Raw genomic sequence first — 71,060 nt, forward strand, 5'->3', positions numbered from 1 at the left:
ATGCAGGTAGCATGTTTTGTACTTAATGTGAATATAATTAATTTAAATTAATTTCTATTATGCAACATGTATACTTTGTTGGCATCTTATTCTGAAAACCGAATGTTCGTCTTGTAACCAAGTGGAACTGACCTGGTGAAACTATTGGGTCCGCCGGACCGTCAATGAGGTGCACGGTCCTGATTAGGTGGAAAGAGGCACCTGCTGGCATCTCGCGTCCTTTGTCTTTCTCTCCGCCATCACGAGCGGCTGTGCTGAATCTGCTCTCTAGTGATTGCGAGATGAAGCCTCATGAGGCCTCGCAACACTTCAGCCAATTGGTTCGAGAAAGGGTTCATTACTCGATGCTTCATGTGCACACGATACCACCTACTGGCCAAGTGTATAATCACAGGCAGCTGTATCTGAACCACATAATGTGATGCATTGAATTGTTGTGTCTGTTATGGCTGTTGGGAATGACTGAATTACAAAAATGTATGACCAAATAATTTCTGTACATAAATGATCACATATGTGCATAATAAAATATTTTTATATTTTTTTTTAATGTATTCTGTGTGTGAATGTTCCCAAAATGGTAGTATCATATGATATGGCAGGTTGTGTAATGATGTTATTATGTCACTTTAGGAAAATGGCATGGGCTTAAGCAGGCAGAGGACAGTGAAAGTGCTTGTGGAACTAGGAAGAGGGGACTGAATATGCTTGTGGAACTTGGACAGTGATGTACAGGACACATTTTATTCATTTTTATTCAGAAATAACAGTTTCTCAACAGTTTTTGGTTTTAAACGATTCCTTTTTTTTTTGACACAACCTCTCCGGCCTTTGAAAACACCCTTTCACAGGGTACAGAAGATGCTGGCGTGCACAAAAACGCAAACACAAATGCCCTGAATCCAACATCCACAATACTGAAGGGCTGTGTGTCCTTCACGATCATGGAGACGAGGGCTTCATCCAGCGCTTGTTTTCTGGTGGCTGGTTAAAAGAGAATAAATACAGTGTCTGTTACCTGTCTTAATTTGCACAATACACAAAAGTGAACAGGGAAAAATTGTGATGGTGCATTTGTAATATTGTAATGACTTACAATGGCTGGCTGAAGCTCCAGTTTCCTCCTTATTCTCATGCAAGGCACGGTAATGCCTTAGCATGGATGAGGTGTTGTTATTGTACCCCAGCTCCTTGGAGCACAATAAACACCTCACCTTTGAATAAAAGAAGAAACTGTGAAAAATACAGTTCTTGATAAGCAAACCTAATGTGTCTGAAATAGAGTTAGATTTAGCTTACCTTATTAGGAGTTATCAAATCAAAGTGTTCCCACACAGGGGAAATCCTCCTCTTCCTAGCTGGCTCCATCACCTATCCTTCTCTCCTCACTCTCCTAACTCTCCAAACTATCTCTCTCTCTCTAAACTCTCCAAACTATATAAACGCTATCCAAACTATCTCTCTCTCTCCAAACTATCCAAACTCTCAACTGACCGCAACTCTCCACCAACAACCCACATTTTGAATGGAGCCTGAGTGGTTTATATTGCTGTCGAACCTCCCGGCAAACCCTGAACCACTTCCCGAAGCAGTCACGTGGTACAGCCGGGCAGCGAGGCTTCGGACGTCATCATTTTTGGCTCCTCCCCTACATGAAGCAAGCCTCGATACGCGCTTCAAGGAAACGCCCCCTCCATTACTCGACACACGCTTCGAAGCGTCGGCACATCTCGTAACATCACTACTGCTCTCTGTCTCCGCCGCAACACGCGGGGGTGCGAGTCCAACTACTTTCTCTCCCACAACAAGCGGAGACGTAGCGTGAGGCCGCATAAGTTGCGTCAGTAGCGCAGTGTCTGAGAGGCGTCAGTTACGGAGGGGACAGCGTGTGTTTGGGGGATGGCTGTTTCAGGAATATATAATTTTATGTATTTCATGTGCTGGTGAAATTCTGTACAATTAAGGAATATGTAATGGTGTAGTATTTGTGTTATTTTAGAGCTTCCTGAGCAGTGCACCGAATGGTAGCTGGGGGGAATCCAAGTGGGGGTCGCTGGGTTGCTGAACAGGTGTGTGTGGAAGTATAAGCTTTTGGGTTTGTTTTCTGGTTATTAGCAGTTATTTGTGATTACTTATGTTTTTGTTTTCATTTCTTTTCTAGTTCGTGGGACGCTGCCTTGGTGTTTTGTTTATTTGGCTTTAAATTGTTTGTGATGCCTATCTTATCACATGGTCTGTGAACTCCTCCTGCCTGCTAAACCAGCTGTCACTGGTTACTCCACATAGTTTTGTACCAATAAAGCATTTATATTTTTATAACATACTCAACCATGCGTCCGTCCAAGAGCAGCGGGAAAATTTGCTGTCCTGAATCCAGACAAACATGTTGTCACCGCAACCTCTCGGTGCATCACTTAATTCTACTGTCTTAATCACCACAGTCATTATTGTGCTACCTACTGCCACCCACCGGCACATAAGAGTATTTAATTACGTAGCCAGCTACTATGTTGCACATCCATCCTCCGACACAGTCGTCTATCACCTCAAATGCCGCAAGACCAACCAATATGGTCCACCTCAACCCATCTACCATTTCCGACCAGACTCGTACTCAAGTCCGTACGAACCCATCCGCGACTACTTAAGATCAAGTTCAGCCAGCCGAACTCCCCCGCAAGATTCCCTGTTGCGGTCTCGGGCTCACCACCACTTTCACCATATCTTGGCCCGATCCGGAATACCCCCGAGTTTACTCGGCACCGCCTCCACCGCTTCAAGACGGATATTGAATAATCATCAATGACTAATCATAACTATCTGTAGATGAGTTTTTTTTCTTCTGCACAATAAACAGTAATACACATATTGTCACAAGGCATGATGAGGACTCAAGCGCAGACAGTCAGAGTAGGGGAAAAAGGTCTTTAATAGCTCACGAACAAAGACGAGGGGGGAAATCCGGCAGGGCCGACAGACTGGGAAACCGGATGAGGGTAGGAAACAAAACAATGATCTGGCAGTGGGTGAGTGAGAGACAGGGGTTTAAGTAGTGAAGGAGGCAGAGTGAGCAGGTGAGAATCATGAGCTGATGAGGAGAGTGTGACTGGCAGGTGCACTGAATGAACTGATTAGGGACAGGTGAAGGGAGTGAGGAGCTACAGCAAAACACACACGGCAAAGCCTGATTGTGACACTTATGTAACACAAGAAGACCTTTCACCTGTATTGGCGTGTGAAACCTAAACATAAATACGTACAGGGTACAGTTTTTAAAAGGCACGAGCAGTTAATGTTTACTGTGGTTACTGCGATAAGAAAATCACTGTGTCACACTATTCAATATATGCAGGACAATGTGTGTCAGTGTCTGATGGGATATTATAGTATGTTGTACATTGTTGATTTGCTAATAGCTGAGTTAACATTGTATTTGAACAAACTGACAGTATTTCCCTGCATCCTTATTCTATGCTTATTGATTGCTGAGTGTCTGTCAGTTATAATTTCTGTCATGTCTCCTGAAATGTATAAATCTGATCCACAGTATGTGCCATCGACTTGATGATGTCATGAAGCTGTGTTGTGAGTTATCTGCCAATCAGCAAATCCAGACCACAGTGAAAGGCTCAGGGAAGGGAGCACCAGCAGCGGGCGGTCTGGCCTTCGCTGGAGGGTTAGTCGGGGGACCTCTTGGTATCGCAGTCGGTGAGTGGGAATAAATGCATGCAACAGTTTCTCCCACTCGTGTGTGTGTTTGTGTGTGCAATCATAATTCCACATGTTTGAAACCCTCTTACCCTGTAGGCGGTGCTGTCGGAGGCCTTCTGGGCTGCTGGCTGACCAGTGGACAGTTCAAACCGCTGCCTCAGATCATAATGGAGCTCAGTCCTCAGCAGCAGCACAAGCTTTATGGTAGTCTTCTGGCCGTGCTGGGAGACATTCAGTGGACAGATTTGGCTCAGCTAACTGCTCTAGTGATGGGCAACGCCACCCTGAAGCAGCAGCTGACGGCGACCCTTCTCGGGTACATCTCCAAGGAGCTCCAGGCGCACGTGCACTACGTGGATTAGGGTCTGTGGAAGAACTGGGATACCCTGACTCAGGGGTGCACATGCTCAGAAGGTCTTTTGAAAATAATGTGAACTGTTTTTATGATGCTGAAGAGACTCTTTGTCAAATCTGAAATCACATGTTGTAAATTTGCACAGACGCCATCACGGTCTTGGTTTCAGGTTATACGGTTATTGTAAAAACAGCTGTATACCTGGATTCATTTATTATGGGAAGTACACTCATCAGATGTAGGAATTATTTATTCCTCAATGGCACTGTTAATCATATAAGAGACATAGTGGTTCTGTTTGTGATAACGGTTTTATACAAAATGTATGAATTACATTTGACACACCACATGAAACATCACACAGGGGAGGAACGATGGAGCTTTCATCCTATCTTTATCCAAGAGCGTGTTCTTTCAATATGAGAGCATCGCTCATTGAGTCCACGCTCAGATTAGGTACTGTCTTTAGCTTGATCCGGTAGACTAATTGAGTTTTTATTTTCTAGTTAGTGTTGGTTTTGTAGAGGGGGCCGGGGACACTGTAATGGGAAAATATGTTATAGTATCATGTGATGTTTTAAAAAATGTACCACTGAAAGTGAGGAACACAGACGGACACAAAACAGCAGTCCTGCAGAAGATTTTAATTAGTTTTGAATCCAGGTGTCCTGGTATCTCTGAGATCAAATAAAAAGCTTTATTGATATAGAGGTTGTACTATATTATTCAGATTTGCTAAAATGATTTATTTGATCTTATTTTGGTGATAGTTTCTGAGTGAAAATATCATATTTTTATCCCCAGATCAGGTACTGTTGTATTCCAGTGTTATTCTGTTCAGTCCTTGACTGAGCTGTGCTTTTTTTGTTGTGCTTCAGACAATGAGTTCACTCAACAGGCAGTTACTCTTTGACTAGCAGCTCTGATCCAGTTTAAGCTGACCTGCCGGTGCACTCTGTCTCACTCCCACTCAACATTATCAGTTTACCAGCTGGTGTTCTAATTTGAGCGTGCACACTGAAGGGCTGCTTTCACAAAGACGTGGCATTTTGTGAGTGTTTGTAATTACTTGCAGCACAAAATGTATTTGTTGTCGTGTTTATTGTCTCTTAATGCTAATACCTACTACATAGACAACATCGTGCAGTGTCTCTGAGTTGATAATCATTTAACCTGCAACTTTGTTCATTGAAAACAATTATTTAGTTTGATTAAAGTTTACCAGCAGCAGCTATAGTAACTATCAGTGGTCGAAGAAGTTTAAGTCTACAGACGTATCAAAAGTAAAAGTACGGATTATGCATTACGTCTATTTCAGATATTATGTATAAGTATGTATTTTATGTTAATGAGTTAGGATTATCGATGCATTGGGGTGAGGGGTGAATTTTAACTATGCCTCATGATTTAATTGTTTACATTTGTATTAATAATCTGAATCTGCAAAGTTACTAGTAACTAAAGTTATCAAATAAATTAAGTGAAGTAAAAATGTACCTAAAATATTTACCTCTGAAATATAATGGAGCAGAAGTAAAAAAGTAGCATAATAGTACCTGAATATTTGTACTGAAGTTCAGTACTTGGGTACTTAGTTACTCTCCACCACTGCTCTGAATAAGTCGTGAATGAAAAAAGAACAACCACATGTCTGTATCTTGTCAGTAATCATAGTAATATTTCTAGGGTGCTCTCCATATCGCTCCCATCCATCACTACTCCTGGATACAATTTTCTATAACGTGCCACAGTTCTGAGTAAGATCATGACACAGAAGGATAATCAGCAGCCAGCACGTGCAGAATGGAGGTAGGTGTGTCTGATCCAACGTCTCTCCAGAGTCACACCAGGGTGAGGGATTCCAGCTCTGGCCTCTGCTGGTCCTCTCCTCGAAGGGTTCTCATTCAGAGCTCTACATGGTCCTTTACTGACTGTATCCAGCCAACCGAGCAGCCCAGCAGCCAGCTCACTGGCCAGGTGGTATGGTGACAGGAGACCCTCAGAGACTGCCAGAGCGCAGAGGCCGACTGCGTCGACTCTCTCAGACTCCTCTTCCAGACTCTGGACCACGAAGGAAGTCCCGCAAGAAGCTCCAAGTTATCATCTGTGTACTGCTTGTGGAGCTGTGCGAGAGATTCACTTTCTTTGGCATTGTATGCAACACGATTCTCTTCTGCACCGTGAAGCTGGGCTATGATAACTACCTGGCTGCGACAGTCAACCTGTGCTTCATAGGAGCCAGCACCCTGACCCCTGTTCTGGTTGGGTGGTTTGCAGAGACCTGCCTGGGAAGGAGCAAGGTGCTCTACTTGTGTGCTTTCCTTCATTTCTTCGGTAAGACACAGTTATTAGTTCATTCATGTTGTCTGGTGTGATTACATTTGTGCTAAAACTATAGTTTATTTCTGTTATATGATTAGATCTATTATGTAATGAGGCTCAACTCTGACAGTTTAAAAGACAAAATATTATCTGTGACATGAGCCAGACAGTTGCACAAATATGTGACACATCTCAACCTTTAGTGTGAGCTCATTTCACGAGCGTTAGTAATTCTATTAAGGTGCTTCGTCATGGATCTGCTTCTGTGAATTCACACTCCTGCTTGAAATCTAGTTGCAACCACATACCATGACCTTCACCTGTCACTTGTGCTTTCTAGGCACAGCCATGCTGCCCGTGGTGGCATTCCCGTTTGAAGATTTCTACATTGACACTCATCACATGACGCACCAGCTGGAACATCGGGAGCAGCAAGTCTTGTTCTACACCGGCCTCCTGGCTGCTGCACTGGGCATCGGCGGCATCCGGGCCATCCTCTGTCCCATGGGAGCCTACAGCCTGCAGTGCTACAATCAGCACCAGCTCCTGTCCTTCTTCAACTGGTGAGTGGTGTTGCCTGCTGAATACAAGCATTCACTTGGTTAGTCAATGATCAGACTCCAAATAATCCATTGATATGGTCACTATGACCTGTTTCATCATCACATGAGGTTCTTTACAGTTCACTTATTCTGCATGGACACAAGGAACAAGCACACCTTGCAAGTTCTTGGTTGATTATGGAGAGCAAGCAACAACTCTAATGCCCCATGTGGCGCTTTGGTGATTGTGGAGGTAATGTCACAGTCATTTTGACATTAAAATGACCTTATGATGGTGCGAGACAAAAAGTCCATGGATCATGCAATTCATCATTAGGGGAACATGAATGTTTGTACCAAATTTCTTGAGAACCCACTCAACAGATCTATCACTAAAAAACAAAAATGCAACATCATGGTGGCACTGTAGAGGTAAAGTCAAAGAATCAGCAAAGTCAGTGGGGTTCCTCTTCTGGGGATCATGAATGCCTGGATTCTTTCACGGCAATTCATACTATCGTGACCATCCCTTCGCCACTAGCATGGCTAAAACATAATGTGTCTACTTATGAGTAGATGGAAATAATGTTTCCATCTACTCATGTGTTATTTGGTGACATCTGCAAACAGTATGTTCATGAGGGAAGTGAGTGTGACATTTGTTTTATTTATGTTTAGGTTCTACTGGCTGGTCAACCTGAATTCCACTGTGGTGTTTCTGGGTATCGCTTACATCCAGCAGTCTGTGGGCAAAAATCTGGGCTTCCTTATCCCCTTCACCTCTGTGCTGCTGGCTCTAATCGCCATACACATGATGCGGAACAAACTCACCTATAAACCAAATAAAGGTAACGTACATCAAAAAGAGAGACATACAAACTGGTATACAGGCACACTACATGCAGTGCCACACACACTTCATTCTGTTCCTTTGTGTGTCTTTCACACCGCAGGTGGATCACTGTTGACCACACTGGGAGTGTTCTTGAACTCTCTCAAGATGTGCTGCCTCCACTATCGTCACCTGAGTGGAGATGTGGGATCTTGGCTGGACCGAGCCAAAGAGAACAATGGCGGGCGTTACAGCGAAACGCATGTCGAAAACGTCAAAGTCCTGGCCAAGCTCTTCCCTCTTTATGGCCTTCAGCTGCTTTACAGAGCTTGCATCACACAGGCAGGTCACTGGGAATAGTATGGGTCTTTATTATGAAGCATGAAAAAGGATCATGTCCATGTTTTATCACATGAAGGGAGGCTAAGAATGTTTTCTACAGATTCCCTCGGGTTACTACATACAGACGATGAACTCAAACCTTCACCTCACCAACCTCCTGTTGCCCATCGGCGCCATGAATGTGATCAGTATCCTACCTCTGCTGCTCTTAGCGCCACTGATCGAATGTGTGACCACTTGCTACCTCTCCAAGGAAAAAACTCCTCTGGCCCCTGTAAAAGTCATCAGTGAATATCTCCACGTGCACACACGCATGACACATAATTCTAATGTCTCTCTTGCTCTTCTGCCTCTTTCACCCTCCCTCTTTCCTCCTGTAATTATTCTGCAGCCCCCTCTCTCATCACCCCTCCCTGTCCATCCTCCCCTTCTAGCTCTGGGCCATGCGTGTGCCACCCTGTCGGTCCTGGTGGCAGGTTTGTCTGAGCTGCAGAGGAAGGCATACCCTCTGGTGGAGCAGACCCTGTCTGGAAAAGTTCTGCAAGTGTCGTCCATGCCATGTTTCCAGCTGGCTCCTCAGTACATCCTGCTTGGTCTCGCAGAGGCTCTCGTCACTCCTGCATGTGTGTGACAGACTCAAGGTCTCCATAATTTCACTTGATGCAGGCCTTACATGGTGCACCTTGCCCAGAAACTTCTGATTTATCAAATTAGCACAAACTGGCACAAGAAGGCATTTGACTTTCCCCCGGTCAGAAATGCTGCCCTGTATGTCACAAATAAAGAGCAGGAAAGATGATCGAACGCTTATGCTGTCACTTCCTCTCTGGCAGGTTCCCTCATATCTTTCCAGCTGACCCCGAGCCACATCAGAGGGATCTCCCTGCACTTCCTCACCCTGTCCTACGGAGGAGGCTGCTTTCTGGGAGCCTTCATCATTCAGCTGGTGTTCTTTCTTTCTGGAGGTAAAATGAGTACAAATACTGCATTGCCTGGTCTCTACCAATAACAAATTACATTGACACGGGAATTTCATTGAAAAAAACTATGCTGCTGATGCTGATAGGACCACGTTGACACTCGTTTACAGGTAACTTCTACCCAAACATACTGCATGATGGGAATCTGGAGAGGTTCTTCTTCCTCCTGGCCACACTGATGGCTGTAAATACCTTCGTGTTTTGGAGCGTGTCTAACAGGTAAGCCTACAGATCATATAATATATAAAAACATGTGGAATACAAGTTGAATTAGTTTATTAATTCTGCATAACAAACACTGTCATTCTCATCTCACTGATGCTGACCAGGTACAAAGACCTGACTGTGCAGGGCAAGGCACTGACCATCAGCCCACTGACTGAGAAGCTGCTGCATTACAAGGCCTGTCTGCGCTTCTACGACACTGTGGATTGCTCCTACACAAACCACTCTGTTGAATCCATTTTATGACCGCCTTCATTATTATATCTGCTGTTAGTGGCACTGGCGCTGCATGTTATTATGTTAAAGTCTATGACTTGAGAAATTGTGTACTATATATATATATATATATATATATATATATACGGGATGTATATATATATATATATATATATATATATATATATATATATATATATATATACGGGATGTATATATATATATATACGGTATGTATATATAGGATTTGGAATTAACATAATTATGTTTTTACAATCATAATGTAATTACAGAATGTATGCATGTAATTGAACATGTACTGTAACTGTGGACCGTTTTATTTATAAATAACATTGTGTTTAAATGATAACTGTCAAGTCATGATGTTACACACTCCAGTCCAGTAGGTGGCGCCTTAAACATTGGTTTGTAGTCCGCCATTCAACTGGAAGAAGGAGACGGAAGAAGAATAAGAAAGAGGAGAGGAAGAAGAAGAGGACTCATCTCCTGGCAGCCTATAAAGCTATTGAAGTTAGCTTAGCATGCTACCTGGAAACAGACGGACGGGAACGGAAGTGACCAACACAGCGCTAGTCAGAGCTTAATGAGAGTAGACGGTGTTTTTAACGGAGTTCGTCTGGAGGAAAACTTTCTGTGTTTTAGTGAAAATGTCTAAACTAGAAATGCTGAGATCTTTACTCAACCAGCGACTAACTGCGGCTGATGAAGAGATATTTCGTCTGTTTGAAAGAACGATAGCAGAGTACGAGGAGGAACTCTCTCGTTCAAAAGAGGAGAATAAGCGACAACGGGAACTTCTGGACGCTGTTTTCAACCCGGAAGTCCGGATACAAAGAGCACGTGGGTTCACTTTATTTCTTCTCTCAGTTCTCAAACACTGTTCATGCTCCGGCTGATAACTTCTAATGTAGTTTGGAGTGAGACTCGGTTGCAATTCGTCGTTTTCTTCTTCTGATTTAATACCTGCAAACGTGTCGCTTTTCGGCGAAATAAGCCGTTTTGAATCAAAATATATCATCCACGTGAGTCGTCTAGATTAGAACACTTTATTAATCCCCAGTGGGGAGACTCTTGCCACCCAAAAACTCATACAGAGTCCACAGTCCACAACAACACAGTACACAGCAGACACAAACATATTACAAAGGATACATAACACCAGACAATGCCATATAAAACATGATCGACATCAGAAAGATAAAAAACCTCTAAAGGTGTGCATTAAAAAATCGGGGGGGGGGGGGGGGGGGATCTGCCTCTTCTCCTCTGGAACAAGGAGGGGGGCTTTTTCCTTTACCTTTTGTTTGAGAAATTTTGAACATACCAGTATTGTGTGTGTGTGCTCATTTAGTGTTGCGTGTGTCACAGAGCAAAGGTTTGAATCTCCGGGTGAGGCACTCGCTCGCTTTCACCTCTTATGAGTTTGCAGGTATGCTGATTTGTTCTCTCAGGTTCTAGATGACAGGAAATATTTCAACTTAAAGTACAAGTGTGTTCTCTTTGATAACACCACATGGATTTGGCAGCTTAAAATGGTTCATATGTTCATGGTCACATAAGTTGATTACATTCTTGTATTATCTGGTTCTGTTGATACTCTGGAAGTGTATGTCCAGGAGACTATTTGCTCAATTCTAAAATGTCTTTGTAACGCCTCTGTGTGTGTTTACTTTTTTCCTGCAGACGTCCAGCAGCTGTTGGTGGTTAAAGAAGAGGTTCCCTCTGAGCAGCAGGAGTGGCGCTCCAGTCTGGACCAGGAGGACCCAGAGCCCTCACACATTAAAGAAGAACAGGAGGACCCAGAGCCCTCACACATTAAAGAAGAACAGGAGGACCCAGAGCCCTCACACATTAAAGAAGAACAGGAGGACCCAGAGCCCTCACACATTAAAGAAGAACAGGAGGACCCAGAGCCCTCACACATTAAAGAAGAACAGGAGGAACTCTGCACCAGTCAGGAAGGAGAGCAGCTTCAAGGTCTGGAGGAGGCTGATGTCAAGTTCTCATTCACTCCTGTGAAGAGTGAAGATGAAGAAGAGGAAGCTCAGTCCTCACAGCTTCATCAAAGACAAACTGAACAGATGGAAACAGAAGCTGATGGAGAGGACTGTGGAGGACCAGAACCAGACAGGAACTTGGATCCAGATAGATATCCAGAACCAGATACTGATGAGAAGACTGGAGACTCTTCTGACACTGATGAGGGTGGTGAATGCAAGAAGACCAGAGAACCTCAGTCAGGTTTAAACTATGTGAGACCTGATGAAGTCCGTGTCAGTGATTCAAGATGTAGCGCTGGTGAGAAACGTTTTAGATGCTCTGAGTGTGAGAAAACATTTGGCAAGAGACACAATCTGAAGATACACATGAGAACCCACACAGGAGAAAAACCTTTCAGCTGCTCAGTCTGTAAGAAATCTTTTAACCAGCGTTCACATTTACAGAGCCACATGATAACCCACACAGGAGAAAAACCTTTCAGCTGCTCAGTCTGTAAGAAATCATTTAACAATTGTTCACATTTACAGATACACATGAGAACCCACACAGGAGAAAAACCTTTCAGCTGCTCAGTCTGTAAGAAATCTTTTAACCAGCGTTCACATTTACAGATACACATGAGAACCCACACAGGAGAAAAACCTTTCAGCTGCTCAGTCTGTAAGAAATCTTTTAACGATCGTTCACAATTACAGATACACATGAGAACCCACACAGGAGAAAAACCTTTCAGCTGCTCAGTCTGTAAGAAATCTTTTAACCAGCGTTCAACTTTACAGAGCCACATGAGAACCCACACAGGAGAAAAACCTTTCAGCTGCTCAGTTTGCTGTAATAGATTTGTGTGCAACAGAGATCTGAAGGTCCACATGAAAACCCACACAGGAAACAATCCCCTTTAGCTGTTCTGGTTGCAGTAAAGTTTCCGTTTGTGATAAAAGCTTTCAGCACGAGTCACCTCTGAAGTTACACATGATTAACCGCGGTTCAACGCCACTGATTTCAATTCAAAAAGTTATTCACTGAATGAGCGCCAACTGTACAGTTTGAAATAGTTTTGATGATTATATTGATGATTGATTTGATGGTAATGTAAGTTTAAGACAATGGTTTTACCTGCATCTGTGCACAGTATATTGTATTCAAATGATTTCATCAATAAAAAGAAAAAGGTTTGTGTATTTCACTGGTTCATAGTTGTACATAGCACACTTTGTTCGTCAGGATTAAATCCATCAGTGACTGGAGTGTGACTCAATAGTTCTTTATCTTACTTGGCAGTTTGCACTCTTTGCTGCTGCCATTACTGGTATACAATTGTCATCTTGTCTGACACAAACTCATCAAAAGGATAAAAAAGGTCTTTAGAAAAAGCAATCTACACATTCTTTGGAGTTACAAACCAACAACATCCTGATCTCGATCTATAGTTCCTTCCAGTTGATTAACAGGCCGACGCATTCCTGAATGTGTTCACAACTTGTCGATACTTTTTTAGATTGCCGGTGGCTTTTCTTGATCGTACCGTCATCTTATCCTCATCATTGTGCTCCCCAGGCCTCTTGTTCATGTGTATGAGCACTTTTACCAGCTCAACTTTAGGTAACCATGAAACAGGCCCCACCTTTGACTTCATCACACAGCTCCAACACAATATATCAGGATTGGTGCGGCAGCAAAGGGATTGGACCTGATCACACCCGGCCCTCATACATTGTTACATAATGCTGTTTGGAAAATACTAAATGCTAAAAAATAGTGCGGAATGAAAGAAATCCATAGAGATTAAAACAAATAAAATGTCTGCGAATCAAAAGACATCAAGCTAAGTGATGCAGATCAATCAAAGAAAAACAACTCACTTTGTTACGAGGGAAAAGTCAATAGCTCAATCATAGTTTTATTTTATGTCACTCTCACACGGAGCCATCTAAAAGATACATGTTACAGGGAGGAACGGAGACAGAGCTCCAGTATTTATCCCACTATGACTACGTCCTCAGTGAACTCATAGAAGGGAACCTCCAGCTTTAGAGGAGCAGGTCCCTTTCTTATCCTTCCTGAAGCATCGTAGTGGGAGCCATGGCACGGACAGTCGTAGCCTCCGAAGTCTCCGGCGTTGGCGATGGGCACACAACCCAGATGGGTGCACACACCGAGGACGATGACCCAGCGGGGGTTAATCACTGTCCTTGTCATGCTGGGGGTCACGGAGCTCCGCCAGATTCACACCCTCCTCTGCTGCGATTTCCTTCTCTGTGCGGTGACGGACAAACGGGCTTTCCTCTCCACTTGAAGGTCATGTTTTTGCCTTCAGGGATGTCAGCGAGCTTGATCTCAATCTGCGATAAGGCCAGGACATCTGCTGATGCGCTCATTGAGGAGACAAACTGGGTGACCACCGTCTTGGCGGCATACACACCAACCACAGCGGTCGCTCCAGTGACGAGGTAAGAGAAGGACCTTCTCGCCTCGCTGCTCTCCTGGGAGGACTTGTTGGGGTCCGTAACCTGCGAGGGTTTTAAGTTTGTGGAATGTGCAGGAGTGGGGGTGGTGTGAAAGTGGCAGGGAGAGGTGTGAAGTTTAGGACAATGGGGCGTAGGACCAGGTGGGGCTTGTTGGACTTCAGCCAATCAGTGAGCTGATCGATGAGCTGAGGAATGCAACTTTGGGGGACAAAGGGTTTGAAACTCTGGGGGGTTTTGAGATCTTCTGCTGGCCACCGAGGAGGCAGACCAGCCTTCTGGGTGGCTCGGATTGGATCTGACATTTGATTTTATACATTTGTTTTGTTAATAATTGTGTGATTCGGTTAGTCACTGTTTGTATCTGTTTTTATGCTTCTTGGATGATAAATCCATTTGATTTTTACTTTAACCTGCTGTTGTGTTTTGGAGGCGATTGAGACAGCATGGCTGCAAGGGGGGGGGGGGCGATTTCTCCCTGTGTCCAGAAGTTGTGGCCTTAACAGACCTCGGGGCGACGGTCGTCTGTGAAGTCAGGAATCTTGACAGACCGCTCCAACAACAGAGCAGGTAGGTATATGCAGTGGCGGCTGGTGGAAAATGTTCTAGGTAGGGCCATCTTATCAATTTCTGCAAACATCCCAGTATGATTTAATGCAAAAAAAATGTAAGAATCAAACACGCATTATTACTTGGCAGTTAAATATTTAACATGTATTCCAACACGAAAACAATAAGTAAATAACACTTATATAATATAATACAACATGTTTATTTATTGAGATGCCCCTATGGACCTTGTTATAGGAGGTAAAGATCAGGAGAAGTAAACATGAAGTGTAATTATGAATACTGATGTTAAATTAAGCTATGATGAGTTTTCACTGTTAATTTAACATCTCTATTACATGTTGATGCCTCCATGACCAAGTTAAGCAGATGAGACTGAGGACAACTATGTAGAAGAAAAGATGTTCACTTTGTCTAATATGTAGCATGACAGAGTTCTCATGTGTGTCCTGGTGTTCTCATGTTTCCTTACCTCCTCATCCCTCACTCCCGTAACTGTCCGTGCTGGATCCGTCCCCGTTGTTTTAAAAAGCTAAATAAATGATTAGCATGACGTCATCCAGCTAGCCAAACCTGTCTGGTGTACAGCTAGTGAAGCTTCGCATGTAGTCTGCTGTCTGATTGTGAGGTCAGGCTGATCTGATATCAGCTCTTTGGCTGCAGAATCTCCGCCAAAGTTCTCCTCTCAAACGGGTCTTGGAGGAGGAGTGCTCGCCTGTAGAGACTTCTCCTGACGAGAACGCGCAGCGAGGGGGGCCTGATCGTTCTGGCCCATAGCTGAATCTATTTGAGGGCGCTGATTGGCTAAATTGTATGTCACTCATTTATATCTTGAATCAGCAATTGGCTAAACTGCTTCATAGACCCGTCTCTTTTGGGCCAAAACGATCAGGCCCACCAAGCTGCGCGTTCTTAGAGTGTCATGCACACAGAGAGAGAGCACGAGCAGAGAGCACACAGGCGGAGAGGACGAGCAGGAAAAGCATATATTTTGCGCAGATATCATATTTTACACACATTACTGGGTACATATTGACAATTTGTATAATTTATGATTATTATAATTTTTTATTTTTTATTTTTTTTGTGTGGCTCATGGTGGGGCCATGCCCCATGGCCCTCTATTGACCAGCCGCCACTGGGTATATGGCACAGCTAAGGGAGCAGTACACCTCCCTCGATCGCCGAGCCACCAGCGTCAGGCGCTACGTCGACAAGGTCACAACGCACAACACGCCCAGACAAGCCCAGTCACTCGCACCAGCCTGTCTAGAGGGCCGGTTCCTATGGCACCTCCTCTCCTTACTCTCTCTGCATCAGGGATATCTCAACCTGCAGCCTCTTTTCCCCAATCTGCATTTCCAACCCACGCACATGCATCCCTTCATCCCAGCATCTTTTCACTAGCATAAGAAACATTAGCATAAAAAACAAAAACTGCTCCTTAATGTTATGTATTGTTACTTACATCTTGCTTACATCTAGTATTGTTACTTACATCTTGTATTGTTACTTACATCTAATATTGTTACTTACATCTTGTATTGTTACTTACATCTTGTATTGTTACTTACATCTAGTATTGTTACTTACATCTTGTATTGTTACTTACATCTTGTATTGTTACTTACATCTTGTATTGTTACTTACATCTAGTATTGTTACTTACATCTTGTATTGTTACTTACATCTTGTATTGTTACTTACATTTTGCTTACATCTTGTATTGTTACTTACATCTTGTATTGTTACTTACATCTTGTATTGTTACTTACATCTTGTATTGTTACTTACATCTAGTATTGTTACTTACATCTTGTATTGTTACTTACATCTTGTATTGTTACTCACATCTTGTATTGTTACTTACATCTAGTATTGTTACTTACATCTTGTATTGTTACTTACATCTTGTATTGTTACTTACATCTTGTATTGTTACTTACATCTAGTATTGTTACTTACATCTTGTATTGTTACTTACATCTTGTATTGTTACTTACATCTTGTATTGTTACTTACATCTTGTATTGTTACTTACATCTAGTATTGTTACTTACATCTTGTATTGTTACTTACATCTTGTATTGTTACTTACATCTAGTATTGTTACTTACATCTTGTATTGTTACTTACATCTTGTATTGTTACTTACATCTTGTATTGTTACTTACATCTTGTATTGTTACTTACATCTTGTATTGTTACTTACATCTAGTATTGTTACTTACATCTTGTATTGTTACTTACATCTTGTATTGTTACTTACATCTTGTATTGTTACTTACATCTTGTATTGTTACTTACATCTAGTATTGTTACTTACATCTTGTATTGTTACTTACATCTAGTATTGTTACTTACATCTTGTATTGTTACTTACATCTAGTATTGTTACTTACATCTTGTATTGTTACTTACATCTTGTATTGTTACTTACATCTTGTATTGTTACTTACATCTTGTATTGTTACTTACATCTAGTATTGTTACTTACATCTTGTATTGTTACTTACATCTAGTATTGTTACTTACATCTTGTATTGTTACTTACATCTTGTATTGTTACTTACATCTAGTATTGTTACTTACATCTTGTATTGTTACTTACATCTTGTATTGTTACTTACATCTTGTATTGTTACTTACATCTAGTATTGTTACTTACATCTTGTATTGTTACTTACATCTAGTATTGTTACTTACATCTTGTATTGTTACTTACATCTTGTATTGTTACTTACATCTTGTATTGTTACTTACATCTAGTATTGTTACTTACATCTTGTATTGTTACTTACATCTTGTATTGTTACTTACATCTTGTATTGTTACTTACATCTTGTATTGTTACTTACATCTTGTATTGTTACTTACATCTAGTATTGTTACTTACATCTTGTATTGTTACTTACATCTTGTATTGTTACTTACATCTTGTATTGTTACTTACATCTTGTATTGTTACTTACATCTAGTATTGTTACTTACATCTTGTATTGTTACTTACATCTTGTATTGTTACTTACATCTTGTATTGTTACTTACATCTTGTATTGTTACTTACATCTAGTATTGTTACTTACATCTTGTATTGTTACTTACATCTAGTATTGTTACTTACATCTTGTATTGTTACTTACATCTAGTATTGTTACTTACATCTTGTATTGTTACTTACATCTTGTATTGTTACTTACATCTTGTATTGTTACTTACATCTTGTATTGTTACTTACATCTAGTATTGTTACTTACATCTTGTATTGTTACTTACATCTAGTATTGTTACTTACATCTTGTATTGTTACTTACATCTTGTATTGTTACTTACATCTAGTATTGTTACTTACATCTTGTATTGTTACTTACATCTTGTATTGTTACTTACATCTTGTATTGTTACTTACATCTAGTATTGTTACTTACATCTTGTATTGTTACTTACATCTAGTATTGTTACTTATATCTTGTATTGTTACTTACATCTTGTATTGTTACTTACATCTTGTATTGTTACTTACATCTAGTATTGTTACTTACATCTTGTATTGTTACTTACATCTTGTATTGTTACTTACATCTTGTATTGTTACTTACATCTTGCAAAAGAGATTTTTGTATCTCAATGGGACTACCTGGTTAAATAAAGGTTTTAAATATATATATTTTTTTTTTAAATTCAAACTTATTCGGTTCGTCATGCCTACAGAACTGTGAGCCTCGTACCGAACGGTTCAATACCAATACGATATTCTCGTTACACCCCATATATATTGAATATTCTCCAGTGGAAAAACAACAGGATTCAAACATTCAAACAATTCCTTCTAAAACATGCAATGCAAGGCAGCCTATATATAGGTCTCACTCTCATTCCTCCAACCAAGCCACATTCATCCAACCAAAGGCAGTTTATCCTTCCAAGGCTCGTTTATCTTTCCAAGGCTCGTTTATCCTTCCAAGGATCGGGGCGTCCCCTATAGCGCTAGATCAAGGTCTTGCTGATCCCTCCACTGGATAATACAGTTCGCACAAACTCCGTTGTATTTCGTACGGGCTCCGCCAATATTATATTTCATATATTGTATTTGTTTATGTATTCCTGTATACAGGCACCAGTAAACTCGTGTTGGACGCTTTACGCTCCCATACAGTGGGTGGCAGTATGCGCCTCAGCTTTCTTTTGGGTTGCGACCTACTAACAGCACGAAGAGGACCTCATGATAACATGGATAAGGGAAGGGACTGTTAGGTAAGCGCACTCACGTCCTTTTGTTCCAGTAACAACTCTCTCCAGATCTAATAAAGGCGCTGAATGGTACATGATCATACACAACGGGCAGCAAAGAGACGAACGAACGGGAGGAATAACCTGCGATACTTTGTTGCAGCCTGCGTCAGTAGCCGAGCGTCACAAATGACCTACAGTCTGTCTTTGGTGGTTTTAAACACGCATTTCAACTGGAATAAAGATAAGATGTATGGTTAGCTGTTTAAGAGCGTGTGCTTTAGGTAACGGCACTGTTAAACTGTGGCACGTGAACATGTTTAAGACGCAGCATCGGTGCCAAACACGGGAAGAATAGACATGCCCCCATCGTTAAAAAGTGGGGAAAGGTGAGCACTCTTCAGACAAAACTGCGGAAACAAATACTTTACAAGTCGTCTTAGAAACTCATCAATAGGAGACAAACCAGCCTGAACCACAAAGAGATGCAGTCTTTGTCTTTCCTCTGTTGAACTAGTATGAAAGATGTGGTCTACATGTTCAGCCACGATACTGAGAAACCACAATATAACTAACTCACAGAACACGTTGGTCAGAACAGGAATAGTTTGTAAGGCAAGGCAAGTGTATTTGTATAGCACATTTCAACAACAAGGTAATTCAAAGTGCTTCACATAAAACCATTAAAAGCATCAAAACACAAGGCAAAAGAAAAGGAGATTTAAAAACAATTAAAAAATTGTAGATGATCTACTTGTGCTGGTGACTAACGTGTCGTGAACAGCAGCTTTTACGCTGACCTAATCTTTTTCCGTTTTACATTTAAGGAGCTGGCAGTGGGGAACTGAGGAGTTTTTACACTATGGAGGCTTTAGTCGACGTCCTAAATGTGGCCAGCGGACTGTCTGTGACACTCAGCCTCTTCCTCGTCTTTCTGGGTCTTCTCTACTGGTGAGTCAATGCTTTATATCCCTGTTTGTGAAGCTGCATCACGGAAATTAAGTTAAGTTATCTACTAATGTATAACGCACGTTTTGTGTAAATTCAGATATTCATAACAGTCCCCATTCGGTTTGGCATGTTGGGCTTTCTGATAGCATTTTATGGGGAAGGAATATCTCAAAAGGCAGACTATAAACCAATGGCAGGATTATTTGGGGATGCATTTGCTTTATTTCTTTTCTCCATCAACACAACTCTACTCTTTGTCTTCAAGGTATTCAATTTACCCCTATTCAGTCCTTTCTCGATGTGGAATCAAACATCCAAAGCCAGTACCTTTCTTTGGCAACACATTCATGTTTCGCCAGGTAAGATATTGCTGCAATTTCCATCAAACTAAGAAACACCTCAGTCTCTAACCTTTTTTTTTATTTATCTTTAACTACTGTTAAAAACAGATTTGAACAAGACATTTTACCCACTGAACAACATCGTCATTACAGGAATGCACTGAACTATATTTAATTGCTATGAAAGCAGAAGAAGAAACATTCAGCAGGTTCCATTTGAAAGCATTTATTCTCTTCAGTTGGATTAAGGTGTGGTGAAGTGGTTTAATTTGCAAAGTGCAAACTGTGAATGAACTCGGGGCAATCGGTGCACCTGTCAGCTGACCAATTCGCACACCTGTGGCTGCTTCCAGGGAGCTTGCTCCTGTGCGCCCCAATCCAGTCATGTGACCTCCACTTTTCCACGACATGTTACTGCACATAGATCAATGTGTTAATGATTACATCGTGTTTTAGTTTTGTTTCTTATCAGCCTGCTAAAGTGACATGGTCATAAAGTTTGTTCTGTGCTGTGTTTTACAGAGGGGAAATATAATTTTACGACTTGATCAACAATATATGTCCAATGGATGAATGATCTAATTATTTTTTCCAGAATATAGAAAGCTGAAAGAGAATTACTTCTTCGTTGAGGATCATCTCTGTTTTTATGTAACATTAAACACTGATATTCCAGGTTTCAGTGTTTCAGTGTCTTAAAATGAGGCAGGGCTTTTGATTAACAAGTAAGCTAACAAAAACTAGCATATATATGCAGCTGAGAGTCATACAGCGGATTGACTGTCATACTGTTACCTCAACAGCCCAAATACCAATCTGTCTCTAACATGGAGTTATTTCTTTCTTATGAAGAGCTCCTCTGGTTCCTTTCTGATGTTTTGGGATGTTATTTGTCATATGTTGTGAGGTTGTTCTTTGTTTCATTTTCAGGGTTTTTTCAAACCGATCAATGATCTCATAAAGACTCATGGCAGAGTTTGTGGGTAAGTAGAAGAAATATTCTCTGCGTCAGCATCTGATGAAATGATGGTCTGAACATGTTGTTGGTTCTAATTCTTTCACACTATAAAATGAAATCAACACTTGCTTGGTAAAAACCTCTTGTAGCAACACTAAGATTGTTGGCTCCATGTGGTATATTCTAGGTATTATTTGGGCCGGACACCGGTGGTGGTGATAGCGGACCCTGACATGCTCAGACAGGTGATGGTCAGGGACTTCAGCAGCTTCACAAACAGACGGGTGAGGACATTAACCAAAGCATGCACATGTACATGTACACTTTCAGTATAAGCCCCAATGATGTAATGATAAGATGTCACAGTGTTAAAGGAATCATCCAGCCCTCACCTAGAAACACTAAATAGACTGCAAACCTTTTTATTCACCGCGGGAGTTTTCCTCGTTCATTCTGGTCGGTGTTTACATCCCACCTCAGGCCTGTGTGAGTGAGGCGCTCCAACACCTGGCTGAGCAGATCACCAACATGGAGCACAAACATCCAGACTCCCTGCTCATTGTTCTTGGGGACTTCAACAGACAAACCTCAGCAAAGAACTGCCAAAATACAGACAACATATTAAGTGTAGCACCAGGGACAAAAACACACTGGACCACTGCTACACTATAATAAAGGATGCATACCGCTCACTCCCCCGTGCAGTTCTGGGACTCTCTGATCACTGTCTGGTTCATCTTCTCCCGACCTACAGGCAGAAATTAAAATCTGCAAAGCCTGTGGTGAACACTGAAGAGATGGACCAACGAGGCAAAGCTGGAGCTACAGTCCTGCTTTGCCTGCACTGATTGGAGTGTTTTCGAGGCTGCTGCTACAGACCTGGATGGGCTCACGTCTTCTACTGCAGGTTTGATAAGCCTACTCTCACCCCCCCCCCACCATCAAACAACCACCTACACCTCCTGCCTCTTTCTCACCTCTTCCAACTGACCCCCCCCCCCCCCCCGGTCCCCAAGAAATCCTCCATCACAGGATTAAATGACTACAGGCCCGTCGCCCTGACGTCTGTGGTCATGAAATCCTTTGAGAGACTGGTGTTGACCCATCTGAAGGACCTCACAGGACCCCTGCTGGACCCCCTGCAGTTTGCCTACCGTGCAAACAGGTCGGTGGATGATGCAGTCAACATGGGACTGCACTACATGCTGAAACACCTAGACTCCCCAGGGTCATATGCAATGGTTCTGTTTGTGGACTTCAGCTCAGCGTTCAACACCATCATCCCAGCAATACTCCAACCTAAACTCTCCCAGCTCACTGTGCCAGCCTCCACCTGTCAGTGGATCACAACTTCCTGACTGACAGGACGCAGCAGGTGAGGCTGGGAAAAATCACATCCAGCACCCGGACCATCAGCACTGGCGCCCCCCAGGGATGTGTACTCTCCCCACTGCTCTTCTCCCGCTACACCAACGACTGCGCCTCAGAGGACCCGTCTGTTGAACTCCTGAAGTTCGCAGACGACACAACAGTCATCGGCTTCATCAGGGACGCTGACGAGTCTGCGTACAGGCGGGAGGTTGAACAGCTGGTCCTCTGGTGTGGTCAGAACAACCTGGAACTGAACAAGCTCAAAACTGAGGAGATGACAGTGGACTTCAGGAGGAGCCCCCCAACACTGCCCCCCCCCCCCCCCTCCCTCACCATACTAAACAACACTGTGTCCGCTGTGGAGACCTTCAAGTTTCTGGGATCCACAATCTCCCAGGACCCGAAGTGGGCTCCCAACATCGACACTATCCGGAAAAAGGCCCAAGAAGTTGTACTTCCTGCGCCAGCTCAGGAAGTTCAACCTGCCTCAGGAGCTGCTGATCCTGTTCTACTCAGCCATCATCCAGTCTGTTCTTCCATCACTGTGGGGTTTGGATCGGCCACCAAACAGGACCGAAACAGACTGCAACGGATTGTCAGGTCTGCAGAGAGGATCATTGGTTCCAGCTTGCCCTCCATCCTGGACTTGTACACCTCCAGAGTCAGGAAACGGGCTGGAAAGATCACGGCAGACCCCTCACACCGTGGACATTAGCTGTTCCAACTCCTCCCCTCTGGAAGGCGCGACAGGACTCTGTACGCCAAAACCACCAGACACAGGAACAGCTTCTTTCCACTGGCCATCACTCTGATGAACAATAAATAAGTTATACTGCACTAATACCACCACTTGCACTATCGCCTCAATTCATGCCATTGTCTCTAGGTTTATGTTCACATGTGTGTGTGTATATATATATATACACTTTTTCTTTCGGATATATATTTATACTTATATTGTATATAGCTGTTAAATGTTTATACCTACATCCTTTCTACTTTTTTGCTGCCCTTTTTTATTCTTTATATATATTCTTTCTTGTTTCTTGTAAATTTGTGTTTGTACATTGAGAGCGGAGTGGAAACCGGAGACAAATTCCATGTATGCGTAAGCTGATTACAGATGTTTGTGCATTGACTCTGTCTATTTGTGCAGAATCATCGATTTGGTACCAAGCCCATGACTGACTGTCTGCTCATGCTGAGGAATGAACGCTGGAAGAGAGTGCGGAGCATCCTGACCCCGTCATTCAGTGCTGCCAAGATGAAAGCGGTGAGACATGAGTGGGTGCCAATTATTATCAGCCGGTATTCATTACGAAGAATGTTATTTCGTGGTCTTAAAATTTGCCAATTAGAAAGGAGCAGATGCAAGATATCTGATAAGATGTCTGATAACTCACTGTCTGTCACAGATGGATGGTTAGAAGTGTCACGGGGCATGATGGAGGACTCAAACGCAGACCAGGCACAGTAGCGTGAAGCAGGCGTTTAATTAAACACAAAGGGAATATTTACCACACAACAGGGAGTCCAAGCACAAGATAAGAGACGAGGGGGAAAATCCAGCGGGAAACGAGGCAGGGCAGGCAGACGGGGAAACCGGGAACAGGACGAGCAGAAACGGGCGGGTAGACATCAACACAAACAATGACCTGGCAGTGAGTGAGTGAGTGAGAGACAGGGGTTGATACAGTGGTTTGAACAGGTGAGGGGAGTTGTGCTGATGAGGAGGGAGTGCTTGGTTAGAGGCAGGTAACGGGAGTTAGGCTGATGCTGAGGGAGTGAGGAGGGTGAAGCTACACAAAGACACACAGAACACACAAGGTAAAGCCTGATCGTGACAAGAAGTGTGGAGTTGGATGATGTATTGTAAACTATTTCAATTTGTTAAGCCAAATTTGTACTTGGACAATGTATGACATGATTATAGTGAATTAACAGTTTCTTAAAGCCCCAGTTTGGTTTAACTATTGAGGAGGGTTATTTTGGTGTCCTGGTTCTGCTGATAAACATGTCTAGTTAATTGATAGTGGTGCTGCCCCACTGCTTGCAACTGTAGTAAATATCAGACCTGCATCATTTTGGAGATAGCTTCTCAGTCCAGGTGCAAGGAGCGGAGAGGACGTGAAGGACTCCTTTGTAGAAATGGGGCATATTTCCAAGGCGTGTTGAGTTCATGGTCCCTGTGTCCAATTCGCTTTCCTTTCAAAACACAGTTCTGACTTTTGGAGGGTTTCTCATAAAGTTATTTTTGTCTTTATTCATCACATAAAATATTGAAACATCTTGACTTTACAGTTCAATTGCAATGAGTGTCTGTCCTTTCCCAGAAACTCTCAGCAGCTGTGACGAGTATCACTGTCTTTTATGTTTTCCTGAAGATGGTTCCTCTCATCAACACGGCCACCGATTCCCTGATGAGCAATTTGAATGTCTCCGCTGAGTCAGGAGAGGCCTTTGACATCCACAGGTAATCAGACACGCAGCGAACAAAGGCTATTGGTATCATGGTTTAGTTTCCTGTCCTCATATCTGTGTGTGTTTTGCAGGTGTTTTGGCTGCTTCACCATGGACGTTATTGCCAGCGTGGCATTTGTTACTCAGGTGGACTCTCAGAAGAACCCAGACGACCCGTTTGTCCGCCATGCTCAGATGTTCTTCTCCTTTTCTTTCTTCAGGCCCATCATACTGCTTTTCAGTCAGTCAAATCTATTGGTGGATAGTCATTATTGTGCTACCTACTGCCACCCACTGGCACATAAGAGTATTTAATTACGTAGCCAGCTACTATGTTGCACATCCATCCTCCGACACAGTCGTCTATCACCTCAAATGCCGCAAGACCAACCAATATGGTCCACCTCAACCCATCTACCATTTCCGACCAGACTCGTACTCAAGTCCGTACGAACCCATCCGCGACTACTTAAGCTCAAGTTCAGCCAGCCGAACTCCCCCGCAAGATTCCCTGTTGCGGTCTCGGGCTCACCACCACTTTCACCATATCTTGGCCCGAGCCGGAATACCCCCCGAGTTTACTCGGCGCCGCCTCCACCGCTTCAAGCCGGATATTGAATAATCATCAATGACTAATCATAACTATCTGTAGATGAGTTTTTTTTCTTCTGCACAATAAACAGTAATACACATATTGTCACAAGGCATGATGAGGACTCAAGCGCAGACAGTCAGAGTAGGGGAAAAAGGTCTTTAATAGCTCACGAACAAAGACCGGTAATCCAGGGACAAGACAAAAGACGAGGGGGGAAATCCGGCAGGGCCGACAGACTGGGAAACCGGATGAGGGTAGGTAGGTAGGAAACAAAACAATGATCTGGCAGTGGGTGAGTGAGAGACAGGGGTTTAAGTAGTGAAGGAGGCAGAGTGAGCAGGTGAGAATCATGAGCTGATGAGGAGAGTGTGACTGGCAGGTGCACTGAATGAACTGATTAGGGACAGGTGAAGGGAGTGAGGAGCTACAGCAAAACACACATGGCAAAGCCTGATTGTGACACTTATGTAACACAAGAAGACCTTTCACCTGTATTGGCGTGTGAAAGCTAAACATAAATACGTACAGGGTACAGTTTTTAAAAGGCACGAGCAGTTAATGTTTACTGTGGTTACTGCGATAAGAAAATCACTGTGTCACACTATTCAATATATGCAGGACAATGTGTGTCAGTGTCTGATGGGATATTATAGTATGTTGTACATTGTTGATTTGCTAATAGCTGAGTTAACATTGTATTTGAACAAACTGACAGTATTTCCCTGCGTCCTTATTCTATGCTTATTGATTGCTGAGTGTCTTTCAGTTATAATTTCTGTCATGTCTCCTGAAATGTATAAATCTGATCCACAGTATGTGCCATCGACTTGATGATGTCATGAAGCTGTGTTGTGAGTTATCTGCCAATCAGCAAATCCAGACCACAGTGAAAGGCTCAGGGAAGGGAGCAGCAGCAGCGGGCGGTCTGGCCTTCGCTGGAGGGTTAGTCGGGGGACCTCTTGGTATCGCAGTCGGTGAGTGGGAATAAATGCATGCAACAGTTTCTCCCACTCGTGTGTGTGTGCAATCATAATTCCACATGTTTGAAACCCTCTTACCCTGTAGGCGGTGCTGTCGGAGGCCTTCTGGGCTGCTGGCTGACCAGTGGACAGTTCAAACCGCTGCCTCAGATCATAATGGAGCTCAGTCCTCAGCAGCAGCACAAGCTTTATGGTAGTCTTCTGGCCGTGCTGGGAGACATTCAGTGGACAGATTTGGCTCAGCTAACTGCTCTAGTGATGGGCAACGCCACCCTGAAGCAGCAGCTGACGGCGACCCTTCTCGGGTACATCTCCAAGGAGCTCCAGGCGCAGGTGCACTACGTGGATTAGTGTCTGTGGAAGAACTGGGATACCCTGACTCAGGGGTGCACATGCTCAGAAGGTCTTTTGAAAAGAATGTGAACTGTTTTTATGATGCTGGAGAGACTCTTTATCAAATCTGAAATCACATATTGTAAATTTGCACAGACGCCATCACGGTCTTGGTTTCAGGTTATACGGTTATTGTGAAAACAGCTGTATACCTGGATTCATTTATTATTGGAAGTACACTCATCCGATGTAGGAATTATTTATTCCTCAATGGCACTGTTAATCATATAAGAGACATAGTGGTTCTGTTTGTGATAACTGTTTTATACAAAATGTATGAATTACATTTGACACACCACATGAAACATCACACAGAGGAGGAACGATGGAGCTTTCATCCTATCTTTATCCAAGAGCGTGTTCTTTCAATATGAGAGCATCGCTCATTGAGTCCACGCTCAGATTAGGTACTGTCTTTAGCTTGATCCGGTAGACTGATTGAGTTTTTATTTTCTAGTTAGTGTTTGTTTTGTAGAGGGGGCCGGGGGCACTGTAATGGGAAAATATGTTATAGTATCATGTGATGTTTTAAAAAATGTACCACTGAAAGTGAGGAACACAGACGGACACAAAACAGCAGTCCTGCAGAAGATTTTAATTAGTTTTGAATCCAGGTGTCCTGGTATCTCTGAGATAAAAAAAAAGCTTTATTGATATAGAGGTTGTACTATATTATTCAGATTTGCTAAAATGATTTATTTGATCTTATTTTGGTGATAGTTTCTGAGTGAAAATATCATATTTTTATCCCCAGATCAGGTACTGTTGTATTCCAGTGTTATTCTGTTCAGTCCTTGACTGAGCTGTGCTTTTTTTGTTGTGCTTCAGACAATGAGTTCACTCAACAGGCAGTTACTCTTTGACTAGCAGCTCTGATCCAGTTTAAGCTGACCTGCCGGTGCACTCTGTCTCACTCCCACTCAACATTATCAGTTTACCAGCTGGTGTTCTAATTTGAGCGTGCACACTGAAGGGCTGCTTTCACAAAGACGTGGCATTTTGTGAGTGTTTGTAATTACTTGCAGCACAAAATGTATTTGTTGTCGTGTTTATTGTCTCTTAATGCTAATACCTACTACATAGACAACATCGTGCAGTGTCTCTGAGTTGATAATCATTTAACCTGCAACTTTGTTCATTGAAAACAATTATTTAGTTTGATTAAAGTTTACCAGCAGCAGCTATAGTAACTATCAGTGGTCGAAGAAGTTTAAGTCTACAGACGTATCAAAAGTAAAAGTACGGATTATGCATTACATCTATTTCAGATATTCTGTATAAGTATGTATTTTATGTTAATGAGTTAGGATTATTGATGCATTGGGGTGAGGGGTGAATTTTAACTATGCCTCATGATTTAATTGTTTACATTTGTATTAATAATCTGAATCTGCAAAGTTACTAGTAACTAAAGTTATCAAATAAATTGAGTGAAGTAAAAATGTACGTAAAATATTTACCTCTGAAATATAATGGAGCAGAAGTAAAAAAGTAGCATAATAGTACCTGAATATTTGTACTGAAGTTCAGTACTTGGGTACTTAGTTACTCTCCACCACTGCTCTGAATAAGTCGTGAATGAAAAAAGAACAACCACATGTCTGTATCTTGTCAGTAATCATAGTAATATTTCTAGGGTGCTCTCCATATCGCTCCCATCCATCACTACTCCTGGATACAATTTTCTATAACGTGCCACAGTTCTGAGTAAGATCATGACACAGAAGGATAATCAGCAGCCAGCACGTGCAGAATGGAGGTAGGTGTGTCTGATCCAACGTCTCTCCAGAGTCACACCAGGGTGAGGGATTCCAGCTCTGGCCTCTGCTGGTCCTCTCCTCGAAGGGTTCTCATTCAGAGCTCTACATGGTCCTTTACTGACTGTATCCAGCCAACCGAGCAGCCCAGCAGCCAGCTCACTGGCCAGGTGGTATGGTGACAGGAGACCCTCAGAGACTGCCAGAGCGCAGAGGCCGACTGCGTCGACTCTCTCAGACTCCTCTTCCAGACTCTGGACCACGAAGGAAGTCCCGCAAGAAGCTCCAAGTTATCATCTGTGTACTGCTTGTGGAGCTGTGCGAGAGATTCACTTTCTTTGGCATTGTATGCAACACGATTCTCTTCTGCACCGTGAAGCTGGGCTATGATAACTACCTGGCTGCGACAGTCAACCTGTGCTTCATAGGAGCCAGCACCCTGACCCCTGTTCTGGTTGGGTGGTTTGCAGAGACCTGCCTGGGAAGGAGCAAGGTGCTCTACTTGTGTGCTTTCCTTCATTTCTTCGGTAAGACACAGTTATTAGTTCATTCATGTTGTCTGGTGTGATTACATTTGTGCTAAAACTATAGTTTATTTCTGTTATATGATTAGATCTATTATGTAATGAGGCTCAACTCTGACAGTTTAAAAGACAAAATATTATCTGTGACATGAGCCAGACAGTTGCACAAATATGTGACACATCTCAACCTTTAGTGTGAGCTCATTTCACGAGCGTTAGTAATTCTATTAAGGTGCTTCGTCATGGATCTGCTTCTGTGAATTCACACTCCTGCTTGAAATCTAGTTGCAACCACATACCATGACCTTCACCTGTCACTTGTGCTTTCTAGGCACAGCCATGCTGCCCGTGGTGGCATTCCCGTTTGAAGATTTCTACATTGACACTCATCACATGACGCACCAGCTGGAACATCGGGAGCAGCAAGTCTTGTTCTACACCGGCCTCCTGGCTGCTGCACTGGGCATCGGCGGCATCCGGGCCATCCTCTGTCCCATGGGAGCCTACAGCCTGCAGTGCTACAATCAGCACCAGCTCCTGTCCTTCTTCAACTGGTGAGTGGTGCCGCCTGCTGAATACAAAGCATTCACTTGGTTAATCAATGATCAGACTCCAAATAATCCATTGATATGGTCACTATGACCTGTTTCATCATCACATGAGGTTCTTTACAGTTCACTTATTCTGCATGGACACAAGGAACAAGCACACCTTGCAAGTTCTTGGTTGATTATGGAGAGCAAGCAACAACTCTAATGCCCCATGTGGCGCTTTGGTGATTGTGGAGGTAATGTCACAGTCATTTTGACATTAAAATGACCTTATGATGGTGCGAGACAAAAAGTCCATGGATCATGCAATTCATCATTAGGGGAACATGAATGTTTGTACCAAATTTCTTGAGAACCCACTCAACAGATCTATCACTAAAAAACAAAAATGCAACATCATGGTGGCACTGTAGAGGTAAAGTCAAAGAATCAGCAAAGTCAGTGGGGTTCCTCTTCTGGGGATCATGAATGCCTGGATTGTTTCACGGCAATTCATACTATCGTGACCATCCCTTCGCCACTAGCATGGCTAAAACATAATGTGTCTACTTATGAGTAGATGGAAATAATGTTTCCATCTACTCATGTGTTATTTGGTGACATCTGCAAACAGTATGTGCATGAGGGAAGTGAGTGTGACATTTGTTTTATTTATGTTTAGGTTCTACTGGCTAACCTGAATTCCACTGTGGTGTTTCTGGGTATCGCTTACATCCAGCAGTCTGTCGGCAAAAATCTGGGCTTCCTTATCCCCTTCACCTCTGTGCTGCTGGCTCTAATCGCCATACACATGATGCGGAACAAACTCACCGATAAACCAAATAAAGGTAACGTACATCAAAAAGAGAGACGTACAAACTGGTATACAGGCACACTACATGCAGTGCCACACAGGAGCGGACTGGGGGAAAAAAGTGGCCCGGGAGTTTACTGTCAGACCAGCCTGTACGCGTTGTCCACTCAATACACGGCGCGTTGTCCACGCAATGCATCGCACGTATTGACCAGTCAGTGGCCTACTTGGAAAAATACCACACACTTAACATTATTTTGGATGATTACAAAGAAATGACATCATACATGTTTTTTTTTATAACATTTGGATCCACCAAATTGCCCGGATGGACACATTGAATGAAATGAGACTGGCTATTGTAACACTCCAAGGTAGGTATCGTTTGCTAGATGAATATGCTGAACTCTGGGATAGTATCAGATGGTTATACGCAGTGGCGCTGGTGCACATGTTCTAGGTAGGGCTGTTTTCTATTTCCCTTTAGTAACTTGAGGGTTACCGTAATAATTCCCTTTAACAGGAAACGATACAATCTAACTACATTCAGGTTACTTAATTATTGGACCGGCCCAAACCCCGTCGGCCTACCGGGGATTCCCCCGGTATCCCCGATGGCCAGTCCGCCCCTGGTGCCACACACACTTCATTCTGTTCCTTTGTGTGTCTTTCACACCGCAGGTGGATCACTGTTGACCACACTGGGAGTGTTCTTGAACTCTCTCAAGATGTGCTGCCTCCACTATCGTCACCTGAGTGGAGATGTGGGATCTTGGCTGGACCGAGCCAAAGAGAACAATGGCGGGCGTTACAGCGAAACGCATGTCGAAAACGTCAAAGTCCTGGCCAAGCTCTTCCCTCTTTATGGCCTTCAGCTGCTTTACAGAGCTTGCATCACACAGGCAGGTCACTGGCAATAGTATGGGTCTTTATTATGAAGCATGAAAAAGGATCATGTCCATGTTTTATCACATGAAGGGAGGCTAAGAATGTTTTCTACAGATTCCCTCGGGTTACTACATACAGACGATGAACTCAAACCTTCACCTCACCAACCTCCTGTTGCCCATCGGCGCCATGAATGTGATCAGTATCCTACCTCTGCTGCTCTTAGCGCCACTGATCGAATGTGTGACCACTTGCTACCTCTCCAAGGAAAAAACTCCTCTGGCCCCTGTAAAAGTCATCAGTGAGTATCTCCACGTGCACACACGCATGACACATAATTCTAATGTCTCTCTTGCTCTTCTGCCTCTTTCACCCTCCCTCTTTCCTCCTGTAATTATTCTGCAGCCCCCTCTCTCATCACCCCTCCCTGTCCATCCTCCCCTTCTAGCTCTGGGCCATGCGTGTGCCACCCTGTCGGTCCTGGTGGCAGGTTTGTCTGAGCTGCAGAGGAAGGCATACCCTCTGGTGGAGCAGACCCTGTCTGGAAAAGTTCTGCAAGTGTCGTCCATGCCATGTTTCCAGCTGGCTCCTCAGTACATCCTGCTTGGTTTCGCAGAGGCTCTCGTCACTCCTGCATGTGTGTGACAGACTCAAGGTCTCCATAATTTCACTTGATGCAGGCCTTACATGGTGCACCTTGCCCAGAAACTTCTGATTTATCAAATTAGCACAAACTGGCACAAGAAGGCATTTGACTTTCCCCCGGTCAGAAATGCTGCCCTGTATGTCACAAATAAAGAGCAGGAAAGATGATCGAACGCTTATGCTGTCACTTCCTCTCTGGCAGGTTCCCTCATATCTTTCCAGCTGACCCCGAGTCACATCAGAGGGATCTCCCTGCACTTCCTCACCCTGTCCTACGGAGGAGGCTGCTTTCTGGGAGCCTTCATCATTCAGCTGGTGTTCTTTCTTTCTGGAGGTAAAATGACTACAAATACTGCATTGCCTGGTCTCTACCAATAACAAATTACATTGACACGGGAATTTCATTGAAAAAAACTATGCTGCTGATGCTGATAGGACCACGTTGACACTCGTTTACAGGTAACTTCTACCCAAACATACTGCATGATGGGAATCTGGAGAGGTTCTTCTTCCTCCTGGCCACACTGATGGCTGTAAATACCTTCGTGTTTTGGAGCGTGTCTAACAGGTAAGCCTACAGATCATATAATATATAAAAACATGTGGAATACAAGTTGAATTAGTTTATTAATTCTGCATAACAAACACTGTCATTCTCATCTCACTGATGCTGACCAGGTACAAAGACCTGACTGTGCAGGGCAAGGCACTGACCATCAGCCCACTGACTGAGAAGCTGCTGCATTACAAGGCCTGTCTGCGCTTCTACGACACTGTGGATTGCTCCTACACAAACCACTCTGTTGAATCCATTTTATGACCGCCTTCATTATTATATCTGCTGTTAGTGGCGCTGGCGCTGCATGTTATTATGTTAAAGTCTATGACTTGAGAAATTGTGTACTATATATATATATATATATATACGGTATGTATATATAGGATTTGGAATTAACATAATTATGTTTTTACAATCATAATGTAATTACAGAATGTATGCATGTAATTGAACATGTACTGTAACTGTGGACCGTTTTATTTATAAATAACATTGTGTTTAAATGATAACTGTCAAGTCATGATGTTACACACTCCAGTCCAGTAGGTGGCGCCTTAAACATTGGTTTGTAGTCCGCCATTCAACTGGAAGAAGGAGACGGAAGAAGAAGAAGAAAGAGGAGAGGAAGAAGAAGAGGACTCATCTCCTGGCAGCCTATAAAGCTATTGAAGTTAGCTTAGCATGCTACCTGGAAACACACGGACGGGAACGGAAGTGACCAACACAGCGCTAGTCAGAGCTTAATGAGAGTAAACGGTGTTTTTAACGGAGTTCGTCTGGAGGAAAACTTTCTGTGTTTTAGTGAAAATGTCTAAACTAGAAATGCTGAGATCTTTACTCAACCAGCGACTAACTGCGGTTGATGAAGAGATATTTGGTCTGTTTGAAAGAACGATAGCAGAGTACGAGGAGGAACTCTCTCGTTCAAAAGAGGAGAATAAGCGACAACGGGAACTTCTGGACGCTGTTTTCAACCCGGAAGTCCGGATACAAAGAGCACGTGGGTTCACTTTATTTCTTCTCTCAGTTCTCAAACACTGTTCATGCTCCGGCTGATAACTTCTAATGTAGTTTGGAGTGAGACTCGGTTGCAATTCGTAGTTTTCTTCTTCTGATTTAATACCTGCAAACGTGTCGCTTTTCGGCGAAATAAGCCGTTTTGAATCAAAATATATCATCCACGTGAGTCGTCTAGATTAGAACACTTTATTAATCCCCAGTGGGGAGACTCTTGCCACCCAAAAACTCATACAGAGTCCACAGTCCACAACAACACAGTACACAGCAGACAAAAACATATTACAAAGGATAAATAACACCAGATAATGTGTTGAGAATAAATCTCATGTTGAGGAGAAAACTCAGGTGAACAGACTTAGGTCGAGGCGTTTAGCTCAATTCAAGCAATAAGGTTTATTTGTGACAGAAGTATTATGTCCAGCAGTTAAACGTGCACGGACCTAAAAAGTTCACTCTGTAGGAGTGAATGAAAAGCTAGAAGGCGCTTAAACAGAGTGCGCATGCGTTCATATATTAGGTCCTCCTTTTGGAGCCTATTGGTCAAAGCAATAGTAGGAGGCGGATTTGTTTTTAGCATTCAAATAGCCTGATGGAGCACTGAGCATCTCCGCCCACACTGGCTCACGTCCGGGATCCGCCTTCTCTGGAACGTCAGTGTGTGAGATGTTGATTGAGCCGCATATTGTTATGTTCGGCCAACTAGATAAGCTAGGCGCTAGATATGCAAGGGCGCCTCTTTCTATCTCTAAGATGGAGCAGGCAGTTGAGACTGGTTCTCTGTAAGACTATGTGACATTTAACTGGGGCAAAAGCTATCCTTCAGAGTTCTAGTAATTTCCACGTTGTTCAGGCGAGTGCGGGAGTGCCCCACCTGGCGTTTTTGACCTTCTTGTACTAGAACTCACATATCCGCGTATAAGCTGTGTTTAACATTGAATGAATGTATATTTTTATTTACAAATCCCCCTTTTCACACCTGCTAGGTGTGAACTTCTATGTTTTGGAACTACTCATTCAATGGCTGTAACTCTATGTTTAGGTCCCTATCATCTGAATCGTCTGGATCGGAAACTGGTGGGGTGCTATGTCTAGTTCGGGTGTGTGTCTGATTCGGGGATGGTGAGGGAGGGGGGGCAGTTGAATTAGATGGGTGCTGTTGTGTCTGATACTTGGTTTCTAATCCCCAGATCAGTAAGGCAACTAATATGCCCATTCCCACCCCCATTATAGTTTTCTTCCCACATTCCCACCCCTTCCCAGGTGAAGCGCTGCCGACCTCGGTCGGCGGGGTTTGCATAAGGGTCCCCTAGACAGCGTCTAAGTTCCTGATGCATTTTCCAAATTAGTGCGAATTTCTCCTAGTGTTCTGGTTGGTACCGGTGCTGGGACACAATGTGTCAGGTGGTGCCAAGGGGCGCCTGATTTGCCCTTGACCTGAACCGAGTGTGAAGTAACCTCCTTCACCTCGTACGGCCCAGTCCACCTGGGGTCAGTCCACTTGCGCTTGTGAACCTTGACCCTGACCCAATCACCTACTTGTATCTGCTTTCCAGCTGCCGCTGCTTCAGGTACTGCTCGAGTCCTCTCGATCTGTTTGGAGAGAGCTTCAGCAAGAGAAGTTAGGGCACTCATATAGTTAGACATTTCAATCTGCTGTACATCCAGAGGTGGCATATGACCTCCATCTCTGGGTGGACCTGGCATCGGCCGGCCAGTCATGATCTCGTGTGGGGAGAGATGTGTTTCTCCCCCTTTTCCGGACCTCATGGCCATAAGGGCCAGGGGCAGGGCCTCAACCCATGTTAATTTGGAGCCCGCGCAAACTTTGGCAATTTTGGCCTTAAGGCAAGGCAAGTTTATTTGTATAGCACATTCCAACAACAAGGTAATTCAAAGTGCTTCACATAAAACCATTAAAAGCATCAAAACATAAGGCAAAAGAAAAGGAGATTTAAAAACAATTAAAGAAACAGTGTAAGAAATAAAATTCAGTCGTAAAAAGTAAAGGAGATTTAAAACATACATTGAAACAATAATTGATGTCTCCCTGAGACATTACGCTGCACGCAATCAACCATACACTGCCGCAATTCTCAAGGGCCTGATTCGCTCGTTCCACCAGGCCCTGAGATTGCGGGCGATAGACTGACCCGAATCGGTGTGTGATTCCCAGAGATTGCTCTACCTGTGCGAGCATGGTGTTGCTAAAGTGTGATCCGTTATCAGAGCGGATGCATCTCGGCACTCCGTAACGGGGAATCAGTTCTGTCTGCAGCCACCTTACAACTGTCTGCGCGTCTTCTCTCTTGGTGGGAATTGCTTCCACCCATCTTGAAAATCTGTCTACCATTACCACGATGTACCTCTTTCCCTGCACTCTGTTCTCTAGTCCCATATCTGTATAATCTATGCTGATGTCTTGGAAACAGGCAGAGGGCACGGGATAAGATCCCATCGGTGTCTTGAATGGTTTTCTTGGGTTGTGATTTCCACAAATTTGACATTCATCGCAGAAGAGGAAAGATATCGCTTCCATGTGCGGATGCCACCATAGTTGTTTTAAATTGTCCAATGTCCGTTTCTTTCCCTCGTGTGTAGGTCCGTGGGCCCCTGGTAGGAGTGCTGCACACAGTTCTGCTGAGGCAACCACTCTGCCGTCGTGGGCTCTCCACAGACCTTCTTTGTCTTTTGAGGCTCCTTTTCGTGTCCATTCGGACCATTCCTAAGGTCCTGCTTTCTTTTGATGTTCTTTGATGTGCTCGATTGTGAGCTCAGGGCGGATGTGACAATATGAGAAGTCTTTTCAATCGCTTTTGCCACTGCTGCAACATATCTTGCGCACGTGGATTGACCATTTTCCACAGCGTCAAGTTTTGAAGAATGATACATCAGTACCTGTCTCTCACCCCCCTTTTTCTGGAAGAGTACAGCATTGAGTAGGCTGTCTCTTTCAGAAACATCAAGGTGGAACGGTAGGGAGTAGTCTGGGGAAATGAGTGCGGCGGCATGTGCAAGTGCTTGCTTCAAGTGGGAGAAAGCTGCTTCAGCTTCTTTTGTCCATGTGAGGGTGGCAGTAAGATTTCTGGTGCCCACTTCCTTCAACATCTCTCTGAGAATGGTGGTGTTGTTGGTGTAGTCTGGGATATGGGCTCGTGAGTAGCCTGTTAAACCCAGAAATGAGAGAAGAGTGGCAACAGTGAGCGGTTGGGGATGTTGCAAGATGGTGGCCCTGTGCGTGTGTGACATTTAGAGTGCAATGGACGTGGTCCAGGGGAGTTTTGTATGGGAAAAGCTGAATGATTTTTGGTTTGAGAATGTTGAACCAATATTGGATGGCAGGGGTCTGGGGGCCAGTTTGGAGACAGCGTAGCCAGTAAACTTCTTCGTCTGTGGGGGACACTGTCTCTGTAATGGGAGCAAGGGAGAGAATGCGTACTGGCATGGACAACGTACTAGTTGGTGGGTTGGACGAGACATGGACACCGTCTTGGTTCATCCAGATGATCAGATTGAGGCGAGTCATCAGATCGCGTCCTAGCAGGTTGACAGGGCAGTTTGGAGCAGAGAGAAAGCTGTGCATGAAGGTTGCATCTTGAAATGTGATGGGGAGAGGGGTGGTGTAACATTGTCGAACTGGAGTACCAGAGACTCCCACCACTGACACAAACCGGTCCGACAACGGTTGCGTAGTCATCACACTCGAACAGGTGGCTCCAGTATCGACGAGGAAGGTGTGATCCTGTCCATTTACTGAGCACCTGATTAAGGGTTTGCTGGTGAGGCCGAAATGTAGAGTGTGTGACGCCAGTGATTGAGGGGCGTGTCAATAGGGAGGACTGTTGTAACCTCCGGGCCATTGTTGTTGGCTACTTGCCTGTGTGGCATGAGCCCCGCCTTGGGGACCATGTCCCTCGTCCCAAGGAGCCTGATGGGCCCCTTGCTGTGGTCTTTGTCCGTCATAGCCATGTCCGCCTCCTCCTCTGGAGTATTGTCCTCTTCCTCTCTGTGCTTGCTGCAGTGCTGACATGCAGTCTCTTGCGAAGTGTCCCGGTTTCCCACAGTTGTAGCAGAAATAGGATGCTCCCCTTTTTCCAGGTGCTCCTCTTTTTCTGGCTTTGGGGGGCGGGCCATGGGACCGAAGGTGATACTGGGGGGGAGGAACCAGAGGAAGTGCTGGAGACAGGCCAGTTGAGGGCGGGGGAGGGGCCGAGGCCAGAGATGCCTGGCCCGGTTCCTGTGCAGTCTTTTCCAGACCTACCGGGGCTTGTGTGGTAGGGGTGATGTCGAAGGGGTTGATGTCGAGTGCCTGATGGGGCCTGGTTTGTTCTTTTCCGGTCGGCATGTCCACCTGTATCCGATCCGTCATGGCCGTTCCTAGTGCCATCATTGCCACTCGCTGTTCCTCTTCTCTGTCTTTGCGGGCTTGCTTCAGTGGGTTAGCGAACCCCCATCGCTTGGTTTGATTTGTCGTTTGATTTCTCTCTGCAGTCTGTGCGTAGGCCACTCGTTTTGTCAAATCGTTGGTAACGAGCAGGAGGTCGTTGATCGATGGAGGTAGTGGACTGGCCGCCTTCCACCATCCCTCCTCTTGCCATCGTTTCATGCAGTTATCCCAATGAATCTTGTCTCTCTTCCATGCAGTCTTGCCTCTTGTGTCTGTTACAGCTTCTTTCAGTTTTGCACGCAGTGCTTCTGAGTAGCCACCAGATGGAGCCACAGCTCCAGCCATGTCTTCTTGTGTTGTTCTTTTCTTTTTCAGTTCAAGTTTTTTTTTTTTTTTTTTTCAATCAATCTTTTTCAATTCCAATCTTCTTTTTTTCAAAATTCTTTTTTTTTTTTTTTTTTTCAAATTTCAAATTTCAAATTTCAAATTTCAAATTTCAAAATTTTCAATATAAAATGTTTGGATGCAGTACTCCCGAATGTCCACCAGATGGAGCCAAAGCTCCTCTCAAATGTTCTTCTTGGAGTTCCTGAAGCACCCACAGAGGGAGCCAAAGCTCCTGTCAAATGTTCTTGTGCAGTTCCTGAAGTACCACCAGAGGGAGCCAAAGCTCCTGTCAAATGTTCTTGTGCCCTCTGTCCTAGTTGTTATCTCTCCCTGCTTTGGCTGCAGCTGTCTTTCTTATCTAAGATGTTCACTCCCTTGCCTCTGTGCCTTTGCCTGCTGTGTCTTCGCTCCTAACTCTGTTCACGGTTCTTATGGATATCTATTACATATATTAACCCTCAGCTTTCCTCTTCTATTCTAGTGTTTGTGGTTCTGTGTTTGAGTGCAAAGTTTGTGTCTTATGCGTGTGCTCTGCTCCACTGACCGTCAATCTCTGAAAAGCACACCAACCTGGTGAAAAACACTACAACTTTACAACTACACATGTACTCTCTAACACCTGTACGCTTCACACAGTCACTCACATCCATACCAGATTGACACCATACACTGCCGTCACTGAAATACGCACAAATCACATATAGATCTGCTCTTATAGCGTTTTCACGAGCACGGTCCCGAAGGAGATGGATACCTAATAGGCATTACTCAACACTCAATCGACCATACACTGCCGTGATTCCACAAATAATCGCACACAGACCTCGTCAGGAAAGGTCTATTGACCTTATTGTTTACAGTGTACGCCTTGTGCGAACACGGTCCCTAAGGAAATGGCGAATTCTTGTGCTACAATTGAATCGATGTCTCCCTGAGATCATCTATGCTGCATGCAAACCCATACACTGCCACTTCTGCAATACTGGTACACAAACCTCATCAATTACCTCAATTTGACCTCCTCAATTTATTTTTTTCAATTAAAATTCTCTGGATGGATCTTCGTTTTACAGTGTACAACATTGCATGAATGTGGTCCCCTCTAGGAAATGGCGTTTTGCAGTCTCCAGACACACTACAGTCACATCAGCGTATTTCAACAACATTTCTATATACTTGATCCAAATCTCAGCTTGCAACTTCGCATAAATCAACAGTGTGGCCCGGAATTCAGTCTTTCAGACCGTCATTGGTCAGCGAACCGAAGCTTTCGCCACGGCTGTGTAACCTCCGAACAGTTATCAAAACTTACACGGTGAACACGATGCCAGTTTATAGAACTTACAATCCTTAATTTCTGTTAGATCCACTCACACACATGTACATTCTATGCTACAAAACCCCCACTGCTGTCATAACAATCCTGTCACAATGCTTCGTCAATTTATCTTTAAAAATTTAGTCAAAGCAATTCATACTCACACCCGGTACTTCTGATCAATTCAATTTGGTTTTTCCTACATACAATTCTGCAGATTTCATTTAAATAGGCTCTGCGCTTACCTTTTGATTGCAGCTGCTTTGATCAGTTTCCCGAGGTGATAAGAATCGTTCCGGCAGGCCTCCGGAATCCCCAGCCTCTCGGGAAAACACCTGTTGTTTTGTCTGTTGACAGAAGAAAAAGTCCGTCACGAGATGTCTCTCCTACTGATCGTTAAAGCCATTCTCTGGTACCATGTTGAGAATAAATCTCATGTTGAGGAGAAAACTCAGGTGAACAGACTTAGGTCGAGGCGTTTAGCTCAATTCAAGCAATAAGGTTTATTTGTGACAGAAGTATTATGTCCAGCAGTTAAACGTGCACGGACCTAAAAAGTTCACTCTGTAGGAGTGAATGAAAAGCTAGAAGGCGCTTAAACAGAGTGCGCATGCGTTCATATATTAGGTCCTCCTTTTGGAGCCTATTGGTCAAAGCAATAGTAGGAGGCGGATTTGTTTTTAGCATTCAAATAGCCTGATGGAGCACTGAGCATCTCCGCCCACACTGGCTCACGTCCGGGATCCGCCTTCTCTGGAACGTCAGTGTGTGAGATGTTGATTGAGCCGCATATTGTTATGTTCGGCCAACTAGATAAGCTAGGCGCTAGATATGCAAGGGCGCCTCTTTCTATCTCTAAGATGGAGCAGGCAGTTGAGACTGGTTCTCTGTAAGACTATGTGACATTTAACTGGGGCAAAAGCTATCCTTCAGAGTTCTAGTAATTTCCACGTTGTTCAGGCGAGTGCGGGAGTGCCCCACCTGGCGTTTTTGACCTTCTTGTACTAGAACTCACATATCCGCGTATAAGCTGTGTTTAACATTGAATGAATGTATATTTTTATTTACAAATGCCATATAAAACATGATCTGCCTCTTCTCCTCTGCATGCTTCTTCTCCTCTGGAACAAGGAGGGGGGCTTTTTCCTTTACCTTTTGTTTGAGAAATTTTGAACATACCAGTATTGTGTGTGTGTGCTCATTTAGTGTTGCGTGTGTCACAGAGCAAAGGTTTGAATCTCCGGGTGAGGCGCTCGCACGCTTTGACCTCTTATGAGTTTGCAGGTATGCTGATTTGTTCTCACAGCTTCTAGATGACAGGAAATATTTCAACTTAAAGTACAAGTGTGTTCTCTTTGATAACACCACATGGATTTGGCAGCTTCAAATGGTTCATATGTTCATAGTCACATAAGTTGATTACATTCTTGTATTATCTGGTTCTGTTGATACTCTGGAAGTGTATGTCCAGGAGACTATTTGCTCAATTCTAAAATGTCTTTGTAACGCCTCTGTGTGTGTTTACTTTTTTCCTGCAGACGTCCAGCAGCTGTTGGTGGTTAAAGAAGAGTGTCCCTCTGAGCAGCAGGAGTGGAGCTCCAGTCTGGACCAGGAGGACCCAGAGCCCTCACACATTAAAGAAGAACAGGAGGACCCAGAGCCCTCACACATTAAAGAAGAACAGGAGGAACTCTGCACCAGTCAGGAAGGAGAGCAGCTTCAAGGTCTGGAGGAGGCTGATGTCAAGTTCTCATTCACTCCTGTGAAGAGTGAAGATGAAGAAGAGGAAGCTCAGTCCTCACAGCTTCATCAAAGACAAACTGAACAGATGGGAACAGAAGCTGATGGAGAGGACTGTGGAGGACCAGAACCAGACAGGAACTTGGATCCAGATAGATATCCAGAACCAGATACTGATGAGAATACTGGAGACTCTTCTGACACTGATGAGGGTGGTGAATGCAAGAAGACCAGAGAACCTCAGTCAGGTTTAAACTATGTGAGACCTGATGAAGTCCGTGTCAGTGATTCAAGATGTAGCGCTGGTGAGAAATGTTTTAGATGCTCTGAGTGTGAGAAAACATTTGGCAAGAGACAACATCTGAAGAGACACATGATAACCCACACAGGAGAAAAACCTTTCAGCTGCTCAGTCTGTAAGAAATCATTTAACATTCGTTCAACTTTACAGAGACACATGAGAACCCACACAGGAGAAAAACCTTTCAGCTGCTCAGTCTGTAAGAAATCTTTTAACATTCGTTCAACTTTACAGACACACATGAGAACCCACACAGGAGAAAAACCTTTCAGCTGCTCAGTCTGTAAGAAATCTTTTAACCAGCGTTCACATTTACAGGGCCACATGAGAACCCACACAGGAGAAAAACCTTTCAGCTGCTCAGTCTGTAAGAAATCTTTTAACCGGCATTCAACTTTACAGAGCCACATGAGAACCCACACAGGAGAAAAACCTTTCAGCTGCTCAGTCTGTAAGAAATCTTTTAACCAGCATTCAATTTTACAGATACACATGAGAACCCACACAGGAGAAAAACCTTTCAGCTGCTCAGTCTGTAAGAAATCTTTTAAGCACGGTTCAACTTTACAGAGCCACATGAGAACCCACACACGAGAAAAACCTTTCAGCTGCTCGGTTTGCTGTAATAGATTTGTGCGCAACAAATATCTAAAGGTCCACATGAAAACACACACAGGAAACGATCCCCTTTAGCTGTTCTGGTTGCAGTAAAGTTTCCGTTTGTGATAAAAGCTTTCAGCACGAGTCACCTCTGAAGTTACACATGATTAACCGCGGTTCAACTCCACTGATTTCAATTCAAAAAGTTATTCACTGAATGAGCGCCAACTGTACAGTTTGAAATAGTTTTGATGATTATATATTGATGATTGATTTGATGGTAATGTAAGTTTAAGACGATGGTTTTACCTGCATCTGTGCACAGTATATTGTATTCAAATGATTTCATCAATAAAAAGAAAAAGCTTTGTGTATTTCACTGGTTCATAGTTGTACATAGCACACTTTGTTCCTCAGGATTAAATCCATCAGTGACTGGAGTGTGACTCAATAGTTCTTTATCTTACTTGGCAGTTTTCACTCTTTGCTGCTGCCATTACTGGTATACAATTGTCATCTTGTCTGACACAAACTCATAAAAAGGTCCTTAGAAAAAGCAATCTACACATTGTTTGGAGTTACAAACTGTCGAGGCTGAATCTCAACCCCACAGAGAGAAAGCCGGAGCACGTGTGTGTCCGGCTGCTTTGTGCCGTCGACACACGCTGCAATAATAACGCTACCAAAACTGGTTTACAATTATAAGGAATTTAATTCCACTGATGTAAGTACGATTACAGTTAAACATTGGAGTACATACTCCTATGAAATATTAAAACAATAAAACCCCATTTGCAAAAAACTCTACTCAGCTCCTCAGGTATAAAACACGTCTGTCCTCTGCGAGCATTTACGGGAGAGAGAAAAAGGCTTTAAATTAAACCACCCACATCTGTTCGAAACACCTCCTCTTCCGTTTATCCCGATTCCTATTGGCTAACTTCCAGGAGTGTATTCGCCTGTCTGCCTTTCTGTCCCTGAGTTTACTAACACATTCAATGACCGTCAATTACGTTTTAATCCCTTCTATAATAATCCTTCAGTGTGAAAGTTAACCTTCTGCAACTTGGCAGAAGCTTCATGTCTTTTAGCTACTATTCCTACATCACTTTATGTTTATCTTAATTATGCATTCCCAAAACCCTTATGATTATGACTAATTATTAATTATGAATTATTAAACACTTATTATATCTACTAACTACAGTTTTTTGCTCAAATTTCTTACAATTCCCCCCTAACTCACAGTTCACTGTGAGTTAGCTACTCAAATGTAGTTAGTTATTCAAATGTCCCTGGAGACCTCCCCCCTACTCAATCCAGGGAGAGGCTCCCTATCTATCTAAACAGAGGCAAACAATTCATGCATACAGATATCATTTCAAGTATTCCTGTTCAGTCCGTTTCAAAATCGAATCTGTAAAAAAGGAAAAAATCGAATGCGTTGAAAATCACTGCCTTCCATGTCTTGGGGCTGGCAGGATCAGGATACAGCCTGTAGGCTAGAGAACACATACTGAGAAGCCTTGACTGTTCTTTTACACTTGACAAAATTACATTTCTTAATCTTTACACCCTAAAATCCCCTTATAACCCAATTAAACAAAAAATAAAATCTCAAGATACTCATCCAAAACAATCCGTCTATTTCCCAAATTTCCAACATCTCACCGGATGTTTTAGAAGTCCATCTGGGACTTATCAGGTCCTTCAGGATCTCCGAGAGGATGGTCAGGAACCGCTTGTGAAGTTCCGCTATGGCACCGCTGGTGGCCTCATCTAGACTGTGGCCATCAGAAGCTCCAATTCGTCCTCCTCCTCGACACATAACTGGTTGCCTGGACTGGTGTCTGGCTCATCGGTGAAGCAATAAACCCCTGTAGAAGTCCACGGATGCAAGGGAACCCCCATCCACAGACAACTAGGAGGCCTACGACGACAGCACACAGAGTAATTACGATTGACAAAAATGTATGTTTCCACTTGCCAAACATACTTCCCAACCAGTCGGTGAACGGATTCCTGACACCAGAGTTCTCCGCTAGCTCTTGGCTGAGTGCTGTCAGTCCCTCCAGAGCCCTGGTCACCGATCCATCAGGAGCTGTGTTATTTGGAATTAAAGTACAGCACGCAGACCCAAACATCTGGCACACGCCACCTTTCTGTGCTAAATCATATCTAATGCCATTCTGTTCTGCAAGGTCATAAAACTAGTCTTCGCCAGCTGTGCATGCAGTCCTGATATGGCGTCCCTGGTGAAGTTTACAAAACGCTGTTGGTTATAGTAAATGTAGTTGATCCAATCGACATTTTTATTAATCATCACCCTCTGAGAGAAAACAGATTCTAAATCTGCTGCTATTTGATTTCTGGCTTGAAAGTCATTAGACACCCCCCTTGGCACTCTTATGACATCTTATGTACACTTGGTCATCAAAGGCTCCCTTCGAGCCACCGGCATCTCTTTTGGATCTTCTGTTAGCATGTGGGCGTGGAGAGATGAGTTCTCTATAAGTTGCATCATTGACAGGCAAGATATAGAATGACAATATAAGTTGCACCAACGCACATCTACCTGTCCAATCTTTAGGCAGGATTGGATATATGGTTCTTCCTCCACACCACCACCATAAATCAGCTCTAGGTGCTGTCTGTCTTAACACACTGTTATATAGATAGTCGCTAGCATTGTGACTGTGGCTACAATTTGCTACAATTTGCAATAATACTACCTACATTGGGCCCCTTAGCTGTATCTGAGACTATACAATCAAATGGACCCTCTGTAACCTTGAACAGAGGTGGGGTATTATATTCTACAGGTGGGTAATCCCAGTGTAGCCCCTGACAAGTGTGATGGAGGGGCAAAGTGTCATCAGTAAACAGAATTAAAATACAACTAAATTCAGGACTTAGGAGTCTGAATCTTGCAGGAACTGGTGTTGCTAGGGGTCTAGATCCTAAACACACAATACAATCTGTACTTCTGACTTGAAGCCGTATATTGTACCCACCATAAATTCCCATCTGCCATTCCAGTTTCCAACCCCCGGTACCTCATTCTCTGCGTCAGTCGTATGTCGAACCTGGTCTTTTTGACAGGCTTAACAATAATCCTAATGAGCCCTTGTGGGGCAGTACTATCAGTAGTTGCCTTTCCCTGTACTACGTAAAGTCCTCCGTCAGTCAATTTTGGGTCTGTTAAGGTAAGTCTTAAAGGATTACATCTACCCACCCCCTTTCTAAACATCACAGTCATAATATGATAACAGCTTCCCATACTTATTTGTGGCGGGCCCACACTGGTCAGTTATGATGCACAAGGTTTTGGACATCCACCCGTAGGTGTGTTCATACTTGGGACAGGAAACTACTTCACAGAAGTCGAACTGGACCGTTGATGTTGTACCTTCTTTGAACATAAGAGTGAGAGTTACATTTTCATACGAGAGTGTCGTCAGAGAAGCCTCTCTACGTGGTCTAAGATCGGTTTGATTAGCTACTGAGGCTAAATGTCGAATCTTGATGTAGTCATGCATGTGTTCTGGTTCCTGTCTGTGGTTAATTCCCCATACTAAGAGGGAAACTACTGAAATCAGGAAGAAAATAATTACAGACTTCCATAACCCACTGAACCTAGAGTCTCCTACAGGACGCCCTCGCTTAAACTGTGGGGGAAACGTCATCTTCAGTACTGTCTAAACCCCTCTATTGAGGTGTCTTTGGCTTCAAATTTTGCCTGTTTGATGTTCAATCCTGTCTCTGTGAGTGTCTTACTCGTTACCTTCGCTGCTGCACAGTGAGTGAGGTGGTGCCAAGTCGCTCCCATTTTACCTTTTCTGCATGTGAGGTTGCCAATACTACCTCCCATGGACTGGTCCACCTTGGTTCACTCCACCTGCGCTTGTGGACTCTTATCCACACCAGACTGCCTGGTGACACGTCAGCCTGCTTCCTTTCGTCAGCTGCTGCTTCTGCGTTTGTCACCTGAGAAAACAAAACTCGGCTCATGTTAGTTAGAGCTCCCGTATATTTCTCAATTTCTAGAGTTAGCAAGTCTAGGCTAGGACCTATCACTGAGTTAGAGGACTTGGATTGTGCTGTATTTAAATTCAAAGTTGTGGTTTATCATGACGTTATTAAATCTCAAAAATTGTGAGTAGCACCTTTACTGAAAACTATTCTAAATGTGGATCTACAAAAAATGTTTGACACCTTACCATAAATGTTTGACACCTTACCATATCCCCCCTTCACCTCGATATCTCTGCTGTAAGGGATCACATGGCAACCATCTATGTATCTTGGCTATACACTGAACCTCCCCATGGTCCTGGTGACAGCATGGGCATCTGTTGATGTCTCATGGGAGGAGGTCCAGATGGACCTGGTCGTAGGTACTGCTGATGTTGTGGTGGGAACGGAGCATGTTGTGGTGCTGCATTGGGCTGTCTTCCTCTTCTTTTATGTGGGCAATCTCTCACCCAATGACCTTCTCTCCCACATACGTAGCACTCTCCTTTACTTACAAGACCCCCATGCCCCCCTTTATCGGTACCTCTCCCTCTGTTGGATGCACCACTTCTGCATCGTGGTGGAGGCTGATAGTACACCACCGTGGAGGCTGGTACTGCTGGATTTTGTTGCTGCTGGGCTTCTGCTGCTATCATCTGTTTCTTGGCCTGAAATTTTCTACTGATTTCTCTGTCGACCTCTGCTACTTGCAGTTTCAGCAGTCGCCGCTGCATTCTCTTTATATCCTCGTCTTCTTTACTTTCTGCTCGTCTTTCCTCTATCTGCTGTTGCAAATCTTTTCTGATGCGTTCTACTTCTCTTACTTCACATTTTAGTCTTCCCACCAGTTCTCCTACTTCCCTTACTTCACAGCTTAGTTTTCTTACCAGTTCTCCTACTTCCGTCCTCTGCTTCTTTAATGTAAACATTATGCAGCCTAGGAGTATTCAAATGTGTGTATTAAATGTGCACGCTTGTCATCACATGAATCAAAGTCAACTCACCCTCTGTGCTGTATTGTGTGCGGCCGTTGACTCCAAAACTGGGATCCACTGCTCCACTTCCCAGATCTGGATCCACTCAACCACGCACCTTGACTAAAACAAACACAAAACTGCCCAAAGTTCAGCAGTAAATGTTAGCATACGTCTGTAGTGTAAGAGAGGTCAACGATCTCTCAAATATGTTTGCGCCGTCCGTGTCAAAATTGATTCTTAGGAACGATGTAAAATAGTAAATGTACCAAAATTAGTCAATACTGGATATGTGAAGGAATCTCGAATCCAAAATTGAAGTTAGAATTCCGAAATCAAACTCAACATCTAAATCAGAATCAAAATCAAGATCACAATCCAGTTCCAAATCAGAATTCGAAAGGTTTAAAATTGGAAGTAAAATGAAATAAAAAAACAATGAATAATTAATCAATTAAATATTAAATTCAACTTTAAAAAATCAAAAACTGTCTTCAAAGATATTCAATCAGAAATACCAATGCAAGTCAAACTGTTGAACTGCACTTACTCTGGTCTGCACAATAATGAAACTCATTTACTAATGAATCACAATTAAGTTCAAGAATTGAAGAAGCACAACTGAAACCATTAATCTTTGTTAAAATGCTGAATTAAAACCAAAGTCAACAACTAAAGTTATAATGCTTAATTAAAACTAAGGTCAGGATATAAGCTCACAGCTCTTAGACAATGAATCTCTAAAAATCTAGCAGTTACTCCTCCTGGCCGCTAGTTGGTTTTCTGGCGTTTTATCCTTCTTCTATGCTCTTTTCGCCGACAGGAAGTTATCCTGAAACTGGTTGTTTTGGTAACGGATATGCTAACCGCTATGCTAACGACAAAAACGGAGCTTCTAATAAAGCATACGCACACACAAGTTTCACCAAAATCCCACACTTTAATTCCACTGGTACGCCCTCTGTCTCCTCTCACACTCTACTGGTTATTTTATTTTATAAGCACTTTTATTTTACATACAGAGTACCGCAAAACCGGAGCTACACGTAGCTAGCGTTAGCTCCTCACAGCGCGGCTACAGATTATGCAATGTTATTCATCATTTTAAACGTATTTCCACGCTGCTAAAACACAGACTGGTCACACGTATTATTGGACTTATTGTCCGGTTTTATTAAACCTTAAATCCTCCGGTTAACAGGCTATTAGCTCCTCCAGACCTGAGTTCATTGTTACGTTATGATCACGAGTTATAAACTTCCAGCGACACACCACTCTCCTCAGTCAGTCTAGTTCCCCCAAAAGCCCATTATTCTACTTCTTCCGAATCACCCACACGATCGCTACTTTTAATGCACGGCCAAAACAAGCGAAATAGTCTTCCAGGTACGGTGTTTCATCACCCGTGAGCCGCAGCCTCAGAAGCTAACTCCCGCTAGCCTAGCTTCTCTAAACAGCTTATGCTCAAGACCCAAAACTCGTGGACTAAGCCTGCAAAGGATTGCACCCCTAAGCCCCTCAAAGCCACGATATTTCAGTTCACCAAGCTACATAACTGCTTTAAACTAGTTATCTGCAGACCTAGCAATACTTATGTTGAGCCGAAGGTGCTCTCAGCATAAGCAAAGCAGTTCGCCCTGTCAAAAAACTGTTTGATTCCAATGTGGTGATTTAATACAGCGCTGTCTGCCTTTAATTGCTTTATTCTTAGGATCCTTATACACTGGACTAGTCCCTTAGTTCACCATACTTCAGACAGTAAATCGTAACTTACCTCAGTGGAACGAGGCCTTCTCCGTGGAACGTCCTCACCGGCAACGCAGAGCTAGCTGTTAGCAACGCTTAGCCAAGCAGAAACTCCCCTAAATTTCCTAAAAGCTACCTCACAGATTTCATGAAACGGCTCTGCCTACCGATATTATGGGCCCAGGATGTCTGCTTGACCAACGCTGCCTTCAGCCCACGCAGCGAGGCCGGTAAGAGTGTCCCATCTGGGGTGCCAAATTTGTCGAGGCTGAATCTCAACCCCACAGAGAGAAAGCCGGAGCACGTGTGTGTCCGGCTGCTTTGTGCCGTCGACACACGCTGCAATAATAATGCTACCAAAACTGGTTTACAATTATAAGGAATTTAATTCCACTGATGTAAGTACGATTACAGTTAAACATTGGTGTACATACTCCTATGAAATATTAAAACAATAAAACCCCATTTGCAAAAAACTCTACTCAGCTCCTCAGGTATAAAACACGTCTGTCCTCTGCGAGCATTTACGGGAGAGAGAAAAAGGCTTTAAATTAAACCACCCACATCTGTTCGAAACACCTCCTCTTCCGTTTATCCCGATTCCTATTGGCTAACTTCCAGGAGTGTATTCGCCTGTCTGCCTTTCTGTCCCTGAGTTTACTAACACATTCAATGACCGTCAGTTACGTTTTAATCCCTTCTATAATAATCCTTCAGTGTGAAAGTTAACCTTCTGCAACTTGGCAGAAGCTTCATGTCTTTTAGCTACTATTCCTACATCACTTTATGTTTATCTTAATTATGCATTCCCAAAACCCTTATGATTATGACTAATTATTAATTATTAATTATGAATTATTAAACACTTTTATTATATCTACTAACTACAGTTTTTTGCTCAAATTTCTTACAAAACCAACAACATCCTGATCTCGATCTATGGAGTGGTCTCACCGACGTCACGATCTCCTTAGTTACGAGGTCGGTCGGCCATGTTGGAGTACATACAGATCCTACATGGCGGCGCGTAAACAAGGAAGTGCGGCGAAAATACAATACTTTGAATCACTGGATAGTGCATCAAAGGTTCGCTACCTGGCCAAATTGAAGGTTATTGGTAACTTGGATCCCTATACGATGAGTGCAGATCGTTTCAGTGCCGATCCTACTTATCTTCCATCGGTAAACTACGGCAACATCTACGCGTATCTCGTGAACACCCCCAGTCCTTACGCGAAAGACGAGTTGGAGTGCTACAAAGGGCTCGACGCTTATAATCAGTTTGTCAGTGGATGGGTCCGAGACGTCAAAGCAACGGTCGTCGAGAATTCTCATCTCGTCATTGGAAGGGTAAATGTATACAGATCTGGTCCGATATTTAGCAATATTCAATGTTTACTCAGCGCAAACAGACACGTGTGTTTGTTTACATTGTACGTGCATGTCATTGTGTGCGTGTGTGTAGGAATTCACTTTCAACTAACTCCTAACTTCATCCCCCCCCACACATATATATATATATACATATATATATATATATACATATATATATATATATATATATATATACATATATATATATATATATATATGATCTGACGTTAAACTCATATCAAGCAATGCTGAGGCTGCATCTCTGTGTTTCGCCTGTTGTACACGCTCGACACGTCTCTGGTACCGACTGCTGTCACGGGCCGATGAAGCTTCGGTAACCTTCTCATGTCCAAGTTTAATTTATATTTCCTTTATTAAATACTGTTCACAAACGAATTAGTAAATAAAATCACTGACCACTTATAAAGTGATCCGCACATACTCTAGTGTACGCCAAATTCCATTCCTTTATATCTCGAGAGATGCGTGACAGCCATTTCTCGCGACGTCGCTTGGATAGCTCCTTCGTGTCATTTCCTTGATGTGTAATGACCGCTGGCCAACGAAAGAATGATTTCTTGTCTATCAGCTCTGCTGCCACAACCAAAGACAGCACAAAAGTTCACCACCGATAGGTTATGCGACTCAGCCGTGCATGCCAGTGGCTTTGTGTGTACTCCAACATGGCCGACAGCTAAACTGTGACGTCACACGAGACCACTCCATAGTTCCTTCCAGTTGATTAACAGGCCGACACATTCCTGAATGTGTTCACAACTTGTCGATACTTTTTTAGATTGCCGGTGGCTTTTCTTGATCGTACCGTCATCTTATCCTCATCATTGTGCTCCCCAGGCATCTTGTTGTTCATGTGTATGAGCACTTTTACCAGCTCAACTTTAGGTCACCATGAAACAGGCCCCACCTTTGACTTCATCACACAGCTCCAACACAATATGTCAGGATTGGTGCGGCAGCAAAGGGGTTGGACCTGATCACACCCGGCCCTCATACATTGTTACATAATGCTGTTTGGAAAATACTAAATGCTAAAAAATAGTGCGGAATGAAAAATCCATAGAGATTAAAACAAATAAAATGTCTGCGAATCAAAAGACATCAAGCTAAGTGATGCAGATCAATCAAAGAAAAACAACTCACTTTGTTACGAGGGAAAAGTCAATAGCTCAATCATAGTTTTATTTTATGTCACTCTCACACGGAGCCATCTAAAAGATACATGTTACAGGGAGGAACTGAGACAGAGCTCCAGTATTTATCCCACTATGACTACGTCCTCAGTGAACTCATAGAAGGGAACCTCCAGCTTTAGAGGAGCAGGTCCCTTTCTTATCCTTCCTGAAGCTTCGTAGTGGGAGCCATGGCACGGACAGTAGTAGCCTCCGAAGTCTCCGGCGTTGGCGATGGGCACACAACCCAGATGGGTGCACACACCGAGGACGATGACCCAGCAGGGATTAATCACTGTCCTTGTCATGCTGGGGGTCACGGAGCTCCGCCAGATTCACACCCTCCTCTGCTGCGATTTCCTTCTCTGTGCGGTGACGGACAAACGGGCTTTCCTCTCCACTTGAAGGTCATGTTTTTGCCTTCAGGGATGTCAGCGAGCTTGATCTCAATCTGCGATAAGGCCAGGACATCTGCTGATGCGCTCATTGAGGAGACAAACTGGGTGACCACCGTCTTGGCGGCATACACACCAACCACAGCGGTCGCTCCAGTGACGAGGTAAGAGAAGGACCTTCTCGCCTCGCTGCTCTCCTGGGAGGACTTGTTGGGGTCCGTAACCTGCGAGGGTTTTAAGTTTTATTTCATGCATTAAGTGTCTGTGAGATGGGGTTTGAGGAATGTGCAGGAGTGGGGGTGGTGTGAAAGTGGCAGGGAGAGGTGTGAAGTTTAGGACAATGGGGCATAGGACCAGGTGGGGCTTGTTGGACTTCAGCCAATCAGTGAGCTGATCGATGAGCTGAGGAATGCAACTTTGGGGGGACAAAGGGTTTGAAACTCTGGGGGGTTTTGAGATCTTCTGCTGGCCACCGAGGAGGCAGACCAGCCTTCTGGGTGGCTCGGATTGGATCTGACATTTGATTTTATACATATGTTTGTTTTGTTAATAATTGTGTGATTCGGTTAGTCACTGTTTGTATCTGTTTTTATGCTTCTTGGATGATAAATCCATTTGATTTTTACTTTAACCTGCTGTTGTGTTTTGGAGGCGATTGAGACAGCATGGCTGCAAGGGGGGGGGGGGGGGGGGGGGGGCGATTTCTCCCTGTGTCCAGAAGTTGTGGCCTTAACAGACCTCGGGGCGACGGTCGTCTGTGAAGTCAGGAATCTTGACAGACCGCTCCAACAACAGAGCAGGTAGGTATATGCAGTGGCGGCTGGTGGAACATGTTCTAGGTAGGGCCATCTTTTCAATTTCTGCAAACATCCCAGTATGTTTTAATGCAAATAAAATGTAAGAATCAAACACGCATTATTACTTGGCAGTTAAATATTTAACATGTATTCCAACACGAAAACAATCAGTAAATAACACTTATATAATATAATACAACATGTTTATTTATTGAGATGCCCCTATGAACCTTGTTATAGGAGGTAAAGATCAGGAGAAGTAAACATGAAGTGTAATTATGAATACTGATGTTAAATTAAGCTATGATGAGTTTTCACTGTTAATTTAACATCTCTATTACATGTTGATGCCTCCATGACCAAGTTAAGCAGATGAGACTGAGGACAACTATGTGGAAGAAAAGATGTTCACTTTGTCTAATATGTAGCATGACAGAGTTCTCATGTGTGTCCTGGTGTTCTCATGTTTCCTTACCTCTTCATCCCTCACTCCCGTAACTGTCTGTGCTGGATCCGTCCCCGTTGTTTTAAAAAGCTAAATAAATGATTAGCATGACGTCATCCAGCTAGCCAAACCTGTCTGGTGTACAGCTAGTGAAGCTTCGCATGTAGTCTGCTGTCTGATTGTGAGGTCAGGCTGATCTGATATCAGCTCTTTGGATGCAGAATCTCCGCCAAAGTTCTCCTCTCAAACGGGTCTTGGAGGAGGAGTGCTCACGCGTAGAGACTTCTCCTGACGAGAACGCGCAGCGAGGGGGGCCTGATCGTTCTGGCCCATAGCTGAATCTATTTGAGGGCGCTGATTGGCTAAATTGTATGTCACCCATTTATATCTTGAATCAGCAATTGGCTAAACTGCTTCATAGACCCGTCTCTTTTGGGCCAAAACGATCAGGCCCACCAAGCTGCGCGTTCTCAGAGTGTCGTGCACACAGGCAGAGAGGACGAGCAGGAAAAGCATATATTTTGCGCAGATATCATATTTTACACACATTACTGGGTACATTCCATAGTTCAAAAACACAAATATTGACAATTTGTATAATTTATGATTATTATAATTTTTTATTTTTTTTGTGTGGCTCATGGTGGGGCCATGCCCCATGGCCCTCTATTGACCAGCCGCCACTGGGTATATGGCACAGCTAAGAGAGCAGTACACCTCCCTCGATCGCCGAGCCACCAGCGTCAGGCGCTACGTCGACAAGGTCACAACGCACAACACGCCCAGACAAGCCCAGTCACTCGCACCAGCCCGTCTAGAGGGCCGGTTCCTATGGCACCTCCTCTCCTTACTCTCTCTGCATCAGGGATATCTCAACCTGCAGCCTCTTTTCCCCAATCTGCATTTCCAACCCACGCACATGCATCCCTTCATCCCAGCATCTTTTCACTAGCATAAGAAACATTAGCATAAAAAACTAAAACTGCTCCTTAATGTTATGTATTGTTACTTACATCTTGCTTACATCTAGTATTGTTACTTACATCTTGTATTGTTACTTACATCTTGTATTGTTACTTACATCTTGCTTACATCTAGTATTGTTACTTACATCTTGTATTGTTACTTACATCTTGCAAAAGAGATTTTTGTATCTGAATGGGACTACCTGGTTAAATAAAGGTTTTAAATTATTATTATTTTTTTTAAATTCAAACTTATTCGGTTCGTCATGCCTACCGAACTGTGAGCCTCGTACCGAACGGTTCAATACCAATACGATATTCTCGTTACACCCCATATATATTGAATATTCTCCAGTGGAAAAACAACAGGATTCAAACATTCAAACAATTCCTTCTAAAACATGCAATGCAAGGCAGCCTATATATAGGTCTCACTCTCATTCCTCCAACCAAGCCACATTCATCCAACCAAAGGCAGTTTATCCTTCCAAGGCTCGTTTATCCTTCCAAGGATCGGGGCGTCCCCTATAGCGCTAGATCAAGGTCTTGCTGATCCCTCCACTGGATAATACAGTTCGCACAAACTCAGTTGTATTTCGTACGGGCTCCGCCAATATTATATTTCATATATTGTATTTGTTTATGTATTCCTGTATACAGGCACCAGTAAACTCGTGTTGGACGCTTTACGCTCCCATACAGTGGGTGGCAGTATGCGCCTCAGCTTTCTTTTGGGTTGCGACCTACTAACAGCACGAAGAGGACCTCATGATAACATGGATAAGGGAAGGGACTGTTAGGTAAGCGCACTCACGTCCTTTTGTTCCAGTAACAACTCTCTCCAGATCTAATAAAGGCGCTGAATGGTACATGATCATACACAACGGGCAGCAAAGAGACGAACGAACGGGAGGAATAACCTGCGATACTTTGTTGTAGCCTGCGTCAGTAGCCGAGCGTCACAAATGACCTACAGTCTGTCTTTGGTGGTTTTAAACACGCATTTCAACTGGAATAAAGATAAGATGTATGGTTAGCTGTTTAAGAGCGTGTGCTTTAGGTAACGGCACTGTTAAACTGTGGCACGTGAACATGTTTAAGACGCAGCACCGGTGCCAAACACGGGAAGAATAGACATGCCCCCATCGTTAAAAAGTGGGGAAAGGTGAGCACTCTTCAGACAAAACTGCGGAAACAAATACTTTACAAGTCGTCTTAGAAACTCATCAATAGGAGACAAACCAGCCTGAACCACAAAGAGATGCAGTCTTTGTCTTTCCTCTGTTGAACTAGTATGAAAGATGTGGTCTACATGTTCAGCCACGATACTGAGAAACCACAATATAACTAACTCACAGAACACGTTGGTCAGAACAGGAATAGTTTGTAAGGCAAGGCAAGTTTATTTGTATAGCACATTCCAACAACAAGGTAATTCAAAGTGCTTCACATAAAACCATTAAAAGCATCAAAACACAAGGCAAAAGAAAAGGAGATTTAAAAACAATTAAAAAATTGTAGATGATCTACTTGTGCTGGTGACTAACGTGTCGTGAACAGCAGCTTTTACGCTGACCTAATCTTTTTCCGTTTTACATTTAAGGAGCTGGCAGTGGGGAACTGAGGAGTTTTTACACTATGGAGGCTTTAGTCGACGTCCTAAATGTGGCCAGCGGACTGTCTGTGACACTCAGCCTCTTCCTCGTCTTTCTGGGTCTTCTCTACTGGTGAGTCAATGCTTTATATCCCTGTTTGTGAAGCTGCATCACGGAAATTAAGTTAAGTTATCTACTAATGTATAACGCACGTTTTGTGTAAATTCAGATATTCATAACAGTCCCCATTCGGTTTGGCATGTTGGGCTTTCTGATAGCATTTTATGGGGAAGGAATATCTCAAAAGGCCGACTATAAACCAATGGCAGGATTATTTGGGGATGCATTTGCTTTATTTCTTTTCTCCATCAACACAACTCTACTCTTTGTCTTCAAGGTATTCAATTTACCCCTATTCAGTCCTTTCTCGATGTGGAATCAAACATCCAAAGCCAGTACCTTTCTTTGGCAACACATTCATGTTTCGCCAGGTAAGATATTGCTGCAATTTCCATCAAACTAAGAAACACCTCAGTCTCTAACCTTTTTTTTTTATTTATCTTTAACTACTGTTAAAAACAGATTTGAACAAGACATTTTACCCACTGAACAACATCGTCATTACAGGAATGCACCGAACTATATTTAATTGCTATGAAAGCAGAAGAAGAAACATTCAGCAGGTTCCATTTGAAAGCATTTATTCTCTTCAGTTGGATTAAGGTGTGTGAATGAACTCGGGGCAATCGGTGCACCTGTCAGCTGACCAATTCGCACACCTGTGGCTGCTTCCAGGGAGCTTGAGGATCATCTCTGTTTTTATGTAACATTAAACACTGATATTCCAGGTGTTTATGGTATACAGATGTGTCTCTGCACAGCACATCCTGATGTGATTTAGTCATCAAACAAGGTGGCCATGGCCCCTGTAGCTCCCACTACAGACATTTATCAAGCAAGTTTCAGTGTCTTAAAATGAGGCAGGGCTTTTGATTAACAAGTAAGCTAACAAAAACTAGCATATATGCAGCTCCCACAGAGTCATACAGCGGATTGACTGTCATACTGTTACCTCAACAGCCCAAATACCAATCTGTCTCTAACATGGAGTTATTTCTTTCTTATGAAGAGCTCCTCTGGTTCCTTTCTGATGTTTTGGGATGTTATTTGTCATATGTTGTGAGGTTGTTCTTTGTTTCATTTTCAGGGTTTTTTCAAACCGATCAATGATCTCATAAAGACTCATGGCAGAGTTTGTGGGTAAGTAGAAGAAATATTCTCTGCGTCAGCATCTGATGAAATGATGGTCTGAACATGTTGTTGGTTCTAATTCTTTCACACTATAAAATGAAATCAACACTTGCTTGGTAAAAACCTCTTGTAGCAACACTAAGATTGTTGGCTCCATGTGGTATATTCTAGGTATTATTTGGGCCGGACACCGGTGGTGGTGATAGCGGACCCTGACATGCTCAGACAGGTGATGGTCAGGGACTTCAGCAGCTTCACAAACAGACGGGTGAGGACATTAACCAAAGCATGCACATGTACATGTACACTTTCAGTATAAGCCCCAATGATGTAATGATAAGATGTCACAGTGTTAAAGGAATCATCCAGCCCTCACCTAGAAACACTAAATAGACTGCAAACCTTTTTATTCACCGCGGGAGTTTTCCTCGTTCATTCTGGTCGGTGTTTACATCCCACCTCAGGCCTGTGTGAGTGAGGCGCTCCAACACCTGGCTGAGCAGATCACCAACATGGAGCACAAACATCCAGACTCCCTGCTCATTGTTCTTGGGGACTTCAACAGACAAACCTCAACAAAGAACTGCCAAAATACAGACAACATATTAAGTGTAGCACCAGGGACAAAAACACACTGGACCACTGCTACACTATAATAAAGGATGCATACCGCTCACTCCCCCGTGCAGTTCTGGGACTCTCTGATCACTGTCTGGTTCATCTTCTCCCGACCTACAGGCAGAAATTAAAATCTGCAAAGCCTGTGGTGAACACTGAAGAGATGGACCAACGAGGCAAAGCTGGAGCTACAGTCCTGCTTTGCCTGCATTGATTGGAGTGTTTTCGAGGCTGCTGCTACAGACCTGGATGGGCTCAGGTCTTCTACTGCAGGTTTGATAAGCCTACTCTCACACCCCCCACCATCAAACAACCACCTACACCTCCTGCCTACTTCTCACCTCTTCCAACCGACCCCCCCCCCCCCCCCCCCCCACCGGCACTGAGGATCTGCGAAGAGGATGTGAGTCGGCTCTTCCACAGACAGAAGATCAGGAAGGCACCAGGCCCAGACGGTGTGTCACCCTCCTCGAAGTCTGTGCTGACCAGCTGGCCCCCATCTTCACACAGATCTTCAACCGGTCACTGGAGCTCTGTGAAGTCCCTTCCTGCTTCAAACGCTCCACGATCATCCCGGTCCCCAAGAAATCCTCCATCACAGGATTAAATGACTACAGGCCCGTCGCCCTGACGTCTGTGGTCATGAAATCCTTTGAGAGACTGGTGTTGACCCATCTGAAGGACATCACAGGACCCCTGCTGGACCCCCTGCAGTTTGCCTACCATGCAAACAGGTCGGTGGATGATGCAGTCAACATGGGACTGCACTACATGCTGAAACACCTAGACTCCCCAGGGTCATATGCAATGGTTCTGTTTGTGGACTTCAGCTCAGCGTTCAACACCATCATCCCAGCAATACTCCAACCCAAACTCTCCCAGCTCACTGTGCCAGCCTCCACCTGTCAGTGGATCACAACTTCCTGACTGACAGGACGCAGCAGGTGAGGCTGGGAAAAATCACATCCAGTACTCGGACGATCAGCACTGGCGCCCCCCAGGGATGTGTGCTCTCCCCACTGCTCTTCTCCCGCTACACCAACGACTGCGCCTCAGAGGACCCGTCTGTTGAACTCCTCAAGTTCGCAGACGACACAACAGTCATCGGCTTCATCAGGGACGCTGATGAGTCTGCGTACAGGCGGGAGGTTGAACAGCTGGTCCTCTGGTGTGGTCAGAACAACCTGGAACTGAACAAGCTCAAAACTGAGGAGATGACAGTGGACTTCAGGAGGAGCCCCCCAACACTGCCCCCCCCTCCCTCACCATACTAAACAACACTGTGTCCGCTGTGGAGACCTTCAAGTTTCTGGGATCCACAATCTCCCAGGACCCGAAGTGGGCTCCCAACATCGACACTATCCGGAAAAAGGCCCAAGAAGTTGTACTTCCTGCGGCAGCTCAGGAAGTTCAACCTGCCTCAGGAGCTGCTGATCCTGTTCTACTCAGCCATCATCCAGTCTGTTCTTCCATCACTGTGGGGTTTGGATCGGCCACCAAACAGGACCGAAACAGACTGCAACGGATTGTCAGGTCTGCAGAGAGGATCATTGGTTCCAGCTTGCCCTCCATCCTGGACTTGTACACCTCCAGAGTCAGGAAACGGGCTGGAAAGATCACGGCAGACCCCTCACACCGTGGACATTAGCTGTTCCAACTCCTCCCCTCTGGAAGGCGCGACAGGACTCTGTACGCCAAAACCACCAGACACAGGAACAGCTTCTTTCCACTGGCCATCACTCTGATGAACAATAAATAAGTTATACTGCACTAATACCACCACTTGCACTATCGCCTCAATTCATGCCATTGTCTATAGGTTTATGTTCACATGTGTGTGTGTGTGTATATATATATATATACACTTTTTCTTTCGGATATATATTTATACTTATATTGTATATAGCTGTTAAATGTTTATACCTACATCCGTTCTACTTTTTTGCTGCCCTTTTTTATTCTTTATATATATTTTTTCTTGTTTCTTGTAAATTTGTGTTTGTACATTGAGAGTGGAGTGGAAACCGGAGACAAATTCCATGTATGCGTAAGCTGATTACAGATGTTTGTGCATTGACTCTGTCTATTTGTGCAGAATCATCGATTTGGTACCAAGCCCATGACTGACTGTCTGCTCATGCTGAGGAATGAACGCTGGAAGAGAGTGCGGAGCATCCTGACCCCGTCATTCAGTGCTGCCAAGATGAAAGAGGTGAGACATGAGTGGGTGCCAATTATTATCAGCCGGTATTCATTACGAAGAATGTTATTTCGTGGTCTTAAAATTTGCCAATTAGAAAGGAGCAGATGCAAGATATCTGATAAGATGTCTGATAACTCACTGTCTGTCACAGATGGATGGTTAGAAGTGTCACGGGGCATGATGGAGGACTCAAACGCAGACCAGGCACAGTAGCGTGAAGCAGGCGTTTAATTAAACACAAAGGGAATATTTACCACACAACAGGGAGTCCAAGCACAAGATAAGAGACGAGGGGGAAAATCCAGCGGGAAACGAGGCAGGGCAGGCAGACGGGGAAACCGGGAACAGGACGAGCAGAAACGGGCGGGTAGACATCAACACAAACAATGACCTGGCAGTGAGTGAGTGAGTGAGAGACAGGGGTTGATACAGTGGTTTGAACAGGTGAGGGGAGTTGTGCTGATGAGGAGGGAGTGCTTGGTTAGAGGCAGGTAACGGGAGTTAGGCTGATGCTGAGGGAGTGAGGAGGGTGAAGCTACACAAAGACACAGAACACACAAGGTAAAGCCTGATCGTGACAAGAAGTGTGGAGTTGGATGATGTATTGTAAACTATTTCAATTTGTTAAGCCAAATTTGTACTTGGACAATGTATGACATGATTATAGTGAATTAACAGTTTCTTAAAGCCCCAGTTTGGTTTAACTATTGAGGAGGGTTATTTTGGTGTCCTGGTTCTGCTGATAAACATGTCTAGTTAATTGATAGTGGTGCTGCCCCACTGCTTGCAACTGTAGTAAATATCAGACCTGCATCATTTTGGAGATAGCTTCTCAGTCCAGGTGCAAGGAGCGGAGAGGACGTGAAGGACTCCTTTGTAGAAATGGGGCATATTTCCAAGGCGTGTTGAGTTCATGGTCCCTGTGTCCAATTCGCTTTCCTTTCAAAACACAGTTCTGACTTTTGGAGGGTTTCTCATAAAGTTCTTTTTGTCTTTATTCATCACATAAAATATTGAAACATCTTGACTTTACAGTTCAATTGCAATGAGTGTCTGTCCTTTCCCAGAAACTCTCAGCAGCTGTGACGAGTATCACTGTCTTTTATGTTTTCCTGAAGATGGTTCCTCTCATCAACACGGCCACCGATTCCCTGATGAGCAATTTGAATGTCTCCGCTGAGTCAGGAGAGGCCTTTGACATCCACAGGTAATCAGACACGCAGCGAACAAAGGCTATTGGTATCATGGTTTAGTTTCCTGTCCTCATATCTGTGTGTGTTTTGCAGGTGTTTTGGCTGCTTCACCATGGACGTTATTGCCAGCGTGGCATTTGGTACTCAGGTGGACTCTCAGAAGAACCCAGACGACCCGTTTGTCCGCCATGCTCAGATGTTCTTCTCCTTTTCTTTCTTCAGGCCCATCATACTGCTTTTCAGTCAGTCAAATCTATTGGTGTTGTTATTTATATGTATGAAGTATTACATGTGAGACATAATAGGAATGCAATGAAGGCAAAAGAATAAAATATTATTAAAACATTGCCTCGAAACGGGAGGGTTTACTATCTTCTGTTAAATAGATACGTTACGGAATAATTCATTACCCAATAAATGTGAAGAGAATTTAGCATAAAAGATGTTTGTAGATTTAAGATTTTAAAAACATGCATTTGCAGTCATATTTGAGTGTGTAAAGGTGGCATTTCAGGTAGATTACATGAACAAATTTGGTTTGTGTGTCTAGTTGCTTTGCCATTCATCACGGCTCCTCTGGTGAGATTCATCCCCAACAAAAGACGAGACGAGATGAACCACTTCTTCATCAACATCATTCAGAAGATCATCAAGCAGAGAGAGGAGCAGCCTGCTGAACAGGTGAATCTCATGAGCATCTAATAATCTTAAATACATTACAACTTATAATTTCCCATTACGTTTTTTAGATATGTATTGTTTTTTTGCATGTAGCGGCGTAGAGACTTTCTCCAGCTGATGTTGGACGCACGAACCAGCAAAGACTCTGTGTCTTTGGAACACTTTGACACAGCGAGTCATGCTGGTAATCAGCAGACGCAACACTCGTCGGATCAGGACGACAGTCTTCACCCACAGGAGCCGTCCTCCAGGCGTCCACAGCAGAAGATGATCACTGAGGATGAGATCGTGGGACAGGCTTTTGTCTTTCTTCTGGCGGGCTACGAAACCAGCAGCAACACGTTGGCCTTCACCTGCTACCTGCTGGCCATCAACCCTGAATGTCAATGCAAAGTACAGCAAGAACTGGATGATTTCTTCACCAGACACGTGAGTGTGTCACGTTACGGTTTGATCTGATCTCATTTTCTTCAGCTACTTACGACATAAGATTGTAGTTGTGGACAGTTTAAATTTAGTGCACACAGACCTTTTTGTTCTTTTTCCATGGTTCAAACTTGAACTGAACTATGCTGGATTTATTATATTTGTTCATTTTGTTGCAGGAGTCACCAGATTACACTAATGTCCAGGAGGTGAAGTATTTGGACATGGTTATAAGTGAAGCATTGCGCCTCTACCCTCCTGGATTCAGGTAAATTAATAACATTAAATGATATTCAATTATAAAAGGTGCATTTTGATTAGATGTACTACAGTCACAAGGAGCACATTCATGTATTCCTGTACACACATACATACATCCATGGCAGTGTTCCCCACAAAGGTTTGCGAGAGACATCGAGCAGGACTATGTGTTGAACGGACAACTGCTCCCTAAAGGAGCGATGCTGGAGATCCCAGCGGGCTTCCTCCACTACGACCCGGAGCATTGGCCAGAGCCTGAGAGGTTCATCCCCGAGCGGTAGGAGACTGTTCTCACTCTACATAAGCAATAACGTGCCTGTGCTTTGTGTTTCATTATCATCTACATTTAGAAGATGGCTGAACTGGATTTGCTAACAAGTTTATTCATTACGAATGTATTTCATGTGTCTGTCAACACCTGCTAATAACGGAAAGGTAGTGTGCAGCAGCCATTCAAAATATTGATATTTTATTGTGTTGCATAACTTAAAGCCGAATGTTACTCATACAGCTCACAGAAGACATTTTAACATGCCACAGTAGGAAAAGCACAGGTGTAAATCATAAATTAAAATGTTTTCAGTTCCTTATTGTAATACCTGTCAATGTCTTTAGCATTAACATGTAGAGTACACACCACCTTTCTTCTGTCACTCATGTCTAACACGGCTATAACGAGGGTAGTGAAGTCCCTGTGTTGTAAAGGAAATGCACTATCTCGCTGATTGACTCCTATTCTGTACTGCTTTTAATCAATACAAAATCTCCAGATTCACACCAGAGGCCAAGGCCAATCGACATCCATTTGTATACCTGCCGTTCGGGGCCGGTCCCCGTAACTGTGTGGGGATGAGGCTCGCTCAACTGGAAATCAAAATGGCTCTAGTGCGTCTGTTCCACAGGTTCAGCATAGTGGCCTGCTCCGAGACCAAGGTGGGTTGGACACTTTAAAACACGAAAGACTAACGATCTGGTTCAAACTACTTGAGTCTAAGAACGGATTCATACACAGAAGATATATTTAATAAAATAAAATGCAACTGTCAGTGTATTTTACCGCTGGCCGGTCACATTTAGTATTTGATCTGGTGAAAGTCGGTCCTACAGTGAAAGCAACTGTACAGTTTGCATTTATTGTTAACATCCCATCTTCATGAACTTAATGGTTATATTATGATAAAGAAATTAAAACGTTAAACCTGAAAATGATTTATGATGCATTGGTCAGAATTCAGTATGCGTCTGTCGGCTATTTACATATGTGGTTATGAACATAATCCTTCATATGTAAAATATATGTAAGATGTTGCTTTTACATATAGTGCTCTTTCCTTTGTGCAGGTTCCTCTTGAGTTGAAGTCGTCGAGCACTCTAGGACCTAAAAACGGCATATTTGTGAAAATTCAACGTAGAGACCTGTCAAAAATCGTTGAGACCCCAGGGAAGCTGCCTTAAATGAGGGAATACATGTTCGGTATGTAAATTAGGCTAATGGGACATAGAGCGTATAATTATAGTTAAACGGATGAAATCTAATAATCATTTTAAAGCAAGCGTGTATTACATAACAAATGTAAAGTGATTTTAACAAATGTAAACCTGATAATAATAATAACAACAATAATAATATGTGTATCTGAGTATAGTGCAGTATAGTAGGGTGTTGGCTTCAAGGGATGGGGAAATAATGGTGGTTGAGAAGAAAAGACAAAGCACAATAATGATGACGGATGAGATCAATAATCATTTTATAAGGAAATGTGTACTAAGTAAAGTGATTAGCGACTGGTAGGAGCGCCCAGGGCCAGGCTGGCCTCTCGGCCGAGTGCACTCAGACCGGAGGAAGCAGGGTAGACGTCGGGAGTAACGGCAGTCAGCAGAGCCAGGCGAGTTCCCTCGCAAGAACACCAGCTCGACAATCTTTTAATATGTTAATATGCCAAATATGTTGACAGAGTTCTCCATGTGTGTCCTGGTGTTCTCATGTTTCCTTACCTCCTCATCCCTCACTCCTGTAACTGTCCGTGCTGGATCCGTCCCCGTTGTTTTAAAAAGCTAAATAAATGATTAGCATGACGTCATCCAGCTAGCCAAACCTATCTGGTGTACAGCTAGTAGTGAAGCTTCGCATGTAGTCTGATTGTAGGCTGTCTGATTGTGAGGTCAGGCTGATCTGATATCAGCTCTTTGGCTGCAGAATCTCCGCCAAAGTTCTCCTCTCAAACGGGTCTTGGAGGAGTGCTCGCCTGTAGAGACTTCTCCTGACGAGAACGCGCAGCGAGGGGGGCCTGATCGTTCTGGCCCATAGCTGAATCTATTTGAGGGCGCTGATTGGCTAAATTGTATGTCACTCATTTATATCTTGAATCAGCAATTGGCTAAACTGCTTCATAGACCCGTCTCTTTTGGGCCAAAACGATCAGGCCCACAAAGCTGTGCGTTCTCAGAGTGTCGTGCACACAGACAGAGAGCACGAGCAGAGAGCACACAGGCGGAGAGGACGAGCAGAGAGCACACAGGAGGAGAGGACGAGCAGGAAAAGCATATATTTTGCGCAGATATCATATTTTACACACATTACTGGGTACATTCCATAGTTCAAAAACACAAATATTGACAATTTGTATAATTTATGATTATAAAAAAAAAAGAAAAAAAGTTTTTTTTTTTATGTGGCTCATGGTGGGGCCATGCCCCATGGCCCTCTATTGACCAGCCGCCACTGGATCTTACATTCCTACGACTGCCGACTCGGTCTAGTGACTTTGTCTTTGAAGTCTCTACTACCCTCTATTATAATGACTAACTACCCTCATGTCCGGCACCTGTTCAAGTGCCTCTTTCATCTCCGGCCGCCTTGGCGGCGCCTCAGTCTTCGCCCTCTGCTTGAACTTCGGGCCTCCCCTTGCCCTCGGCATGAACCGAGAAGCAAGCATGGGTGTGTGTGTGTGTGTGTGTGTATGTGAATGAGACCATCCTGACCTTGATCTGACCGGGTGTATGTGTGTGTGAGTGTGCGCCCATCCGTACACATCAGTGCAACAGGGGGTTTTGGACAACAGAAGCCTGTCTGTCTAACAGGTGCAATCTTATACGAGACTTGTTTTAACTCTGGATAACCAGGACCTGGCCGTGTCGAGGCCTCACGACTTTGCAACACATCCACCCTGTTCAACAACAGATACAAAGCATTCTGCAGGTCCATGTTGTGACAGTGGCAAGTATTTCATAGGTAACAAGATGAAGTAAATTACAATATACCTCAATTAAAGTGCCCGTCTTGTGCTTTTATTCGAGCTGGAGAGTGGATTGATGAGACGTGAGTGAAGAGAGAGGAGCGGATAAAAGAATAAGTGTGCATGTAGCAATGTTGATTTTTTTAATAGATTGATTTTGAACAGGCGTATGTCATAAAAAGGTTATTCATTAATCAGAACAATGGTTTTAGTTTGTCACACTGTAGATCAAATCTGTCACCTGAACCTGAAAGTTTGCACATTCCTTCATTTAATGGCAGTCTGTTGTTAAACGGTGCTGCTCTCTTTACCCCTGCTTCCTCCCATGAATGATGGTTAATTAACCTCCATGCAATCACAGATTACCACGGTCGATATAGACGGAGGTACATATGTTGGCAAGTGTTACTGATTATATTTGAATTTGTTTTATGATGCCCAACGCAGCAGCGCTGTCATGCATCGGCGTCTTTTAACCTCCTCAGATGAAAGCTGTTATTTCAGAGTGAGAGAGGTTGTTTTGTGACAGGATAGGAAATCCTCATGTTTTTATTCCAGAGGACATGAGTCAGCGCTTATCAAATGTCTCAGAACAGGAAACTGGACTTTAGTCGGCCAAAATTCTCAGGGCAAATCAAGTTCAACCTCAGAGTAGGAGTAAAAGCATTTAATCTCATTTCTCTTGATGACCTCATTCATTATCCTTCAAGGAGAACATCTGCACCGTACTGAAAGGAAAACATTACATAACTATGTATCGTGCAGGTAGATACATCTTACTTAGAATTTCAGCCAGTGTTTGGGAGTTATTCTAAGATGCTTGAGAGTTACAGCCCTGAATTCATTTTAATTATGAGTGTATACAATAAGTGATTTACTAATGATTAATTCAAATGTATCCAAAGAAAATGTATATTTCAGCAGCTGGGATTAAAGGCCAGAGGCCTGAAAGTGCCTGTTTGAATGATATACATTTACGATGGGTCAAATACCACTTGTGTGCAACTAAATATTAACATGCGTGATGATGAGATTTCTCTCTGTTCTATCATTGTTCACTACCATTAAAAAGTCACCGGTTATATTGATGTTCTTCTTCTCTACTTCAATAATGGCTATTTTAACAGACAAGTACTGTATTATTTAGACACCAAATGTATTTACAGTTGAAATAGTTATGGAATAATTCACAAAACTATATATACTGTGACCTTTTAAGAAAAGCTTTGCTAAAGCAATACACCTATATTCCAGCTTGGTATCGGCATTGTTATACATTTGACACTGAAACAGGAACCTTTTCCTATTTTAATCTGCACACATTTTGACATCTGCTTCCAGTTTCTTTTACCCATAACTAGTAATTTATTCTATTCTTAGTCAACTGTTGCTGAGAGGGATCTTTGGCGCTTTCTAGCTTTTCAGTTGTCCGTCTAGGAGGGGAACCAATGTACAGCGTTTGATCTCTATGTACAAAACATGACTTGTTTTTTGCATACCTATTTACACAAAATAATAAAGTGTTTGTGGCAGGCGATCCAAAAAAAATTTAACTTCAGTGTATATTGACATTCACTACTTTAATGGCAATCTGTAATCTATTTATTACATAACCAGATCATTCCATATCTGAACCCCAGATTATTTGTCCCCCTCATCATCCTTCGCTTGCATTAATGACCTGCAGCAGACAACATAGCCTCCAATCCTAAAAATAGACATTGGCCAAGGAAAAGCATTATTTTCTTAGTAAACATTCTGCAAAGACTATTTTCTGACACAAATTCATCAAGACACACTGTAATGATCACACAGACAAATCCCATTTCGTGTTTCCACTTTCACCTACTTTGCACTTCTAGTGTTAAGATAAAATATTGCAACATTATCATCAACAAAATAATTAATTGTTCTTTTACTTAAGTACCGGCAAGCTGAATACATCTATTTGTGGTAAAAATACTTCTCCCACCACTGTGAAAATCCATGAGCCTTTAACAAAGGCACTAATTCTAGTCAAAGTGAAGCGCATCCCATAATAGGTGTTACTGCTCACCATTCGACACAGGAAAACAGCATTGTGACTTATGAGTAGTCGATAAGATACTCTGGATAAATCTGTTGCTTTTCAAAGATAACATAGATGCTGGGGCTGCTCTCGCAGTCAACACAGCTGTCGTAGAGGGTTTTTCCGTTTCCTTTTGGTGGGGGCCGGACAAAGCTGCTCTTCCCCCTGGTGTACTCCCCCACCAGGACCAGAGCAACAAACATGACGTTGCTCGGGCTTCTTTTGACCTTGGCATATCTGTCTGAGTAGGACGCGTCTCTGGCAAAGTAACTCCCTAAACAAAAACAAGACCGCGTTAATACTGACACAGTCTGAGTGTGATGGCCTCTTTTCTACTGCCTTGGGAAAGTATGCTGCTTTTTTTCCCTGTTCTAAAAGCCTGATGAACCTGGAATAACTTAAATGCTCTCATAACAAAATACAACACATTTGTGGAAAAGACATTTGTATATTCATCACATGGAATGGCTGAAGAAGCTGTTTTACTGTACCTTTGCCATAGGCCGTGCCATGGACACCACACATCCTCCAGTCAAAGTTTTGCTCACAGATGGCCTCAATCAGGGACTCATCTGTCCCGTGGAACAAGTACTGCTCATTCACAGACTTAGCTGCGTTCCTCTCCTTCATCTGCTCTTTCTGCCTGAACACACAATACAGGAAACATGAACGTGATGACATGCGACTGGTTATTATTTTCGCTTGGTTAAATCGAAAGTATCTTTTTTGCTTTGTTGATTAATTGCATCTATAAGCTCCGTTTTTGGTCTACCAACATCTCGTTAACTGCTAAATGCTGCACTGCGTTCATCCGCTAACTGTGTCTGCCTGCTGCTTTAGAGCCTGTTTCACTGAAAACGGCTGAAAATGGTGAAAAGAGCGGTGAGAGTGAACCAAAACCGTAAAGTTCAGGGCCAAAGCAGAAATGAACTGAAAGTCACGATAAAGTTGAGGTGAAATGCAGATTCAGGCGATAGTTCTCAGTAGGTTCATGAATTACTAGCGGAGCGCCACCTTTCACATCGTTAGTTGACAGAATGTTGTTATAAAAATGTTGATTACAGCTTCAAGCCAGAAAGTTAGATCAGGAATTACCACTGAAAGACTTTCCACAGAGAGGGGTTCTGGATCCTCTGGATGTTGTTAATTTTACTCTGGGGCATGGTGCGCTTAAACAGCGTCTCAATCATATTGTACTCCTTCGCAGATTTAGAGAGCGGTACGAGCTGAAAGATGGGAGCACAGTGCAGATACACAGGTCATTAATGCATAAATGAATATCTAATGACCAAAACAAGAAAACAACTATTAAAATATTAAGCACAGTGCAGTGCAGTAAAACACACACGCACACAAAAACACAACAGGGTGAACCCCTTTCAAATGATCATAATCCTATGAAACAGCAATATAACTACAAGTTTGTGTTTTTTTCTATAACCTCATTGATAATTTATCAAATAAACTGAAACATTGGACTGAAATTAATAATTAAACAGACACGTAAAATAAACCCACTTATTTTTGGGGAACAGGGAGAAAGGCAACACAGTAATACATGCTTTAAAAGACCTTGGATCCAAAATCCGGTTGGGCAGTCGTGTCCCAGTGGGGTGGGAAACTTTCAGCTGTGGAGGAACTGGAGCCGTGTGATGATGCACTATGAGGAGACAAACACAACAATAGTTTGACTAATGAAGTCACTAGAGACACAGAGACATCCAAAACAGCAATGTTAGAATTCGTCTTAAAATCTCCATTGAAAACAAACTGAGAATATACCTCTTTAGCTTTGCCTCCACATCATGAGCAGACACAAAGCGAGGCCTCCTCCTGACCTCTCTCTTGGTTTTGTATTTTACATTCTGCTGATACATCTGCTGTGTTCCCGCTGCATCTTTGAAGTGGAGGATATACTGCTGTTTGCCAGCACCAAACGGAATCTCTGTATCTCTGTTTGCCACGTACACGTTCTCCAGAGTTTGAGAAGTGATGGAGGCTGGTATGCCATCGTCATTCTACAGAAAAATGAACAGAGCCGACCGTAATCCATTTAAGTTTTGACGCAAGAGTGGCAAGTCAACATGTACTCGTTAACTCACACAGGTAGGATAAGAACAGAGACCCATAGCTGCATTATTGTCTGACTGACCTGTCCGAACTCCAGCCACACCCCGCTGTCATCCTTCCAGTGCCACAGCCACTGTGTTGTAAGAATGAAGTGAGGGGGCTTTGAGACAGAGGAGGCAGTGGACAGCCGATGAACTGGAGACCCTCCATATGTCATCGTCACGAAGTCCACTGAGGGGGGGGAGGCAGAACTGAAAGCAAGCAGTAAAAGTAAATCAACAATTCCCTCATCCCCTAAAAGACTTGAACTACTATTTTTGTTTTTGCTGTAGAATAATTTCATAAGCCAGAGAAGTGTCTGTATGTCTCTGCGGTCCGTTTCTTCATTCATGCACCTTGGGAAAGGAAAGAATCTGTAAATCCCCAAGGTGGGCGCCGGTGGATCCGTGCAGCTTGTGTCACTTCCTGGGTCACAGTAGGCTTTCTCAATGTCTTCGTTATTAGGCAGGTCATTCCATTTCACACCATCACTGTCCAACACCTGCCATCTGAACGGCAGATGCCAATGGACACGGGCACACTTCTCTGTGGAAACAAAACCCAATAATGACACAGAGGAAGTGGTGTACATCATCATCATCTTCTCTTCACATAGATCTACACATGTACTGAGACTAATGTATTGACTGCAGGTGTGACTCGTTTCAGTGTTACCCTTGAAGCTGCAGTGTCTGCGAATGTTGAAGAGGCAGATTTCATTCCTCTCAGCGTCGCTCATGGGTTTAGATGGTGAAGCAGAACTGGTAGGGGATCCGGGGTTTTTTTGGCAAAGAGGCTGAGAGAGGGGTCTCACCTCTGGCAGCACTGCAGGAGAAAAAACACACGCGCACACGCGCACACACACACACACACACGCACACACACACAAGACACATACCAAATCTACCGTGCTAACTTAAGATGAAGTTTTAAAAGTTTTCTATAGAAACGTCCTCGTTCTTTACCGGGAACAGCAACAGCTCCTCTCTCATGTTGACCCAGGATGATGAATTTATTTCTGTAGATCTCCAGAAGGTTTTTAATATTCTCCTGACTCACTCCTCGGAGAGCCTTTGTTTCTCGCACATCAACACTATGGGATCTCTTACAGGAAGAGCCGAACTTGCAGTCACCCTGGAGAAAGTGCAGGCAGACGTGGAGCTTGGTGCACGAGGTGGTGAATTTGCAGGA

The 71,060-nt window shown here is 43.5% G+C and overlaps 6 protein-coding genes and 3 pseudogenes across 10 annotated transcripts in view; 6 read left to right on the forward strand and 3 right to left on the reverse strand.

Annotated features, from left to right (window-relative positions):
• Window positions 1-3,548: 3,548 nt before the first annotated feature.
• On the forward strand, window positions 3,549-4,073 carry LOC306778891 (protein C19orf12 homolog; the record flags this gene model as incomplete). Its single annotated transcript, XM_079270619.1, has 2 exons — window positions 3,549-3,708; window positions 3,808-4,073. The coding sequence occupies 2 exons, from the start codon at window positions 3,549-3,551 to the stop codon at window positions 4,071-4,073; spliced, it is 426 nt and encodes a 141-aa protein (XP_079126745.1).
• Window positions 4,074-5,431: 1,358 nt separating this feature from the next.
• On the forward strand, window positions 5,432-9,582 carry LOC306785019 (solute carrier family 15 member 5-like; the record flags this gene model as incomplete). The annotated part of the gene is given in 12 exon segments (XM_079279243.1): window positions 5,432-5,441; window positions 5,906-5,979; window positions 5,981-6,019; window positions 6,022-6,400; window positions 6,729-6,951; window positions 7,609-7,778; window positions 7,884-8,104; window positions 8,205-8,391; window positions 8,539-8,727; window positions 8,938-9,069; window positions 9,195-9,303; window positions 9,414-9,582. Coding segments are annotated over 12 exon segments (1,875 nt in total). The 3' UTR covers window positions 9,556-9,582.
• Window positions 9,583-13,524: 3,942 nt separating this feature from the next.
• Window positions 13,525-14,631, reverse strand: LOC306785028 (cytochrome b-c1 complex subunit Rieske, mitochondrial-like; annotated as a pseudogene). Its single transcript has 2 exons — window positions 14,521-14,631; window positions 13,525-14,057 (listed from the first exon to the last, which is right to left on the reverse strand). The product of its transcript is annotated as a cytochrome b-c1 complex subunit Rieske, mitochondrial-like (transcript).
• A 4,151-nt stretch (window positions 14,632-18,782) lies between these two features.
• LOC306785039 (thromboxane-A synthase-like) lies at window positions 18,783-25,515 on the forward strand (the record flags this gene model as incomplete). Its single annotated transcript, XM_079279265.1, has 9 exons — window positions 18,783-18,836; window positions 19,640-19,763; window positions 20,029-20,122; window positions 21,035-21,087; window positions 21,250-21,346; window positions 23,590-23,706; window positions 24,818-24,906; window positions 24,986-25,134; window positions 25,253-25,515. The coding sequence occupies exons 2-9, from the start codon at window positions 19,675-19,677 to the stop codon at window positions 25,513-25,515; spliced, it is 951 nt and encodes a 316-aa protein (XP_079135391.1). The 5' UTR covers window positions 18,783-18,836; window positions 19,640-19,674.
• Window positions 25,516-26,223: 708 nt separating this feature from the next.
• Window positions 26,224-26,819, forward strand: LOC306780741 (protein C19orf12 homolog; the record flags this gene model as incomplete). Its single annotated transcript, XM_079273192.1, has 2 exons — window positions 26,224-26,462; window positions 26,554-26,819. Exons 1-2 carry the CDS (start codon window positions 26,303-26,305, stop codon window positions 26,817-26,819), a joined length of 426 nt encoding a protein of 141 aa, XP_079129318.1. The 5' UTR covers window positions 26,224-26,302.
• Window positions 26,820-29,114: 2,295 nt separating this feature from the next.
• Window positions 29,115-32,839, forward strand: LOC306782078 (solute carrier family 15 member 5-like; annotated as a pseudogene). Its single transcript has 9 exons — window positions 29,115-29,145; window positions 29,474-29,700; window positions 30,355-30,520; window positions 31,168-31,388; window positions 31,489-31,675; window positions 31,823-32,011; window positions 32,222-32,353; window positions 32,479-32,587; window positions 32,698-32,839. The product of its transcript is annotated as a solute carrier family 15 member 5-like (transcript).
• An 18,873-nt stretch (window positions 32,840-51,712) lies between these two features.
• LOC306785050 (cytochrome b-c1 complex subunit Rieske, mitochondrial-like) lies at window positions 51,713-52,870 on the reverse strand (annotated as a pseudogene). The gene is made up of 2 exons: window positions 52,760-52,870; window positions 51,713-52,245 (listed from the first exon to the last, which is right to left on the reverse strand). The product of its transcript is annotated as a cytochrome b-c1 complex subunit Rieske, mitochondrial-like (transcript).
• A 2,104-nt stretch (window positions 52,871-54,974) lies between these two features.
• On the forward strand, window positions 54,975-67,113 carry LOC306778801 (thromboxane-A synthase-like). The gene is made up of 14 exons (XM_079270477.1): window positions 54,975-55,028; window positions 55,832-55,955; window positions 56,221-56,314; window positions 57,031-57,083; window positions 57,246-57,342; window positions 59,788-59,904; window positions 61,014-61,102; window positions 61,182-61,330; window positions 61,639-61,769; window positions 61,863-62,198; window positions 62,375-62,463; window positions 62,596-62,733; window positions 63,227-63,389; window positions 63,798-67,113. Exons 2-14 carry the CDS (start codon window positions 55,867-55,869, stop codon window positions 63,909-63,911), a joined length of 1,659 nt encoding a protein of 552 aa, XP_079126603.1. The 5' UTR covers window positions 54,975-55,028; window positions 55,832-55,866; the 3' UTR covers window positions 63,912-67,113.
• A 140-nt stretch (window positions 67,114-67,253) lies between these two features.
• parp12a (poly (ADP-ribose) polymerase family, member 12a) overlaps window positions 67,254-71,060 on the reverse strand; it is a 5,257-nt gene continuing 1,450 nt past the window's right edge. The window contains exons 3-11 of one of the 2 annotated variants that reach the window (XM_079270457.1): window positions 70,835-71,060; window positions 70,545-70,694; window positions 70,226-70,415; window positions 69,913-70,081; window positions 69,543-69,778; window positions 69,333-69,420; window positions 68,856-68,986; window positions 68,252-68,403; window positions 67,254-68,034 (exon numbers count right to left, since the gene is read on the reverse strand). The exon at window positions 70,835-71,060 is cut by the window's right edge and continues 39 nt beyond it. In XM_079270457.1, the coding sequence (XP_079126583.1) occupies window positions 67,778-68,034; window positions 68,252-68,403; window positions 68,856-68,986; window positions 69,333-69,420; window positions 69,543-69,778; window positions 69,913-70,081; window positions 70,226-70,415; window positions 70,545-70,694; window positions 70,835-71,060 (1,599 nt within the window). In that variant the 3' untranslated portion in view covers window positions 67,254-67,777. Of the gene's footprint in view, window positions 68,035-68,251; window positions 68,404-68,855; window positions 68,987-69,332; window positions 69,421-69,542; window positions 69,779-69,912; window positions 70,082-70,225; window positions 70,416-70,544; window positions 70,695-70,834 lie in introns of those variants that run through there. The other variant, XM_079270458.1, reaches the window with a different exon arrangement.

The sequence above is a fragment of the Melanostigma gelatinosum genome (assembly GCF_949748355.1).
Source record: "Melanostigma gelatinosum genome assembly, chromosome: 1".
Classification (NCBI taxonomy): domain Eukaryota; kingdom Metazoa; phylum Chordata; class Actinopteri; order Perciformes; family Zoarcidae; genus Melanostigma; species Melanostigma gelatinosum.

What these genes read in the sequence shown, in the direction of transcription:
- LOC306778801 (XM_079270477.1), top strand. Translation starts at nt 55,867, where the DNA reads ATGGAGGCTTTAGTCGACGTCCTAAATGTGGCCAGCGGACTGTCTGTG. An exon ending in TTTCTGGGTCTTCTCTACTG is followed by an intron (nt 55,956 to 56,220) that starts GTGAGTCAATGC and finishes TTTGTCTTCAAG; the next exon opens with GTATTCAATTTACCCCTATT. An exon ending in GCCCATCATACTGCTTTTCA is followed by an intron (nt 61,331 to 61,638) that starts GTCAGTCAAATC and finishes TTGTGTGTCTAG; the next exon opens with TTGCTTTGCCATTCATCACG.